The sequence below is a fragment of the Acipenser ruthenus genome, chromosome 1 (assembly GCF_902713425.1).
Source record: "Acipenser ruthenus chromosome 1, fAciRut3.2 maternal haplotype, whole genome shotgun sequence".
Lineage (NCBI taxonomy): Eukaryota > Metazoa > Chordata > Actinopteri > Acipenseriformes > Acipenseridae > Acipenser > Acipenser ruthenus.
Window position 1 is genome coordinate 59,457,474 of NC_081189.1, and position 72,089 is coordinate 59,529,562.

Here is a 72,089-nt window from a genome sequence, read left to right on the forward strand (position 1 = left end):
GACGGGTCTTCATCTGTCACACCGCCATGAAGACATTGTTTGATTTCACAAAGACAAGCCTTCTAGTTTGTGTAGTCTTTAAATGGCAGCTAAAACAAGGACTTAATGTACTGTAAGGGCTAGAGAGTTACAGAGCAACAGTCCACAGTAATAGATAATAGTACTGCCAGGTATTATATGCGCTTTTTGGTCAGTGCTAAGTAGGCTCTCCTTGGCTGTTTCTCTCCAATCTTTTTGTCTGTTCTTCAGCTCTCTTTCAACTCACCACCAGCTCTCTCAGCAGCCCGATACTTATCCCTTGTCCAGGCCATGCCCCCACTGCACGAGCCACCTATCCCAAGCATGCAACCAGGTCCCGCTTGCATGGCAAGCGAAGCTTCTGATTGGTGGCAATTCTCCCGTCTCTGACATCCCTGAACACCTGCCACAGTTGAACTTTTGACTCTGGGTCAAAGAACCTTCCAGAACGCACTTACAAGAGGCCCAGGGTCGTTACAATACTATGAAACTGTATGTAAAACAATGGATGCTTACTACACTATTTACTGCAGGGTTTACTATGGTATTTGTTGCATTAAATTGTATGTAGTAGAATTGACAATTTACAATATTTATGAGCAATCTTTAATCCAGTATTTACTGCATTAAAGTATGTGTAATATAAAGGACACTTTATCACAGTATTTCCTGCAGTATCCCTCAAAACATGCCCCACAAGAATTTAACACCTGTTTTAAGAGACCTCACAGCAATGTATCTCACAGATGCATGAGTTGATCAAAATTAAGTCAGTAGTTATTTTTCAGATTTATTTAATGATTTGGCTGATAAAATGATACTGTATCTGTAATAATTTACAGCAAACATAATAAGCCTATAATCCCACGAGAGGCTCACCAGAAACACTAGATTTCATGAAGGTATTAATGCATTGCTTTGGTACATAATTACTTACACAGGGATAGGCCACCTACAGTATTATTACAGAATGTGTGTATAGGGTTGTTCCATGTGGAGTTTAACCAAAGTGTTTTATCTAAAATAAGCTACAGGAAGTTACTAAATACTGAGGGATGTGATAAGCAGCATTTTCATTTACCCCTAACAATAGCGATGTTTACTTGTCCATGCAAGACCTGTTAAATCTGTGGTACTGCAGTTTTGCTCAGCACATACTATATACAATCCAGTAATTATTCTATAACGATTTAAAATATCTTCATGTTGAAAATTATTAAATCTCCATATTCTCCGTAAAGATCAGTAGCTTCAAGAAGAAGCTTTTTTTTTTTTTTCTTTCCGATCGTTGATATACCTTGGGTAGTGAAGCATAACCTACTGTTGTTTACTTCTCCCTGTGTCATTACATTATTTTTAAAGTTCTTGTCTTTCCCTTTTAAAAGTGTACCACAATAAAGCAAACCAAACAGAATAAAACACCAGGGCTTGGTCATATTAATAGATAGTGACACTGTAATTAGATCTCCGTGTGAACTAATCATTTTCAGAGACGCTTTCCTAACTTTAAATGTACTTTCCTGATGTGGCATTGGGCTTCTTGTAACACTTTATGTTGCACACCCTCCACGCAGGGATGCCAAAGGAAATATAAATGCTAAGATGCTTTATTTCCTGAGAGACCCAGGGATGTACTTTTATCTATCAAACAAACACTAAATATACCCAGAAGTCTTAGATTAAAAAAAAAAAAAATGTGTTAACCTTTCCAAATGTATTTTGCATTGTTACTGTTCTGTAAGTGAATAAAACATTCCATACAATATATACATTACCTGTAATTGTGCCATTGGCCTTTCTATCATAACATTTTAACCATCTGTGATATTGTATTTTAGACTTTACACTATATACAGTGTGAAATAGTATTATTATTATTAATTTAGCAAACACCTTTATCCAAGGCGACTTACAGAGACTAGAGTGTGTGTACTATGCATCAGGAGGCTGTGACCAGGAGGTGCCCGGTTCAAATCCCACCTCAGCCACTGACTCATTGTGTGACCCTGAGTAAGTCACTTAACCTCCTTGTGCTCCGTCTTTCGGGTGAGACGTAGTTGTAAGTGACTCTGCAACTAATGCATAGTTCACACACCCTAGTCTCTGTAAGTCGCCTTGGATAAAGGCTTCTGCTAAATAAACAAATAATAATAATAATAATCAGCTGCAGTCACTCCTGGTTACAAGGCATTTTCTTTAACCATTGGACCACATAGCCTCCTTATAGTATCCCCTATGGGTCAGGGTGAGTGGGTGCTATATCAAATGTTCTTTGTCTGGGGTTAAAAACAGGCACAATATTGGGAGTCAATAATGCAGTTACAAAACAAACTAAAAGAAAAAAGCACTAGCTCTATATTTAGAGCCCAGAACTAACTCAAGGTGATTAACCTTCTCTTGGTAATAAACTTTATGGGGCATGCTAGGCTTGTTTTCCCCCAACAAAACACAGCCATTTTATTACCTTACAGCAGTGGTACGTAAACGTTTTATATGCCACACCCCTTACTTAGCTTACATTTTGTTTGTTAATGTAAATCGCATATTTTTTCCCTAGATTTAACCACAAAAAGTCCAGATTTAGCTAAATACATAAATGTTAACAAACATATTCTTACAAGTTTTGAAAATTGCACTTTCAGATATAATTTATAAATGTTGAAAACACGTATCATAAATTCAACATTTAAAATCAGTCTATAAATCTTTTTTTTACACTTGGCAATTCAACATTTAGGTAACAGATAAATATGAAAAACATTATCGTTCAGCAATTAAATTTGAAAAAATAAATCTGGGTTTTCACTAAATAAGTATTTATTTTGCCAGCTAAATCTGAAGCTAAATGAGCCCATTTAAGCATTAAATCTTATGTATTGTATTTTTTTTCCCCAGATTTTTAAATGTTGTGAAAATAAATATTTTTTTAAATGTGTACATTCAGATATAATTTATAAATCTAGTGTGGCGGAGTGTCCCGCCCCTATATATATATGTGCGCTGCTTTATCATTATTTGTATTGAGCGCAGATGCAAAGCTGCCGCCATTATTTGTTATTGTTTTGTTTTTTTGATTATTAAAACCTCGTGAGGATGTGTGACTGATCATCTACTGATTATTTAACTAGCTAACAGTCACGCATCCTTATTAAACTCGCACAGGCTATGGCCGAGGGGTAATAGGATAATTAATTAATAGCTAGTTAACTCCTCGGCCAGAACATAAAAGCCTGCAGCTGTCTGCGCTCATGAGGAGGGTTCAGAGTTGGAGAACGAGAGCAGAGACGGTAGAGAGATAACGATTGCTAAGTGTGCTGGTTTAAACACCAGCATGAGACTTATTTGTTATTTGTTTATTCGTTTGGCAAACGCGCCTTTTGCTTTGTGTTTGTTTAAATCTTTTGTTTGTTTAATTATTTAATAAAATAACTGAACTCTGTAGAGTTTCAGTTTTGCCCCGCTATTTCCTTGTTTTGGTTTTGTATTCCTGGTCCGTGACGTCACCACACCTGCGCATGGCAACCATCCTGTCACATCTAAGTTACAAGATTTAACATTTAGCTAAATATTTAACTGGCCAGTTAAATCTGAAGTTTGTATGGAAATGAGCTCCGCCTGCTTTGTGTTTTCACGCAATGTGATTGGCTTTTGTAATACTAATCAGGAAATATGCAAATTTCGGCATTACAAGCACCAATCAAATCTCGTGAAAGCACAAAGCGAGCAGATCTCACTTGCATACAAACTCCAGATTTAGCTAGCCAGTTAAATATTTAGCTAAATGTTAAATCTAGTTAAGAGATTTAAGATTTAGTTAAATATTTAGCTAAATGTTAAATCTTGTTAAGAGATTTAATAGTTAGCTAAATGTTAAATCTTGTAATTAGATTTATAAATTATATCTGAATGTACATATTTAAAAAAATACTTATTTATTTTCACATTTATAAATCTGTGTAAAAAATACAAGATTTAAGTTAAATCTGGAAAAAAAGACATATTCAAATATTAACGATTTTTTTATACATGGCACCCCATACCACCAGGATGTGGCTAGATTATTATTATTATTATTATTATTATTATTATTATTATTATTATTATTATTATTATTATTTATTTTTTAGCAGATGCCCTTGTCTAGGGCGACTTACAGTCGTAAACAAAAATACATTTCAAGAATCACAGTGCAAGTAATAATTCAATTAAGAGCAAGATAAATACAATGACTTTGGTTCTAGCAAGTTCAAGTATGACAAAATACGATAGTTACATCAGGATATAATTAAATACAAAATACTACAGATTAAATAACACTTGACAGATTACAGTACTCTAAAGTACAAGATACAGATGACCATGTATCAGGACAAAAGGTCCTGTGCATGTAAAAATGTATTGTGTGTTGTGTATTTATAAATAAAGTTTGATGTGGTTTGGCAGGGATAGGGTATAAAATCTAAATTATTAAATAAATAGCTGCCAATAATTATACTAAGCTTACCACAGGTACTCTCACAACACCAGGGTAGTTGAATGCAGTCAGATAATTAATTGCCAATTTGAGTCCGACCACATGTTTAAAAGCAGAGCCAGCCCCTGAGCAGCACCAAAATAGCAAAGCTTGGTTGTTTAATTTATATATTTTGTTTGTTTCACTGCTTCAGATCACTCAACAGGGCCAGATAGCCATAGTGTTGGTGGTACAGCAGAGAAACAGCAACACACCAGCGATAAGACTCCACCTGCTAACTGAAGACTACAGTTGGCGAACCAAGATGATGGCCGAGGATGACCTTGAGGCCTACCTCCAGCTGTTTGAGGTGAAGGCCGCCATCCTGGAGGTGAGGCGAGTGAGAGACCCGGGCCCGCGGACCCGAACATAAAATAGCACAAAAATAAAATAATATATATATTTTCTAGTAGTTCAGTATAAATGTAAAATCTTAAATATGCTTCCTAAAAAAAAGAGTGTGGCAGGGCGTGTGTGTGTGTGGCAGGGGGAATGTGGCTGGAGCCAGGAATTGAATAAATGATTAAATGATTAATTAAGGCTCCCACCAGAGGTGTTAGAAGAGTTAGACTGATTAGAGCTGATGTTGGTGATAGAGGTAGAGGTATATGCTCCACTGTACCTTCTGAGTCTCCCTTCCTGGTAGATATAACATTGCCAGTGACGCTGTCCTGTCACAGGTGTTGTCAGTACTGGGATAACGCCCCTAGAGACTCAGGACTGCAGTTTTAAAAAATAGGAAAAAATAATGAAAGAAATTGAGCCGAAGGAAAGCATGGAGGAGCAGCAGCACCAGTTAAGGGAAGGAAGCGCTCCATGGTGCCTCGCCTGTGTGGAGTATGGGCACCTCAAGGACATGTACTCCTCGAGGTGAGGTGGAGTTGTGTGAGGAATGGCTCCGCCTGAAGGTATCAAACTGTCGAAGGCAGAACCGGACCACTGTCTTCACCTGCCTCGATGACCAAGGTTGGTGCCTTGCCTGTGCAAAGCCTGGGCACTATACCATGTGCTGCCCCTTTCAGGGTGAAGGGGAGTTGCAAGCTGCCCTTAAGAGGAAGAAGGGGAGGAGCACCCGTGCCCAGAGGCGAGCAAAAGAGCTGGTGCCATCCCAAAGGCCAGAGAAGGCGAAGCTGCCTGCCCGGCAGAAGGAGGTGAGGAGACCTCTGCCACAGTCATGATCACCAACACACCCCCAAGGATCCAAGGGGGAAAGACGAATATGAGGGGAGGGGGGTTGTGTGCTGCAGACATGGGAGGGAGGTATGTGGCAGTGGGGAATATTGGGTTTTATAATGTTGTTTTTGCTTAGGATAAGAGTATGTTAAAATAATTGAGGTACAGTTTCCAGTTGAGCAGCAGAAGAGTGTGAAAGTCCATTGCAAAATGTCTGTTTGAAAACACATTTTATGGATGCAAGGCAAGTGCACATCAAAATGTCATGTGAAATAATATACCGGTAATAAACTCTGATTCTATAATTACAATCATTTCTCCTCAGTTAGTACTTACTATTGAATGTTTCCCAAAGGAACCTGCAACACCAGAAAGTATTGCATGGCGAGGGATTCTAATACAGTACATTCTTTTTTAGTGAGGCTTGAGAAGAGTATGACTTAACTTCTGTGTAACACTATAAAATAAACTAGATTTTATACAGTGCACTGTAAAATAATTGTATCAACAAAATGATTTCTGAATAAACAACAAGCGGGTGTTAATGGGGTGTGGATCCATCACAGGAAGTGAAGTCATGGTACTGTGGCATGGTAAATGGGCTTCAGAAATAAAGAAAACAAAAAGATCAGCTGCAAAACAATAAGGGAAAATGTTATAATGCTAATGAGAAGAAAGAAAGTGATTTTTATTACCCCTTTAAGGTCAGTGTTATAATTCCGCCCTTCCAGTTGTGAGCATTAATAATAAACTACAAAATAAGTTTTGTTTTGTGTAGCCTTGAGACACAGTTGAAGTTCAGCTAGACTAGGAGTTTTACTAAAAAGAAACCATGACCGCTGCCTGATAAGATAGGGGCATTGAAACAATTATCTTTAATTGCAAAGTAAATGGAGCCAATCTATTTAGCGTGTTGCTTTTCCATCTGATCCAATCACATGCATCCCTCAGCCAGTCAAGAGCCAGTGCTCACAGTAAAACTGATCTAATAGTTGCCTGTGGCTGGATCAGGGTGTCTTGAACAGAAGGAATGGTGGTTCAAGGATACTCAAAAGAAATTATTTATCAGTGCCTTAAAAGCATGGTCAGGGCTGCTGGATTGGGGCACTATCTGGGCATTATCATTAGAATAACGTGTTAAATTAACAATGTATAAAAGCACACTAAGGACCATTGTTTAAATATTAACTTTAAAAAGAAAAACATGTGGCAGATGTCAAATCATCTGTCCTCCAAATTCAGTAACTTTATTTGCAAACACACTGTATAAATGCATGTTTAAACAGTTATCCACTATCTTAATAACTTTCTTTCATCTCCGGATTAGACCATTAGACTGACAGGACTTTCAAATAATTTTGAAAAAAAAGTCTTTCTGAAAACATGTATTTGTTGACATTTTTTACCACACTCGTACCATAGTTTAGCTGTGCACAGCCTGGTATGCAGTAGGGAATGTTATTGCTGGTGCCTCATTAAAACTGGTATCAATTCTCAATTCGTGAAACTATTTTTCATATCCTGTACCTGGTAAATGGCTGTAATCCTTTGTTAGATATTGTAGGCTTATTTTGTTTTGAGGGGAAGGCAATGTGCATTTACCTGCTGCCTTTTTGCTTGCTCCTGAAAGTGACATTGTGGCAAAGTGGCTAGTGAAGGGGAACAGGGCAGACAACGGTATACAGTGGAAAAATTGTGTTTTATTTATAATCCAGGTCTGGTGACCGTTAACTAATAAACCCCCGGCTATACACACCAATGTGTAAAGCACGGGGATAACAAAACAGGGCACAGTCCCGAACAAAAAAGAACACACGGTCACCAGTCCTGGGTGAGTGCAGTCGTGCTGGTGCTTAGTGCAAACACAAGTATTCCGTGACGGTTAGTGCAGTGGTGCTCCGGATTGTGCTGACCCTCGGCGACAGCTCCGGAGATGTGCTCTAACTGTCTGGTGAAGTAAAACACAAACAATTACCATACAGACAAACACAACACAAAAAACACGTATCACGTCTCTTTTCTTTTAGTTATTGAGAGCTCCTCTCTCAGTCCTTCTCTCTCTCACGTTTAACCCAAACGAAGGAAAAGAACAGCGTTACCCTGGCCCCTATATGTAATCCCGCATGATATCTAGGTAAACGGTTGCAGCTGCCTTATTACTTGCAGCTGCCCCTTGTTTACCTGTCAAATCAATACGGTCTTACAACAGAGTCTCGCTTCCTTCCAGGCTGACCCACTTCCCGGTCCCGGAAACGAACTGTCAGGCCAGCCCTTCCAGATACTTCTCCTCCCGTTCTTTAGCGCCCTCACAGGTCGGGAGGAAGATTTATCACCAGAACTCATTGTATTTCTGTCACAGACATACAACTCAGACCCAGATTTCATGTATGAACCTTGGAAAGGCCAGGAGGTGCTTGGATAGGTCAGCATCCTAAAAACATTGTACACCACTGTAAAGCTGGGTGCTGTAAAAGCACAGAATAAGGATGTGAAAAGTACCTGAAAGATTTGTTTGAAAATATACTGTAGTAGATTCCTAAACAAGATGCATACGTGAGAGGGGTCTATTCAGTTCATACAAACAGGAGCAGATCTAAATACTGCTACTTATATAAAATGTGTCTACCAAGGTTATGAAAATCCAACATTTAACAGTGCAATGAGTCTCTTTAATGTATTTTTGCCTGTTAAATATAACAAATGCCACAGAGGGTCATATTTAGGATAAAGGATGCCAGTATAATGACCTGCCAAATTTGAGATCAATTGAATTGACTCCAAGCTCTTTTTTTTTTTAGAGAAGAAATTATTGTATAAGGACCCAGAAACTCAGTTTTTGAGAATTAACTATAGTGTGGTCCTTGAAGTACTTCAAGAAAATGAAACGTTAATCTTCTGTAAATGATGAGGGAACTTTTGACACTGCTGATAAGCTAATTAGAGTAAAACAAAAATAAAAAGTAGTGTATTAGTGCCCATTGTTCACAAATAGGAATGCCATTTTGAAAGTGCAATCTATTGAAAAATTCCAGAAGTAACATTAAGTAATTATTATAAGTAATTATCATTAGACTTGCATCGTAATTGAGTAAAATGCCCTGAAGTAATTTCAATAAATACTCTACACACTTTAATGCTAACCTATGGGGTATGCATTAACTACAACCTTACATTGTAACTGTAATGTTACTTTGAACTACTGTACAAAAATGTGGTCTTGCAACAATATGGCTTGGAAGCAAATAAACACAGAAATATAACTTTTTTTTTTATTCCAACCCTGCAGTTGGAATATACTTAACAAAAGGCCTGCATGCACATGCTGTATATTTATAAAGAAACAATAATATTATAATGGCGAGCACAGTCGGCCTGAGTTGTGTTGGGGGAATATTTAGGAAGTGCACTGGACTCTGCAAGCCCCTGAGCTCCTGCTTGCACCATGCAGAACTGTGCTGGGACAGTGCCCACATGTCAGTACACGTGAGTGAACACCTGGACTTGTTGTTGCAGAGACTGGCTCCCCCATAGGAGTATATGAGTGCAACTTTGCACTGGAGCTGACCTCTCCCTAGCACAGGAAAGGGCCAGGGGGGAGGAGGGCTGAAACGGCTGTTGATTGGCGGAGGACACGTGGTGAGTTTCAACAATTTAAGGGACTGTGAGCCTGTGTGCTGTACAGGTGTTGCAGGGGTGCAAATCATTTAGAAAATTGGTGCTAAACTGTTTTGAAAGTTTAGCACCAGAGAGCCTACTTGCCCCCAGAAGTAGCTGACAGCCCCGCCTTGCCCAGCACAGCGCCGCTACTACAGCCACTGCCACTAAGTGTATTCTGAGCTGCAAGAGGAAGGTAAATACATTTGACTTCAATCATTTAGTAAAGTTCATAAACAGCAGTAAATGAGAGAGTATAAACATCATTGAACCAAACATGGCATGTGATCAAATCATCTTGCCAAGGTAGCAACTGCTTTTTATTTTGCTATTCATATAGTGAAAACAGAAGGTTCCAGTGTTTCTAAAGTTGACAAAAATATAAACATTACCAGGTTTTGTTTCTATTGAAGACTATTTATTTGAATAATATGCTTCCAAAGACTATAAGGGCAGCAGTGTGGAGTAGTGGTTAGGGCTCTGGACTCTTGACCAGAGGGTTGTGGGTTTAATCCCAGGTGGGGGACACTGCTGTTGTACCTGTGAGCAAGGTACTTTACCTAGATTGCTCCATTAAAACCCCAACTGTATAAATGGGTAATTGTATGTAAAAATAATGTGTAAAAAAAAAAGTGATATCTTGTAACAATTGTAAGTCGCCCTGGATAAGGGCATCTGCTAATAAATATAATAATAATAATAATAATAATAATAATAATAATACAGTCACCACCAGCCAGGGGATCCCAACAGTAAAGCAGGGGGAATGGGTCTCCACTCCCCCCAGAAGCAGCTGACAGCGGCACATCACCATACACAACACCGCTACTACCACCACTGCCAGCCAAGGGAGCCCAACAGTACAGCCTGGGGAGTGGCTCCACTCCTGCCAGAAGTAGCTGACAGCGCCACAGTTCCAAAAGGGTCCGCCGTTGTCGTGGGGAGAACCTCTGTGGGAGACATCTGCCACATCCCGGTACGAGTGGAGGGAGTTCCATGCATGGTCTTGGTCGACACGGGATTGACGATGACACTGATGCGACCCGAAATGATCCAGGGGCAGGTCCAGCTTGAGCCAACGACGGTGCAGCTCTGCACAGTCACTGGGGAGCTGGCGCCCATGCAAGTAAGAGGCACCATGGCAATCTAGGTGGGCAGCCGGACGGTGAACCATCCCATGTGGGTATCTGCAGGAAACCAGCCACCCCTCCGATGAATGCGACCGAGCCCAGATCCTGCAGGGGACAGGCTTGGGGAACCAACACACCCCCGAGAATGGACCTGCTGGGACCGGGGGGCTGCGACAAACAAGCACCGACACAAAATCACAGAGCCTGAGACAGCACCGCCCAGGCCCCACCCCGGCCAGGGCTGAGTAGACCCCCACCAGTCACCCCAGCCCAGCCACTGCCACCCCTGGGAGAGGTTGCTACTCTAGCTGCAGTGACCACTGTCTGGCGCTGGAGTACCACAACAGCTTCGCCACCAGCTCAGAAGGAGCATGCCGGACTCACCTGGTACAGCATCACATAGACACGAGGAAGCGACACCCATCAAGCTGCGACCACGCCGCATACCCCTGGCCAGACAGGAGCTGAGAAGGTACTGAGTCAGCCAGTTGTGATGGTTCCCAAGAAGGACAGAGAGTGGCGCTTCTGCGTCAAATACAGATGACTGAAGAAGGTGACCAAAAAGGACTCCTACCCCCTCCCCCACATTGATGAGTCCCTGGACCTGGTAGCAGGGTCTACATGGTTCTCATCGCTGGACCTCAAGAGCAGCTACTGTGGCCGGTAGCCCTTGCACCAACGACAAGACCGAAGACTGCCTTTTCGATGGGCAGGGGACTCTAGCAGTTCCGCGTGACACAGCAACCTTCAAATGGCTCACTGACAGTCCCTGGTGCTCTCCCCCTTCTGGACAGAGACACCAGCAATGAGGGGATCAGAGCTGTGCATTCCCAGGAAGGGCCCGATGGTTGGAGGGTGGTGGCCTACTACAGCCAGTCCCTCAAGAAGGCAGAGCAGCGGTACTGCGTGACCCGGAGAGAGCTACTAGTGGTGGTCGCGGCAGTCCAGCACTTCGGTGCTACCTGTGTGGTCTTCCCTTACCATCTGGACAGACCACGCACATGCTGCAGTGGCTCCTGACCTTCAAGGAGCTAGAGGGGCAGTTCACCCGCTGGACTGAGCAGCTCCAGTCCGTCCACTTCAAGATCCAGCACCGGGCTGGGGCTCGCCATGCCAATGCAGACACCCTGTCCGCCGTCCCTGTGACAGAGAGGAGTGCAACCACTCCCCAAAGAGGTAGGCCTGGGAGAGGGAGCTGATGATGGTCGAAATGGGAGAGGGCCATGACCCGGAACCAAGTCGGGAGGCATCGGTGAGTGGGGCCGGGGCAGTCACTTGCTGGGAGATGACCACAGTCAGGGCCGAAGAGTGGAGGCAATGGCAGGGAGAGGTTCCTGACATTCAACCCGTCCTACAGTGGCTTGTGGACCAGCGGTGGCCCCCCTGGGAAGAAGTGGCACTGCAGTCCCCAGCGACGAAGAGTCTGTGGTCGCATTGGGCTGGACTGGACATTTGTGCTGGGGTTCTGCAGCGCCAATGGAAGGAGCCAGCTACTGGAGAGGTGATGTGGCAGGTGGTGGTCACTCAGGTAATATGGGGAGATGTGCTGAAGGCCCACTACAGCAACCCCTGCCTCCGGGCACTTTGGGGTCACTAAAACCCTGCGCCGGGTGTGACAAGGGTTCTATTGAGGATGGAAATTACCCACGGATCGGTAACACACCCACCTCCAGCAGTTTCCTGTCGGCGTACCCATGGAGAGGGTTGGGGTCGGTATCTTGGGCCTGTTCCCCCGCTCAGACAAGGGGAACCGATACGTCCTAGTAGCCCTCGACTACTTTAGCAAGTGGCCTGAAGCTTATGCGCTGCCCGACCAGGAAGTGGAGACAGTGGCTGAAGCACTGCTGGAGGGGTTCTTCAGCCAATTCGGGGTCCCCCAGGAGCTCCACAGCGACCAGGGGTGGAACTTTGAATCAAGGGTGTTTGCGGCATCAGCAAGGTACGGCTTGGTCGAGCGGTTTAAACACAATCTTGCGGTCCAGCTTGCCATCACCACCGACATTTACCAACACGACTGGGATGCCCAACTGCCCCTCATCCTCCTGGCCTGCCTCTCCGCCGTACAGGACTCCACCTCCTGCACCCCCTCACTCTTGTTATTCGTCCAGCTGCAGGACCCCTCCGCTGAACCACCCGGACCGGATGCAGGACTGCTTGAATTTGGTCCACCAGTTACAGGTTGCAGGCTACTGGCAGAAGAGGAACTACGATACCAGGGCACGAGGAATCGCCCGATGGAAGCATGGTTGCTGCCCCAAGCTGGACTGTGACTGGCTAGGACATTAGCAGGTCTTGGAGCGAATCTGGGAAGTGGTCTACTGGATTTAGTTACCACCCAGAGGATGGTGGCTGGTGCTCCACCATGATCAGCTCTCCCCCTACCAGGGACGGACCCTGTACAGCCTGTCCCAGCAACACCTGCCTCCCCTTTACCTGGCAGTCCTGCTCTGCCACCCTTCAGCCCTGGCCCTGCCCTGATGGATAGTCCCCGTACACTGGGACTCGACAGACCTGCAGATACAGGAAGCCCTGGGTCACCTGGGCAACTAAGACCCCCCGACGCCAACGCAGACCCCCACATGGTTTCTGGACTTTTTTGGTCCCCTCGGGGACGAGGGACTGTAAAGGGGGAGCTGTGTAACGACCGTGGGTCTGCTGTAATCTCATTCGGGAAGGCTCTAACCCAGGGTCAACAGCTTAGTGCAGCAGGTTTCAGGGACGTCAGAGACGGGAGACTTGCCACCAATAAGGGGCTCGTCTTGCTGCACCAGTGTCACCAGTTGCAACAGTGTTGGCAGAATCAAGGGGCGAGATGTTGCAACTTCAGGGGATCGAGAGCAGGAAGCTGTGTCTGCTTGGGATTGGTTGCTGGTGCACCAGGGGCGTGCCTTTGACACATAAATAAGTAGCAGACTGCTGCTGCTGAGCTGCGGACAGAGGGACACAAGCTGGAGAGTGAGAGAAAGAGAGCAGAAGTAACCACGGGAAAGAGCAAGAGAAGTGGGACTAGAAAGGACCAGAAACTGCACTTAGTGTCTGCAGCACACGGTTGCAACAGTGTGTTTTGGGACTTGCTTTTATTTTATTTTTATTATTTTGTCACAGTCTTAGTAGCACTACACTGCTTAGTTGTAATTGTACCACTGGCTGGTAAAACCGCACTCTTAACATGCCCAGTGTAGGGTCCTGACTTAATAAACCGTGAATTCGAGAACCTGGAAATCCTCTGTGAGCCTCCTTCATTTCCACGCAACTCTACAAAATGTTTAATTCGAATATAGCAGATTAATATGATTTTTATTTGAAATACAGGAGTTTTTAAAACATCTATAAAGACGAATGAACTAGACATTTTCAATAAATAGTATTTCTGCCTATGGTGGAGCCATTGTAAACACATCCTTCTCAGTGCTTTCAGGGTCTAAAGCGGAAATAGAACGTATGTCTCATGAGTGCAGTTTCCTGGGCTTCGCAACATTGTATATTTTCTCCTGGGTTGCTGCATTTTCTTTCATTGGCATGTGATATTAACATTACAACCACATCTACCATGTAAAGGTACAGCTTGGGAGGGTTTGAATTCATTAAAAAAAAAAAAAAAAAAAAAAAAAAAAGACTCCAGGAAAATCTGTTAAAATCCATATTTTCCATTAAAAAAACCTTTGTTAAATTTTTACCTCCGAGGAAGGAATAAAAAAAAAAATCTGGAGGGAAAACCTCTGATCTGGCAACACAGACCCAGTGAGAAACTATCATCATCTATGGTTGCTAAGGAATCATTTTTTTTTTTTAATTAAACATCACCAGAATGTCATGTTGCTGGCAGTATATGAGGTACCCTGGTGCTAGAATCTAGCGCCATAGTGCCAAATCTGCATCCCATGGGTTGATGTAGCAAGTAGGAGTGCTAAGAAGAGTTGCTGTTGCTGTGTTTATATCTTCTGTCTGCTAATAAAAAGCCTATTGCAGGCTATTGAACCTTTGTATACGCTTCACCACAGTATTGTATTCCTGATTAATTGCCTTGCTTTACCAATATTGTGACGTGTATGGGACCCGGGGCGCTAGGCAGATTATTTTCATAGCGCATAGGATCATGGGTAACACATAACTGAGGTAAAGGGGGGGGGGGGGGGGGGTTGCTCCTCTGTTGTGACCCTCTTATTGCACATACCCTTTGGGCTCTGCAAACTTCCTGAGCATTCATAGAGCGTGTCAGTCTGCTGACAATCACATCAGAGAAACATTGAGTAGACGGCGCTACACTAATCGTGTGGCCTACAGTAGGCAAGTAGTTGGCTCTACTCTCAAGCCTCCTTAACATTGCAAAGTATAAAGACACATTTTACTTACCATTGCTAGATCTTATGCTTTCTTGCCTTCAAACTTGAGAATTCCTTAATAATGTCTGTGAAGTCCAGTTGGCGAAGCAGGTCATGTTCAATCGACATGAGACTTAAATGATTGAGTCATTAAATTCAGTAATTCAGTAATTAAGTTATTCATTAAATTCTCTCTGAGGCGATCTCACCTCCTCAGTTATCGGACCCCAGCATGCCTTATCGGAGCTAGCAATAGCATTATCTGTTTCGTCAGTTTATCCCACCTTAAGCTGGCAGTTCAATGGCTCGCTCTCATTTTTCTTCTCTCTGCTGTTGTGGCTGTGCACTCAGTGCTAACCGATTTGCCGCTCTCTGCTTGCTCCTCTTACTCATGTGGCTCTTCCTCACTTTCATTCTTCTGACACTGACTTTTAAAGAATGTAGTTAGTTTTGGGGTACTATTTATAACCTCCTCGGCTTTAGCTAGTTTGAGTTTATTGATTTTTCTGTATAATTTAATGTATCTGGTGCAACTTACCTATTTTGTGAGTTTACCAGCAATGCTTCACCCTATCTATCAAAAAAAGTAGTACGTTTTTGCTCCAGTGCTGCCTATATATAGATGTAAAAAAAATATTTTAAAATTTCTTGCTTTTAAACCTTTTTCTTTGTTATATTGGAGAAAAAGCTTAGCAATTCTAGTGCTATACATATTAAAAATGTATTTTCAAGTTGTTTTCAGCATCACGTTATTAAAAAACAAATCCATGTCCCTGGAGAGTTTTTTTTTTTTTTTTTTTTACTTTAGTTACTAAAGTACTAAGTATCAGTTAGTAAAGTTAGACTTTCTTTTCTAAACACCATTAACTGCCTCTTAAATGGTGCGGGCAGATGTTTATCTTCCCACACAAATTCAACCCAGCAACTTAGAGAAGGTCCCATAGGACATAATCAGTGTCAAATGTACTCACACTGGAGGCCTGAAACAAAACACACATCTTTCTATTGATTAGTTAGTATTTCTCCCAAACTATTTTTTTTTTATATCTACAAACCTGTCATTGATGTGGATTCAGTATTATTTCCATGTATACCTGCTCCATGAAACAATCGAGAACTTGAGGATTCTGTTCACTCACCCTTCCTGAATCCTGAAAAATATTTGCCTACTATGTTGTCTCCAGGAGCTGTTGAAAAATTGCCCGGTGGCTGAGGATCACGTAGAAAATTGCACACCTCAGTATGTGACAAACAGACAAATGTGGGATTAAAGGGTACTTTTCCATGTTGTGCTTTTTAAAATTCAAATGCACTCTGTTCAGTGTGTAAAAAAAAAAAAAAAAGTACATTTAGCTCCATTGTAAAGAATGTGTTTCTTTTGTGCTGTTCACTTGTGCCAGCTCCATGAATGGACATACTGTACAGAAATTGGTACAGTAAGTGGCAAGGGGTGCTATATCCAAGACTGCTGTGGTTTGCTATGTGCGAAAAAGGAAGTGTTGTAGCTTCTTAGGTTTTGGTATTGGAGCAAGAGGGAAGTTACTGTGCACAGTGTCTCAGCATATTTATATAGTATGTTTCATAAAGGTAAATTAAATGTTAAGCCAAAACAAATACAAATGGTTTGACCAGCGAAGACATTTATTGTATAAAACTAGTTTTATGTATCACATTTTAGATTTTAATATTGTTTTGTTCAAGAAAGCTTAGGCACTCCAGTTTAGCAGTATTTTTACTACATGACACTGTTTCTTTAAAAATAAGTGAAAACATGAAATTCCTACAACAGATGCGAGTTACTAACTTTATCTTTGTTTATTGTTACAGAATTAAAATCATGAGAAGGAGCTTGTTTACTGTTCCCTGTGTTATGAAGCATGTACTTTTAAAATATATTATTTTTCAAAAGTAATGTGAACAGTTTTTATTAGACTAAAAGTCCTCAGATCGCCCAGTTATGGATAAATGTGCCCTTTTGTAGTTTCAGTTTCTTATTTTCCTTCTTTTTTTAAGTAAAAAGAAAACATCTGATCCAAACAACATTAGTGCATTCTAGGCACATGGAAAACTAAATATATATAAAATATTGTGCATATACTTAGTTTTGTCACATAATATATTATTTATAAATATGTGCCAGATTATGCATCGCCCCAAAAAATACATCAAGTCATATACTACAAAGCTGCAGTTCTATTTATAACAATAACAATAACAATAATAATAATAATAATAATAATAATAATAATAATAATAATAATAATAAAAATGTACAGAAAATGCATTGATAAATTCAGTGTTTTCTACTCCTTAATGCTTCTAGATCTCCAGATTCAGTCAGGAGCAAACCTTGGGGGAAGTTGTGTACTTTAGTGTAAGATATTCCTATAATAGACCCGTTCTGAATTTTGGAATACAAACATGTTAAATAATTTCTTACAAATAAAATGTATGAGAAAAAAATAGTGCTCTATTGCTGTGAGGTTTGCACATCTTATTTTGCTGATGGAAATACAAAATAAAAAAAAATAAAAAAGTGCGCACCGTCATTCTTCTTTACAGTTTTTAGCCCTTATTATGAGCCTGGAATCGGAAGACGCACACAGTTTGCATGCAGTTCATAAGACACCAAGTGGCAGCAGTTCATCGTACTTTGCAATGTCTTTCAAGCAGGCAGCAGGGCCCTCTGATTATTCTGTTCCTTCTACACCGGAGGCGCGCTGTAGCGAATGACATGGTTGTACTTCACAGGCTGCACGCAGCCGGATTTAAGAGCTTCCTGCTTGTCTAAGAATTCTGTTTCATCATTAGTGTACATGGCTGTGTCGGTGTCGTCAGAGTGGTATCCTGACTGGTAACCGCTCGTCTGGTTAGAGGTTTCCGATGCCACTGATTCTTTGCTCTTGCAGGGAACAATGGGGCTGTGGAAGGAACAGAATTTTAAGAATGACGTTTGGTCATGGAATTGTCATGGAATCTTTAGTTCTATCCTCCCACTCTTAACACAAATCTATCTACATAAACAAACTGTTACAGTTTATTGGCTAATTATTATAATGTTATATGTAACCTATATGATTCCATTTAACAGTTTTGCAATGTTATTTCCATTTAATCTCTAACAACTACTTTTACAGTAGCCAGTACAGTATAAATACAATTTTGATGTGAAACATTCATCAACAAAGTCAAGCAGTCACTTCATGTAGTGCCTTCATCTGTGTATGAATTATAAGTATGAAGACACTAGCTGAAATGATTGTCTGATTGCATAATAAACAGTAGCTTTTGAATGATTGCGTGGGTACCCTTGACTCACAGGACAAAAATCTGTTTGAGAGTCTGCACTCACCTAAAGGTCAGCTTTTGGTTCTGCCGGTTATCCAGAGTTTTCAGTTCCTCAGATGAAAGAATCATTCCACTGTCTGTCTGATTATCCTGTTGATTTGACAAACTTTTAGCAACAGTCTTGATGTCTGTCTTTCTCTAGTGTATACAAAGCACTTGGTAGAAGCGAATCCCCTGTCCGGTTCCTGGCCTACCATGGACATGGACATGAGCAGCTAACCCTACCCCTCACGCCACCCCCGTTTCCCTCTTTGAATCATTTTTTTTTAATCCAAAAAACTCAGCCCACAGATGGCACCTGAACCCAAGACCTGCAACCTCTTGCAAAACAGAAAGTATAAAAAAACAAAACCAGACTTACAGTTGCTGTTTGTTCTACAGGGACATCCTCAAAGGTTTTCACACTCACAGGCCGGCTTGTCCTTTTACCCCCATGTTCGTACCTGCTACAGAAACAAACAAAAAAAAGGATAGTGTTGTTTTTAAGCCTGAATAAACACTTCTCTGTTGGCATTTTATTTTGTCAAATATTAAATAAAAAACGTCTCTTCATATGCATAAATGTCATTGCTAGATAAAGCCATTTAGAATAACAGGGGACTAAATCATATTGTTCAATATCAAGCAAATAAAATGATTCACTTGATATGAGCTCTCTAGATCAACAATGGACAAAGTAAGCTTTTTTGAAAATGTGTTGCACAGTGAGTGACCACTGCTATTCTAGAAAATATTCGACCTTACTTATTAGTTTCATCAGAAAATACATTTGAACTCATTTAATCAATTTCTTTTCTCAAGCAATTGTTTGCTTTATTAAGCTGAACATGCACTACATTTATTCTGCATCTGAGGGGGACAGTATTTGTTCATTATATTTTTTATGGTAATTTTGATCCTCCAACTTAAACACACACATCTTCCTTTTTCAGCTCCCTTCACACTGTAAGCATGGCTTGATTGTAAGCTGATGTACATACCTAAACCCTGGAGCATTGTCATAGTGGAATTTTGGGTCACAACATTCTTCCTCTGCAATGCAGGAAGCAGGTGATGTGGGGAGCGAAAGACCAGAATCCTCCTCTAAGTTCAGTGAAGTGGTCAGAGGAATATAGTCTTTCCCATCCTATAATATACCCAAAGACATAAGTATGACGTTAATCTCTTTTTCAAACAAACTGTGCTTAAAGGGCAACTTATAAATAAAATAAAAACAATGTGTAAAAAAAGTAGCGAGACATACATTGATCTGTGGTTGTATTTGTGGTATAACTTTGTGGTATAATTTACAAATAATATTTTAAATCCTTTAAAAAACTGTTATTTATTCCGTTATCAAATCAAAACAACTACAGTGCTGCCCCTTTTTAAGAACCCTTTATACCGTGGAACAGGTGATAAGTGGCATGGTTGTGGCTACCATTTGCCACATAATGCCACTCCACTAGCTGTTTCATTCTCATTATAAAGCTGAACACAAATAGCACAGTCTAGTAACTATGTCTCCTGACTATATCATTATAAAGGGGAGCACTATACAGTAATCTCTGGCTAAGAGAACACCCCTCGGGAAGCAAGCAAAGTGTTCTCTTACCGGAAGTGTTCTCTAAAGCTGCATCCACACTGGACGCGAGCGATGTGAGCGAATAATTTAGAAATCACTGCAGTCAAATGGGAGTATCCACACCAGCAGCGAGCGACGTCGCTTTGAGAAAATTTCACGTTGCTAAAATAGAATCTGTTTCTTTTTTTTTTTTGCGTGACTGGAATGAAACTGACCAATCAGAAGCAAGGTTAACACCCTTGAAACATGTCAAACACATGTTTAAATTAAAAATGTGCACTTTTGCTGGCTTTTAAAAATGACACAAAAAAGGTCCCACATTCACACAACTTAAACATGTGACCTAATTTTAAGATATGGTATGGTTTGTTTTCAGGTTCCCATATCTTAATAGTACCACCCTGAAACTTACAATCCAATTCTATTGCAGAATAAAAACTTCTTTCCTCTTTTTTTCAACAAACTCAAAATTAGACATTAATCCAACATCATACAATTGTATATAGCACATTTAATGGATATAGCAAAATTAGCCAAATAATTATGGCATATAAATAAAAGGGGATGTACAATATATTTCTGTTACAATACGCATAATGAAGCTGTTACCTGTTGAGCGTTTGCTTGAAGTAAGTTTCCTATATGTTCCACTAACTCAGTGAATGTGGGTCTGGCCTTAGGGTCCCCAAGCCAGCAGTCCAGCATGGTCTGGTATCTGAAAAAAATAAGACAGCATACTTAGTGTATAACAGGCAGACATTTGTAAGTATATACATTTCTTCATATATACCAGGAGTGGCCAAACTTCCTGACCCTGCGAGCCACATACCAAAATTTCCATATGGTTGAGAGCCGCAAGACACACACTGTAAAACATGAAACATTTGCGAGAGCAAGACATTTTAAATACTAGCATTGTTGTGCAGTACAGTAGTCTCTCGATTGCAGCAAAATACGCAAGAACAAGGGATAGAACATTACCTACACAGTTTCTGTGTAATTTGTATTGTACTGCAGATCTACAGTGTATTAAAATGTAAATGTAACACACTGGTGTTTTTCCATTATTTATGTTTATACTGTATTTCACGGGGCGAGAGCCAGGGCTGGAGTGAAAGGTCGTTACTTGGAGAGGTAGTTTGAGGAGTGGTCTCAGGGGATAGGATAGGAAAGGAAAGAGGTTCCCGACCAGTGGGAGCCTTCTTGGCCAGAGGAGAGGGAGCGGCCTCAAAGGCTGGCTGTTCAGCAACCTCTGGAACCACAAAACATGTAAGATAGATTGGCTCGGCTGAGCCCACGACAGGCTCTGTAGGAGGAATAGGCTCTTGCGCTGAAGAACCTGGAAAAGGAATGACAGAAGAGGGAGCTGGAAATAGAGACCAGTCTCAATTTGAGGAAGATAAAGAGCAGGTGCTGCTAAAGGATAGAGTGTGTGGGCTGTGAGAACCCCCCTTGGCGGAGGCGCGGATGGTGGCAGCCATAGAGGTCGGGGAAGTGAGCCTCACTTGCCCCCAAAGGTTGGACAACCGGCTCCCCGCAGAACCCCACACCCGTGGGACAAACAATAGTTCACGTGCCAATGCATAATATGGGAAAGGAGGAAAAAGACATATGAGACAAACAAGATGGATTCGATTTTTTTTTTTTTTACAGGACGAAAGAATGGGTAGCGTGAAATTATTTGTTTACCTGCCGCACAGTGGAGAGGAACCCCCCACCCCCCGCCCCACCCTGCTGCAGCAATATTGGAAACAGATGTGTATGTACGATTCTACTGCTAAGGAGGACCAGCACCCTAGGCTCTTAATTAGATGCTGATTAATGTTGGCTTTTGCTGCTGAGATGGCTACTCCGATTCTAAAGGAGTGAGGAGTGTAGAACTGAGGAGAAAGGTCTGCTTTGGACATGAGGGAGGCAAGGTGAGTTGAGAACCAATGTCTTGTAACTACTGCATGGGAGGAGCTGGTGAACAGTGGATCTGTCATGAGGAAAGCCTTCTTGCTGTAGATGTATCTGGAACTAAGGAGATGTCGCTGGAATGGATGCTGAGAGAAGGGAAGCTGGAAAGAGATGGGACTGTATATTCAGTGCATCTGAGGAATCCAAAGAAAGCAGTTAAGCACATGACTTCCATGAGGAGATCAAAGGGGTTTTCGCAAGATTGACATGAGTAACAGCAGAATATCCAAAGATATGGGAAGCCGAGATGGGGAAGTAGGAGGGGAGCTCTTAGATATGCCGCGGAGCATCAGGCAGATTGCTGGAATGGCCGGAAGAATCGGCGAGGACACTGACACGAGACGGTAATAGAACTGAATTCCGGAGATGTAAGACTTGATTGTAGAAGCAGAGAGGTGTAGAATGTCTCGTGCATGGACGATAAAGGCTAAGATCCCATCTTGATAAAATGGAACTGGCTGAATTTGTATTTTATTTATTTTTTTGCACAGAAGGAGGAGAAAGAAGACCAGCCTGTAAAGTAGGATGATCTTGTTGATGTTGCTAGGGCAACGGACACGTCATTTCGAAGAGAGGAGAGCTCACAGGAACACTCGATGCTGGTATTGCAGAACTTGGAGAGGTGCTGGAGCTGCTGCGGGAACCAACTGCTGAAATCTGCAGATCTTCTATATTATTGCGGCAAATCTGTGTAAGAAGAGAATGACAGTGGATGGAAGTGGGAGCTTGACAGCAGATCTGCTGAAGCAGTGATCTGTAACAGTGTGTGGTGGACTGTCGTCAGTAGTGTGCAGTGGCCTGCTATAGCGAGCAGAGATCTTCTGAAGTGAGTGAAAAGTAACTCATTGTGAGATATGAGCAAAATTAAGCTGCATGAAGTGCCTTCTTGGGATTGCAGGAGGTTGTTGCACAATTGTCTGCCAACCAGAATTTTGATAGGATGTCGATGTTGGTCTTTAAGTGTTAAGGTGATTTAGATGGTGCCAAAGATGAGGCTGCTTTCGTGAGAGATGTAGAATGCATTGCTCTGAGGCGGCTGCAAAACCTATTGATTTGATCAGGTGCGGTCTATGAGTGTATTGTCCATTGCGAGGTAGGAGGCAGTTCTGACTGAAACGCTGATAAATCGAAGGAAATGGTTTCCGTAGCTGACTGGCAGCTCACATCGAATGAAATACTAACCTTCCACAGTAAAACGGATCCTGATTTGAAAATACATGACTTTTGCAGTGAAAGGACCAGAATGCTTTATCTTTATGGTACTCATAGAGCATAGTACCCTCGTATCTAATCGAGAGCTCCACGATGTAGAATAAAGTATTGATCCAGCTCTTGACGGTGGTGTGGAACTTAATTTCGCGTGACTTAAGTGTAACATTGATATCTTTACCTTCAATTATTTATTTTCTGATGTTAGGAGAGAGAAAGAGAGTGACGCCTGATAAAGGGGCTGTTAATCACAGGCGGCTCGTCAGTACAGGCAAGTGAGGCATGGCCTGCTGAGCATCGTCTATCTGACTATCGATGAAGACATCTTGCATATTCTTTACATATTTATTATAAATTTAAAAATACATTGAATACATATTTTAGGACAGTTAAGCATGTATATTAGTAAGTTATCATAGGTCCACGAGACACGCCTGCAGTTGATTTAAATGTTACGAATTCCACGAGTTGAACTTACTCTCTCCAGTTGTGAAAACGCAGCCGTAGGAAGCTGGAAGATTGCAGGACTGAGGCACAGAGCTCACAGGGCCTCATGAAACTGACTGGCATATGCAAGGAGTCGAGAGAGTAACAGAATTGTGTGATTCTGTTATTGAATGACCAGGTGGGGAGGGACACTACTGCTGCTTAAAATACCTTTACGATAATAGCTTTCAGAATCCTGTTGATGTACCAATCTTTAAAGAAAAGTCTGGGAGGGGCGACTGCTTGTAGTTGTTTGCAGGCGGTGGAAAAGACAATGTTCTGCAAACAAAGCTTTGCAATAGACATTAAGGGCAAGACGATTGCTGCAACGGGAATGTTGATGCCTTTGTCGAACAGAGCTTTAAAAAGTTTGGCGGAGGGCCGATCTTTATAATGGAGACGCAGCAGAGGTTGAATAATGAAGCAGCGCTTTGAACGGCGTGGCTGGAGATTAGGTAGTTGCAAGCTGAACTGGCGATGCTGCAGCAAGAAAGAAAGCTGAAGGATGAGAAAAATCTTCGGAGCAGGTAGGAAAATTGCTCTAAATCATCGGACGAGAGAACGAGAAGATGAAGTTTAGACATTAGTAAAGAGAGAAAGTTTAAGCACATTTGACGGAGTCTGAGCGATTGCTAGAAAGCGAAAACACTAGATGAAAACAAATTGAGCACTAGATGAAAACAAAACGCTAGACAGCAAGCTGTGTGAGATTCAGACTTAAATAGGAAATAGGAGAAGACTGACAGGGAAAGCAGGGTGGAGCCCCAGATCTCACCCCCCAAAATACACCTATAGGCTATCACGTATTATGCACTTTAAATAAAATATATTCAGTTATTATGAAGCAAAATACAATAACTGACCTGATTTCACCAAAAACACACATTTTTGAAAGGACTCTTTTTGAAAAGCTCTTCCCTTGAGGATCTGAATGCTGGGTTTAAAAAAAAGACACTTTTTTTGTATAACTGCTGCGTGTATTAAATACTGTTGAGCTTTGTGGATGACTAATGCACTGTATTTATTTTGAAAGGGATTACAGTACCTGCTCATGACGAGACGTAAGATATGTAAATATAATATTACTTTTAGACCTGCAATATAACATTTAAACATGCATTCTCTAGTCTAGCGCCAACACTCCAATTTTATAAAAAGATTCATTCATCTGAATAAGGACGTTTGCTTCAGTCGTTAAATCAGCTTCTTTACTAAACGCTGAAAGCAGCATCTGCATTAAGCCTGATCCAGGAGGATATTCAGATGAAAATGGGTTTTCATGACGTTTGAGGTACTACTATTATGGTAGTACTATTAACTGCACATCCGGCTTCGAAATACGCATGCGCCAGCAAGCGGTGTCGAAAGTCAACAACTGACGAAATTTCCTTGAGTGAACATGCAGGCTCAAATAAACAGGCGAGAGAACAAGAGAGAAGAAAGAATAATTAACATAAATGAATACAGAGAACATAAATAATAAACATTGTGTTTATTTTTATTTTTTTCATTTTTGTTTATTATTCTTTCTTCAGTTCATTTGAGCCGCAAAGCGTGCATCACCCAGCATTTCACCGGGAGCCGCACTTGAACTGCCTGGGAGCCGCGTGCAGCCGCGGTTTGGCCAACCTCTGATATATACTGTATATATATATATATATATATATATATATATATATATATATATATATATATATATATATATATATATATACAGTAATGTGCAAAAGTTTTAGGCAGGTGTGAAAAAATGCTGTAAAGTAAGAATGCTTTCAAAAATAGACATGTTAATAGATTATATTTATCAATTAACTAAATGCAAAGTGAGTGAACAGAAGAAAAATCTAAATCAAATCCATATTTGGTGTGACCACCCTTTGCCTTCAAAACAGCATCAATTCTTCTAGGTACACTTGCACAAAGTCAGGGATTTTGTAGGCATATAGTCAGGTGTATGATTAAACAATTATACCAAACAGGTGCTAATGATCATCAATTCAATATGTAGGTTGAAACACAATCATTCTGAAACAGAAACAGCTGTGTAGGAGGAATAAAACTGGGTGAGGAACAGCCAAACTCAGCTAACAAGGTGAGGTTGCTGAAGACAGTTTACTGTCAAAAGTCATACACCATGGCAAGACTGAGCACAGCAACAAGACACAAGGTAGTTATACTGCATCAGCAAGGTCTCTCCCAGGCAGAAATTTCAAGGCAGACAGTGGTTTCCAGATGTGCTGTCCAAGCTCTTTTGAAGAAGCACAAAGAAACGGGCAACGTTGAGGACCGTAGACGCAGGGGTCGGCCAAGGAAACTTACTGCAGCAGATGAAAGACACATCATGCTTACTTCCCTTCGCAATCGGAAGATGTCCAGCAGTGTCATCAGCTCAGAATTGGCAGAAAACAATGGGACCCTGGTACACCCATCTACTGTCCGGAGAAGTCTGGTCAGAAGTGGCCTTCATGGAAGACTCGCGGCCAAAAAGCCATACCTCCGACGTGGAAACAAGGCCAAGCGACTCAACTATGCACGAAAACACAGGAACTTGGGTGCAGAAAAATGGCAGCAGGTGCTCTGGACTGATGAGTCAAAATTTGAAATATTTGGCTGTAGCAGAAGGCAGTTTGTTCGCCGAAGGGCTGGAGAGCAGTACACGAATGAGTGTCTGCAGGCAACAGTGAAGCATGGTGGAGGTTCCTTGCAAGTTTGGGGCTGCATTTTTGCAAATGGAGTTGGGGATTTGGTCAGAATTAATGGTCTTCTCAATGCTGAGAAGTACAGGCAGATACTTATCCATCATGCAATACCATCAGGGAGGCATCTGATTGGCCCCAAATTTATTCTGCAGCATGACAACGACCCCAAACATACAGCGAAAGACATTAAGAACTATCTTCAGCGTAAAGAAGAACAAGGAGTCCTGGAAGTGATGGTATGGCCCCCACAGAGCCCTGATCTCAACATCATCGAGTCTGTCTGGGATTACATGAAGAGAGAGAAGCAACTGAGGCTGCCTAAATCCACAGAAGAACTGTGGTTAGTTCTCCAAGATGTTTGGGCCAATCTACCTGCCGAGTTCCTTCAAAAACTGTGTGCAAGTGTACCTAGAAGAATTGATGCTGTTTTGAAGGCAAAGGGTGGTCACACCAAATATTGATTTGATGTAGATTTTTCTTCTGTTCACTCACTTTGCATTTTGTTAATTGATAAATATAAACTATTAACATGTCTATTTTTGAAAGCATTCTTACTTTACAGCATTTTTTCTCACCTGCCTAAAACTTTTGCACAGTACTGTATATATATATACTTTCAAGACAGCTACATGCTTCGTTGTTATATTATTTGTGAAGTACATATTTTATTACTTTATACTTACATTTCAGGGCTGGCATATTCAGGTGCCCTCATTCTTGTGCCTTCTTTTAATCTTCTACAAAATGCCTCATCGATTCCTACCCCAGGATAAGGTGATGCACCTGTTGAAATAACATTGGAGTACAGGTAAGCTACTGATCAACTTAGAATAGGTAAGGAAAAGATTACTGTCTTAGTGAAAATAATTGTTTACCTAAAGAGAAGATTTCCCAAAGTAACACACCAAAAGACCAGACATCGCTTTGTGTTGTATAAACTCTGTCAAAAATAGTTTCTGGAGCCATCCATTTCAAAGGAAGCCGAGCCTGTTAAAATAATGCAAAAAAATTATCTGTTGACATCTTAACTTAGTTTCTTCTAATTGTAATTTTTTTTTTTAAATATAACTGTAACAATCCTTTGAAATGGTTGATCAGATTTGAGCACCTTATTTAGATGGATATTTATAAATTCATACAAATATGTAATAAACAACATGCTAACTATGAGACCAAACCCTTCATCTAATGAATTTGGGGATTTTCTCTTACATCTCCTTTGCGGACATAATCAGGGTCTTTGTAGACATCCCGGGCCAGTCCGAAGTCACAAATCTTCACCACATTGTTTTCTGACAGGAGTATATTGCGAGCCGCCAGGTCCCTGTGGATACACTGCAAACAGAAGAAAACATGTGCATGAGATTCCTGTCTCATATCTAAAGACACACTATCTAGTGCAGATGGAAAAAAGATGAGTCTGTACACTCAGTCAGAGGTGGGGGTCCCTCTCCCAACTAGAGATACAACATCAACAGCACTGTTGGTTGCTAAGTGCCCTGGGAAGCTTTCTGTTTACGCTGAAGCACAAAGCCTCTTCAAATACAAGCATGTTAATCAAGTAAACAATCACAGACTGAAAAAGGGGGGTTCAAAACATTGCTAATAATCACGGAAGTCTATAACTTCATTCAGCTCAATTTGAATATTACAGACAGGCAGACAGACAGATATCAAGTACACATATCCAGACTAGTTTTCTATATAAACAGCATTTCCTTGTTCATCCAAATGTATTGGCAGTTTTCATAGTTCAAACAATTGTTTCTTTTACATATTTATTTAGTTTTTACTAAATTCTGCAAAATTGTGTAGACTCTTTTTTATTTTAATGAAAAGAGTATAAAGTAATTTGAAGTTACCTTGCGTGACGACAGGAACTCCATTCCCCTGGCTACCTGGAAACTGTAGCAAATCAGGTCCTGCATTGTCAGGGGAGTCTTGCAGAGGTTTTCCACTCCTATCAAAGAAAGGGCAGAGGAAGTGGGCATGGAATTGTTCATATTTGATGTGCAAAAACAGGGAGATCTTTCAATGCCCGCTGACAGGTCACTCCTAATATCAGGAAACAGACACTGAACCACTGGGATTTCCCTGACACACTGGGCTCTAAAAATACTTGGGTACTTTTATCGTACATATTTATTTATTTATTTATTACTAAGATTATTAAAATCCACAGAGAATACATCGGTACAAGAATACAAGAATACAAGACGGTTCTATCAACATCAGTTACAGGAATGTTGTTGCGAAAGAAACCTTGAGCAATCATTTAATGAGAAATCATTTAATGGAATTTTCTCATATAAGAGGTAAATGCCAAAGCCACACTTCATTACCAAATGTATTTATGATATTGTATTCTATAAAGATTGTTTATATGATATCCTATTTACAAGCTTATTTCAGTCTAAAACAATGTCATGAATATAAAACCTTATGTTAACCTTTTGTGTTAAGATTTTTCATACTGTGTAGCTGCATATCCTACACTTTCACTTTAGATTTTTACATTTGTGTAGTGGTGCAGAGATAGGTACAGTATGTACTTTCTCTCTCTCTCTCTCTCTCTCTCTCTCTCTCTCTCTCTCTCTCTCTCTCTATCTCTCTTTTAAAACTGGGAACTGTTATTTTGAAAACAAACAGTACCAAGAACAACAAAAAACTATAAGTTACCCATGTGTTATCAAAAGTAAACAATTTGATTATTCATGTTGAAAATTACTTCAGTGTCTTTACCATTTTTTAAGCTATTCTATCTGGCATTTTATATCTTCATGTGTGTACAGCTTTCCACATTTGAGTCAAAGTATAAAAATCCCAAACATAAGAGCCATTCTTTTGTTTGTAGGGACTGTAAAACTGGGAACAATAAGCATTTACAGTAACAAAACTGGCCCTACCCTCTTCTTCTTCCAGGTCACTGAGCGATCTGTCCTCTGCAAATCCTGAGCTGCCAGAGCTCTGGCTGCTTGCAACGCTGTCCAATCGATGTTTCATTTCAACACTCAGCTCGTTCATACTCTTGGTTTTTGCTTGCTTCAATCTGAGTGCTTTGCTCTGTCGTTGAACAATATAAATTCCTGTTTATTTCTGTTTTATCACTGGAGCAAAATATTAGGGGGAAAAAAACTGCATTCATGCAAAAAAGTCCAAACACATTTCAGTTCTAATCTTGACAACGTGCTGTTTACCTTGTATGGAGTATATTCCTCTCTTTTGCTTCTTAAATAGTTTGACAGGTTGCCATTCTTGCAGCATTCTACAATCACCATCAAAGGACCTGGAATAAACAGAACAATAAAAGTATATATAATGTTTTTTTTTTCTTTTTTATCCATTCTACAGTTACAGGTTCACCCTCACAAAACAACATTCAAATATAGTGAGATGGCTTCAATTTTCAAGTGTGCCTAACACTTGATGTCATGAATTGTATTAAACAGTGGTGGTTCTCACCTCCAAGTTTGGTGCACGCTCCAAGGATGTTCACTACATTGAGGTGATGCCCAATGTGGATTAGTATCTTCAGCTCTGACATCAGGGCTCTGTACTCACTTGAAGTGGCTCCCTCTGAAAAGGTGAGTAGTATAATATTATTATAGAGTACAGTACAGCTATGGCCAAAAGTTTTGCATCACCTATAATTTTAGGATTGAGACATAATAAAAAATAAAAAATAAACTTTATGAACATAATTTAGATATTTTATTTAACATCATGTAATCAAAGAAACTACAAAATTATATCACAAAAGTCTACCAGAAACCATAATAGTAGTACAGTATTTCATGTTAGATTTCGAAATGTCACATTTATTAATTTTTGTCAGTATATGGAAAACTATAAAGCAGTATGTAATTCAATATGTTAACGTAACTTTATTCAGCAGGTTTCAGTCGACTTTATGAAGCAAAATGTGTTAACTCTATAGGATGACGCAACACTTTTGGCCATAGCTGGCAACAACAACTCATAACACACTAGTTCATTCTTGGAAGTCTCCCATTTACTTACCTTTCAGCATCTTTACAGCAACTGTTTTGCATGTAGTGGTTTTATCAATGCCAAAGGCTGCAGCCTCTACGACTTGACCAAACGCACCACGGCCAAGGGGCTTCCCTGAGAACAAAACACAGCAAACATTAACCACTCCAACACACCCTCTGCACTTATTAGACCAAGCATGTGCATGTATCCCTTTAGGGCTAGGATGAAGCAGTTCATTATCCTAAACTAGAATATAATTAGTAACCAAACTTTTAACAAAATGTTACTAAGTAATGTCGCTAACCCTAACCCTTACCCTAATCGCACTAAGTTCATTCCTAGATATAACTAGAATATAGTGTTTAGATGCAGGAACAAAAAGAATCAATAGCAACAATTAAATGAATGATCCTCTGAGCTACAACAAGCTGGGGATAGCAATCTATACATATAGCATGGTAGTACTAATAGAAATGTAGTAATGCAGTTAGACACATACTGTATTTGTTAATTAGTTTCTTTTTGTACTATTTACAGTATATGTTTATACTCAATAATCATCCGATGAGAATGTAGAGTATGCTATATGAATGGATTAAAAAATTACATCATGGTACAATTACTATGGCACATACTTCAAATAACCTAAAGGGGGGCGGTTTAAGTAGTCTTACCTAGCTTAAGTCTATCTCGGGGGAATTCCCATTTGCTGGCATCGTATGTCAGTCGCTCGCACTGCTCGTCCATAGGTACTTCATCGGGATCGACAATGATTGATAAATAGTCTGTCTTTAGTTCCCCTCCACTGGACTGGAAGACAATGAAGTCTGGTTACATAAACTGTATGTCTTGGTATGAATGAGAAGTCATGTTAGCTGTTGTTCAACAGGCTGATCATTCAACAGGCTGATCATTCAAAGAGCAAGAATTAACTAAGCAAATCAACCCCTAATTTTACTAGCTGTTCAAAGCATGCATGCCTGAACGCACAATTACTTTAATTTCATTTTAATAAGCCAAAGCTTGTTCAATTACTACTGAATTACGGGATCCTTAGTAAGCCATGCAAGGACTCAGTGGTATGAAAAGAAAAAATGTGCCTGTTGTTTTAGACACAATGAAGAAAAAAAACACAAAGGAGCTCCAGTCAGTTTAAATCTATCATGCGGGATAACTTGCTCATGGGACAGCAATAGAACTGTTTCATTACCCTCTTTATGGTTCGGATGATGAATACTAGAAGAAGCCAGAAGAACATGGCAATCACCCCGCTGCCAATAAGGATAACGAGCACCACGTTTGTCTTCTCCTCTGCACCTGTACAAAACAACATATCCACTTATTAATGACCTAGCTTCTAAATCTGTTTGACTCTAATCTGATAAATGCCTCAATACACTTATTTAGAAGCACATATTTCTATGTTGTCACATGGAGGTTACATTTTTGATCAGTGCTTGTAAAATGGTTTGACATTCTTGAACACAAGCTAATTCATCCTCAGGGTTTTGTTCTGACCGAGTCCCGCTTTTCACCTTTCAAATTAAAATCTTGCTTTGATTTTCCAATCCACTGCTTGTAGTATCTTTTTGAAAGCCAATGTAATTGACATATGTGAAGATTCAACATTTGAAATAAATACACAAGTGAAATATAAAGGCAACTGAAAACATTTAATCAAGCCTTGAGAATTTACAGGATAATGTAAATGGTAAATGATTTACAAAGAAGGTTTAAACGTTTGATCTATTAAAACATACATTTACAGCCTTATTATTTTAGCATTTGTATTCCTCCGTGGTCCTGCTTGAGGTAACTGGATTTTTTTACAGTAAAGAATGTAATATGATTATTTTCTGAACTGACAGAACTGTTAGACCTTACAATACCTTCAACTGTGAGATAGGCCTGTGTCATGTGACAACCCTGGTTATTACAGGCCATACAGATGTATAGGCCCCTGTCTTCCTTCTTGACTCGCTGGATTGTCAGAGTTCTGTTCTGTTGTGTGAGAACAATACCTGGGAAGAAAAATACACAAAATATTCCCCACTTCATCTAAGTATGTACATCTCCATATAAAAACATTCTGCAACTGATATTCATGCACTGGCTTACACAGATGAATATGAATTTCAATTCTTACCAGAGTCCTCTATCAGTGTCTTGTTATTTTTCATCCATGTGATGTTTGGTGTAGGTGTCCCACTCACGTTACAGGTCAGTGCAATTGTTTCACTGATATTCACACTCTGGTCAGTCAAATTTGTCAGAACTGCTGGGGCCTGTAGATCTGAAAAAAGAACAGCATACTGTATTGTAATACATACTGAAACATTAACAAAGTACAAACTCACAGAAGTTGCACTCTGATAATATATTGTTACTGTAAACACAAGTTTTATGACACTTCATAGACATTCTTTAAGATTAAAAGGATACAGACACAGTAAGGCTGTGTACTTTCATTAACTCTCGCATTCATGGAAATCACATAAAGTTCACAAACTCCTTGGACCATGTTGATGTTACAAAATGTTTGAATTTGCATGAAGCTACTATGGATTCATAGAAAAACCCATTGTCATTTCACCTAAAACAACTCCCAGGTCCTTACATATGAATCACTGGCCTTGTGTACATCTCCTCACCTTTCACAGAGAGTCTCTTGATGAGGCAGTGCTTCACTCCAGTGTTTATATTCTCTGCCTGGCAGATGTACACACCCTCTTCCTGCCTGGAGATGTTCTTGAAGCTCAGCTCTAGAGTGACGTTCTCCCCTGTCAGGTGAGAGCTGGTGGCCCCACTCAGACTCTCCTCAGGAAGGCTGAGGTGTTTACATGGTAGCACAGCGAGGCCTAAGTGCTGGAATGGTAAGACACTGGTTTCCATCCTGTACCACTTCAGGTTCCTGTAAGTCAGCCTGTCTGCTTTGCACTGCAGAGCAACGTTGTCCCATTCTATGGGATTAGCAGGCAGCATGTTCATTTCCAGACCCCCTAAAAAGTAATAATAACACATCATTTATTTAATTTTACCAAGGATTCCCAGATGTGGTGCCACACATACCCATTCTATGTATAATGATTCTCTGTTTCAACGATGTTTTATAGTTATATGAACTGTTTCACAAGGTGTACCTACAGAAATGCTAAAAATGTATCAAGTTGCTGTTTCACCAAGACAAATTTTGCACAGGGATTGAAGTGGCAAGATTGGGTCATCATATTAAGTTACAGAGTCATTTCTAGCACATGCTTGAGTCTTGGAAACAGAAAACCTTGCTTTAAGTTAAAGTCTCCTGCAACAGACCCTAATCAAAAAGTTACTTTTGGAGGAAATTAGGTGCTTCCTTTTAGCTAATTTGTGCATTTAAATAATGGTAGAAAAAAAATGTGCTTGCTACAGGTAATTTTGTTCCTTAAAATAAGCTGAAAATGTATTTTCATCTACTTATTGTTGTTCAATTCATTTAAAGCTACCTTAGCAATTGAGAGTAACCCTATATCAACATGTAGTTACCATTTTAGAGTGTAAATAATATAATTGCTTTATTTAAAGATAAAACCACAGCACATAAGAACATAAGAAAATAAAAGAGTAACCCAATGTCAACATGTAGTTAATTCAAAAGCATTTGCATAGAATTTCCATGACAAAATACGGTATTTGAAGTAACATGACTTGTTTTAAGAAGTGTTTCCTTCACCATTTTAGAGTGTAATTAAAGTGTAATTAATAATAATAATAATAATAATAATAATAATAATAATAATAATAATAATAATAATAATAATAATAATAAATAACATACAAAAACACATGTTAACATTAACAAGAGGTCCTTAATGTGCATACTAATTCGCTAGCTAGTATTTTACAGTATGTTGGTACATTATATTTTAACTGATACACCTTATTTAGACCATATATTTAGGTATTTCATCTATATACATGTTCACTCTTAAGTAGCAACTTAAATAAATTATTACCTGCTCACATACAAAGTTCAGTTTCAGTCCTAGAAAAATGTTAGTGATGCCTGCCACTGGCGTTGTTAACAGAGGTTTAACTGTGTGTAATTACACAGGACTAGTGTTTCAAAGTTCAGCACTGCCCTGCACTCCCTTGACACACCATGAGATTACTTTAATGAGACGCTGCAGCCGAGATGATGGGCTTACTTGTTACATGAAAGAAGATCACCCTCTCATCTTGTCCAACTTTGTTAGTGGCCAAACATCTGTACATAGCAGGAGCATTTGCTGTCTGAATCTTCAGTGTGCTCACTGTCTGCAGGCAAGGAACAGAAAACAAAATCCTCAGCAACATGAATCTTCTTGGGAAGAAATTAATCCGCTTAAATATGTGTATGCATTCAAGATCATTGCATCAGAATTGCGTGGAACTACATATTAGCAGATAAATATCACATAAAAGATAAGCAATTTCGTAAAAAACTGAGAAAAACAGACCCTGGTGGCTCATTCAAGGGTTCAGGAATATCATTTCCCTCTTTTTGTTAAAACTATAAAGTAGACATGTTTTGGTAAAAGCTTCTTATTTTACGTCAGAAAACTATTAGTTTTGAGTTTGATATCCCAATTCCAAAACACATTCTTCAATTTGGACTTGATAGTTCAGGGATTAACCTTTAAACACCATACGGAGTAAAAAATAAAATTCTTACACATTTTACAAAACACTTGAAGATGATAGACACGATGTTGCATGCATTCATAAGCTTTCTTTTCATAACATAACATCTCCATAAAACTGTATTACACTATACTACACTATAAACTGCCAAAACAATTTATAAGCACTGTACAATAATCATTTACAAATGCTTTGCCAATACTTGATATTACAAATGAAATGACAGACATTCAACCTAAAAGTCTCTCTTAAGTTGAAACATTTGTCATTGAAGTTTACTTTAGTAGAAATACATATACCACCACCGGGTGTTCTGTTTATGGATGACATCACAGCATATCTCATTCTTAACTATAACAGCATGGGGTATTATCAGTGTGGACTAAAAGAGCAGACCTGCTTTAGTAGTATAACTCACCTTAGCCACTCCATCTATTATATCTGTCCGGGTCACAAGGCTGTCAATCGGATTCTTGCCTGTGTCATTTGTGATGTCCCGCCAGTCTTTACACTCATAGAATTTTAACGGTGTTCGATAAACTCCTTGACTATTAACCAAAAGAATACAAATTACTTTAGTGATGAACTTAAAATATCTGTCAACATACAGTAAAAAGAAAATAGAAAAACGTGTTTCTCTCTGCCTGTTGGATTATTAGAAGGAAGTGGCTGTTTTGGGAAGTAAAATGTTAATTTACGCTGAAAGAGATTTTCAACAGATGTCAATGTACTTTAGAGGAAGACAAAGAGACAGAGAAATCTTAAATACTTTCCTAGGGAAGGTGGGCCCAGACTACAACAATCAGCGAGGCACAGGAAGCAGCTAGTAGTGGAAGCCAGTGGACAAAAACAACAACAGGAAAGCAGAATGCTCGGGACTGTCATGAAGGAAGTTGGGCCCTGTGTTTGGCCAAGATAAGGCCTGCCTCATGGGCTCTCAGCAGAGCATCTGTCTCTCACTCACTACATTAATCAGAGCGCTTCCGCTGGGATGGCTGCAGAGATAACAGCTAGCTTGTAGAGTCAATCAGTGCATAGCACAAAGCATGTTGGCGAACAGACTGACAATATACAGGGTGGGTACTTTGCCACTTTCTGGTAGAAAAAAGTAACCATCAAGTATGGTATAAGTGTTTTAACTGATTCGTATTGTATTGTGCCTAATGAATACAATGATGCTGTCATGTCCCAGAAATCCACTGCATAGAGTGCAGATCTAAACTGGAATGTTTCTGAGGAAGTACACTGAAGTTGTGAAGCATTTTCATACAAATTCATTTCATACTCACGGGTCGTTTAAGGGGCAGTTCTCTTGTGATATCCACTGCCACTTCATCTTTACTGGGGATGGAACCCCGCGAGCTGTGCATCTGAGGGTCAGGCTGCTGCCGTACTGGTAGAAATCAGTGTCATGAGCCACTTCCTTCTCATAGATGTGTGGAGAAACTGGATCGGGCATAACAGAGCATTAAAATGTATGAGAAAATCCACATTTTCAGTCGCTATATGTAAACAAAACTTTGTGAACAGTAAATCCTACCGTTCACCACAAGCTGAAATGTGCGGCTGTGCTCCTCTTTAGTAGCTGGGTTCCTGAGCACGGCGGTGTAATTCCCAGCATCCCTCTCAGTAACATCATGGATAGTCAATGTGTAACCACTGCTTTTAATCCTGTACCGTGGTTCATCTCTGTAAACTGACATCCCATTCTTATACCTGAAGGATAAGAAAAACAAAGATTTGTTGAGCGAACTGTGTATGTGTTTCCCCAGTTACTAATCATACACTGTTGTGTTTTCTTTAATATATATGTTATCTGAATGTCTGATCAAGGTACCTTACCATTTCACTTCTGGCAGAGGGTAGGCAGTAAAATTGACTGGTATTCTTACGAGACGATCTCCCAGCTTTGCCTCAATGATAGAGACAGAATTATAATCAATAGAGATGAAAGGCTTTGCTGGAGAAATAGAAAAATGAAAGTTTGCTGTCACAATACAGACACTCACACAACAGGCAGATCAGGCTAACCAGGTGAACAAGTGCTGATTTGTAATATGGTACTGTCACAAAGACGGCTGCAGTGGGTGACGTCAGACCAGAAACAGGAAGTAACACACAGAGACTTGGGGTTATTACCTCCGTCTCCTATCCCGTTCTCCACTCACCGAACACACAACCCCGAGTGAGTGAAAACATGCTGCTTTTATGCAGTTGTACCGAGACTCGATTGCTAGTCAATCATTCAATTGGAATCTGGGGAAAGTGCACTTTCCCGTGTTCACATACTAATACTTTAAATGCACGTGATGTGATGTGCCATCCTCGTGCCTAAATACAAATATACAATTTAAATCACACGTGAAACACAGACCCGTTTATATCCCGTGTACCAATGCCTATACACCAACATTAACACATGCAACATACAACATAAAACACAAAAACCCACACAGGGGCGGGGCACATTGCCACAGGTACTTGATGAGAAATAAAAAAATAAAAAACTCACCATAAACTTTCAAGGTAGTTTTGTTTGTCTTTTCCATGCGTCCACTTGACGCAGTGCAAATATAATCCCCAGTGTCATTCAACGTTATGTTCAGAACAGTTAGGGTGCTTGACAGTTCTAAAACCTTCAATGATTTTTTCTTATTGGTGTCACTTACTGATCGGTTCTCCTGTATCAGAGAAGAGGTTACATGTGTAAAGTAATGTTATACAGCAGGTAATGTTTAAAGAAATTGCTGAATGTATGAGCTCAAACATGCACAGCTTTTAGTGAAAACAGCCCTGTATACTAAGATATCACTTTCTTTAAATTATGGGGCTAGTGTGAAGCAAATGCATATATTAACAAAATATGAAACACAGGGTCAATGATGAAACAGTAGTTTGGTTATATCATTGGCACAAGACTTAAAAATTGCATATTACAAACTTGTCTTGAATGCCTCAGGCTCTGTTAGCTTTGAAGTTTGGCAAGGCATATATCATTTTATAAATTTACTTTATTAAAGTCTGGATTTGATTTACAAAAATTGAACAATGTGCAGCTTTTTTTTTTTTCTTTAAAAAATGTTTCTAATACTGCTCTGGAATTTTGGTACAAATGTGTACCATAAATTAATCTATTAAATACAATACACAGAATGCAAATAAATATTGAGTACATAAAGTCAGAACAAGAAAATAAAGAAGTCCCCCACCCCCCTCTTTTTATATATAAAAATATATTGTAACAAAAAGGCAACAGTCTGGAGCATGTGCCAGTATTTACCTTTGAAGCTGGATATTTCCATTTAAAGTCGATCCCCACATTAAATTCTGTTTTAGCAGTGCAGTTTAACACCAACTTATCTCCTACTGCTAACTCCACCTGGTGTTGAGGGGTCACAGAGAGCTCGTGAATCTTGTATCCTACAGGAAGGAAATGCATGCGCAGATAAGGAATCAAGTTAAATGGGGTACTAAAAGATGCTCTACCAATAAAACCCATCAGCACATATGATGTTAAATAAATGTTTGCCTGCATACAGTAAACTACTTTATTTAAGTATAACCAATGTTTAATTGATTGTATTGTTCTAGAAAAAAAGAAAAAAAATACATTATATTCCAGATTAATATATATTTTATATGCGTTCCTCCTTTCAGGATTGTAGCATTTAGACTGGCTCCTAGGCACCAAGCACCCTGTCAGAAGCAGATAATGAGATACATATATGCTTCTTACTAAGGAAACACACAACATTACATTCAAAGTGATCCCCTGTAAACCCAAATGGGTTCAATTAGGAACCTAATAAGGACCATGTTTTTTGCATTCCTGTATACCAAACAACAAAATTGAGTAATGCCCCTAATAAATCATGGCAAACAAATTAAGCAAGGCAAACATACCAAATTTCGTAAGTAAAGGCGGCCAATAGTGAAGATGCAGTATTGCATTGTCACCCTAAATCTGAATAACCTGACTTGCTTTTCCTTCAAATGTGTCAGTGAAGAAAAATAATGCACTGCTTACCAACAACTGTAAGCATGTATAATTGGGACTGGTAAATTTCACTTTCTATTGTCGTTTGACAAAACACCATCCCTGCATAGCTGATTAAGTAACTGGGAATAATGAATCCTCTTCGGCTATCCCAGTAAATGGTTTTCCCATCGGGAACAAACACTTTTCCAGGGTATTTCTGAAGAAAAGAAACAGACAGATTAACAATGTTTCCTACCTTCTGATTAGATAATTGAGTAATTTCATTTTCTTTTCCAAAACGAAAGCCCATTATATATCTGTTTATCCTGACTTGATAATAATATGCAACAGTAACGTGAAACCAATGTACGCACTTCTATTAGGTTAAAATATATGAATATGGGATAAGCCACAGCTTAATTTATAGAGCATTTTACAGCAGGGAAATTAGCTGGATAGCATAAACAACAAAATAGGTGGGATTCCCCTTTGTGTAAAATGCTCTAAACAATTTTGCTGTGGGTTATCCCATTAGAGTACAGGTCAAATCGTCCCCTAAGACGTCAAAAATTATGGACTAGATATTCAAAGATTGCATTGCGAATGTTTTGCATGTATTCGCAAGTCTGTGAAATTCAAAAGAGTTGACCGTAAATTGCTAATATCGCAAGGGTGAGGAAATGAATACATTTAAATGAATCTAAACAGCAAATAAATCACAACTCAGACTATACCCAACTGATGCAGGTGGATCTGGTTATGAAGTGAGACAATGGCTCAAAGTGTTCAAAAGCACAGAGAGGGCAACTTTACTGAAGAGGCGATTATAATAGCTGACAATAAAGGAAAAAAACAAAAGATACGATTTGGCACTAAACAATGAAAACATATTTAAAAAAAAAAACTACACCACGTGATCACTCCGTCACTATAGTCTACAAATTAAAAATAATTAGCATTATATGAGTTTTCATATTTTTTTAATACAATAAATGCTTCCAAACCAAGACAAACTAGTCCAGACGGGGCAATAAATCAATGAGAAACATCTCTAATTATACTACATGATTAAAGAACTATGAACTCATATAATAGTAATGATTTTTAGTATATAGAGGCTGAGTAATCGTGTGATACAGTTTTTAAGATGTTTCACACTGTTTTGGTGCCCCGTCTGGGCAGTTTCATCTTCACCCAGCTTTCATCCACTCCCCAGATAATGTAAATGCTGTTTCAACTGTTCCAAAGGATATACATGATATTAAAAAAATATATTGTGATTTGAAATTTGAGTTAAAGAGCCAATCACTTCAACAGAGAAAGGGTTTCCATAGAGGTTGAGAGCACTCTGGGCACAGCTACCATCAGTATAGCATTTTAGCTGGTATGCGAATTAGTTAAGTGAAGTCAAGACACATGCAACACATTTTTCCTCAACATTGTGATTTGTGGAAAACATGTTTTTTGAATTTCATACTTGTAGGTGGACTCGCATAACTATAATTTCTCCTTCTCTCCCACAACCCCGTTTTAAATTTCACTCGCAGCCACAACTTTTTTCTCAAGGCAGAATTGAGGGGGAATAAATCCTGAAACTGCCCTTGCAAAACTTGCATCTCTTTTGAATATCTGGCCCTATAAATTTTACCGTATAATCTATGATTGAGTTTTTTCACATATGGATGAATAACAAATATGAATTTGTTTCCTAAGGTTATAATATATATATATATATATATATATATCTATATATATCTATATATATATATATATATATATATATATATATATATATATATATATATATATATATATATATATATAGATAGATAGATAGATAGATAGATAGATAGATAGATAGATAGACAGATACATAGATACATAGACAGATATTAGTGCTGGGACAAAGATGTTCGGATATTCGCTCATAATTTAAATATTCGTTAGGATATTTGTTTGTTTTCAAAAAGTAATAAAAGCCATTATATTGCTCAGAATGTAGGCAGAGACAGCATAGTGTGTGCCTTTATTTTACAACAAGACAAAAATTCACGTTTTTGGTTCTCGTTTATTACATTCCATAAAACAGAAAGTCGTAACAAAAAATATATAATATATAAAATCCATATAAAATTCATTACACAATATTTCCAGCAAGTTGAGCACTGTTTAAGCGAGACATTTCAGAATGACGTGCTTGTCTTTTTTCTGTCCCATGAAATTCTGACTCGCTCTAAAGCAGCACAACGCGTTTTTGACCCAGGTGGCCTAATGCAGAGATCACTATGTGTGCACTCGCATAATCTGGTTTGTTTACTTTTTTTGAAACTGTCGCTCAACTTCTGGTGAGGCGGTAAAGAAGTGCAAGGTATTTTTGTCATTTCTAGTGATTATGAACATTTGATTTTTGTAGTCGAATACATGTAAAAAAAATATTTGTTTGAATATTCGGATATATGTCCCAGCACTAATATATATATATATATATATATATATATATATATATATATATATATATATATATATATATACAGTACTGTGCAAAAGTTTTAGGCAGGTGTGAAAAAATGCTGTAAAGTAAGAATGCTTTCAAAAATACACATGTTTATAGTTTATATTTATCAATTAACAAAATGCAAAGTGAGTGAACAGAAGAAAAATCTACATCAAATCAATATTTGGTGTGACCACCCTTTGCCTTCAAAACAGCATCAATTCTTCTAGGTACACTTGCACACAGATTTTGAAGGAACTCGGCAGGTAGGTTGGCCCAAACATCTTGGAGAACTAACCACAGTTCTTCTGTGGATTTAGGCAGCCTCAGTTGCTTCTCTCTCTTCATGTAATCCCAGACAGACTCGATGATGTTGAGATCAGGGCTCTGTGGGGGAGATACCATCACTTCCAGGACTCCTTGTTCTTCTTTACGCTGAAGATAGTTCTTAATGACTTTCGCTGTATATTTGGGGTCGTTGTCATGCTGCAGAATAAATTTGGGGCCAATCAGATGCCTCCCTGATGGTGTTGCATGATGGATAAGTATCTGCCTGTACTTCTCAGCATTGAGGAGACCATTAATTCTGACCAAATCCCCAACTCCATTTGCAGAAATGCAGCCCCAAACTTGCAAGGAACCTCCACCATGTTTCACTGTTGCCGGCAGACACTCATTCGTGTTCCGCTCTCCAGCCCTTCGGCGAACAAACTGCCTTCTGCTACAGCCAAATATTTCAAATTTTGACTCATCAGTCCAGAGCACCCCAGTTCCTGTGTTTTCGTGCATAGTTGAGTCGTTTGGCCTTGTTTCCACGTCGGAGTTATGGCTTTTTGGCCGCAAGTCTTCCATGAAGGCCACTTCTGACCAGACTTCTCCGGGCAGTAGATGGGTGTACCAGGGTCCCACTGTTTTCTGCCAATTCTGAGCTGATGGCACTGCTGGACATCTTCCGATTGCGAAGGGAACTAAGCATGATGTGTCTTTCATCTGCTGCAGTAAGTTTCCTTGGCCGACCACTGCGTCTACGGTCCTCAACGTTGCCCGTTTCTTTGTGCTTCTTCAAAAGAGCTTGGACAGCACATCTGGAAACCCCTGTCTGCCTTGAAATTTCTGCCTGGGAGAGACCTTGCTGATGCAGTATAAATACCTTGTGTCTTGTTGCTGTGCTCAGTCTTACCATGGTGTATGACTTTTGACAGTAAACTGTCTTCAGCAACCTCACCTTGTTAGCTGAGTTTGGCTGTTCCTCACCCAGTTTTATTCCTCCTACACAGCTGTTTCTGTTTCAGTTAATGATTGTGTTTCATTTGAGTTTCTAGATGTGGAGGGTTGTATAACCTTATAAAGGAATCTTATTATTTTATATAATACTCTTTACTAGTTTGTATTTCAGTCTGCAGTAAAGCCTGGTAAAGGAAATATACAAAATGTCCTCTTACCGTATGTAATGTCACATTGAGATATTCGACAGATCCTAAACACGGTACAACCACTGGTGTATTTTCTACTATATACACAGCCTCAAAAATGGAAGAACTGACAAACGGTGCTCTGTAATCTGAAAAAAAATAGAAATAAATAACATATACTTTATATTCAAACCTACAGCAATAAAACAAACAAACAAATTAATACGATACAATTTGGTTTACTTTTATATAGTACTCTTCATGCTGAGCATCCTAGGGCGCTTTAAATAAAAAAATGAAAAAATGAAAAAAACTATTGGCCAACCAAGCCAGCTAAAAATTAAGCTAACTCAAACAAATATGTTTTTAAAATAAGATTTAGAAGATTAGACTACCAGCATTCCTAATATGACTTGGGACGACTAAAGGCCCTTGCCCCACCTAATTTTCGATGACTTCTAGGAATTACTAACAGTTCAGCATTCACTGATCTCGAGGTGCAACTAGGAACATAAGGTGCCAACAGTTCCTGTAAATATAAAGGCTCAAAACCACGAAGGACCTTATAAGTAGTAAGAAGAATTTTAAAATCAATCCTGAATTTAACAGGAAGCCAGTGCAGTGATTTAAGAACCAGAGTAATGTGTTGTGAACGATGTGTGCGAGCCAGCACTGTGGCTGCTGCATTTTCAACCAGTTCTTGCACTTCAACCAGTTGAAGCCGACGTAATTTAGAATTGGAAATAACCGATCACAAAGCATAACTGTAATCTAACTGAGAAATAACAAAAGCACGAACTCACTTCTCAGCATCATATAGAATGGATATCAATTTGGCAATGTTCCTTAAATGATACAATTAGGCCTTCATAACTGAGCTAATGTGGGTATCCAAACACAGTTCTGAATCCATATTTTACAGTCCATATTTTACAGTATTGGATGAAGTCAAAAGATTACCATCAAAGAAGATTTCAATACAGGGGGATTTAACTAAACTGTGTCATGAGCCCACTAATAGCATTGTTGTCTTATTAGAATGTGTTTTTAGATAATTTACAGCCATCCATGATTGAATTCCGCTTAGGCACTGAGATAACACAGAGACCACCATATCTGGTTTAGTAAAAAAAAAATAACAATATATGCACAATGCATTTACAATATAACAAAAACTACAGCTAATACATTCCTATAAATAAAAATAGTATTTCAATGTTATATAAAACAAAAACAATGCTGTTCATGTTCAGGTATGTTTAATCCAAGAAGAGTTAGTATACCGATTAAATGAAAATAATGCACTTTGAGATCCTTCTGCAATGGCCAGTAATAACATATTAAAAACAATATTAATATTTCTGAGGCAAGGATACCACATCATGAAATTGACCCAATTATTTTCATTATGAAGCCAGTCCGGCTGGTAAGACAGAAGGAAGTGCTGCAGGCACAGCTTTACTGTGTTCAACTGGAAGCTGAAAAACAGGAATCTAGTAGAGGTTGAGCTCAGCATGAGGTAGCCTTTCATGTGGCTGAACTGCCCTGTCCATGGCTGTAAGATGCTCATTTATACAGGCACTGATAAGGGTCTCCTGAGGGTTACACTGAAGAGGGCTTTCAGCAGGATCAGGCAATCAAACAAGCGGTCATGGAGGAAGTCCAGTTGAGGTCAACAAAAACTTAATCATTTAATTGGCATATGTTAACTGAATATTATCTACATACTGAATGATTGGATTTGTAAAAAAAAAAAAAAGACTCCAAATGAAATTTTGCCTTTTGCTGTTATTCAGCACAGTGATTTTTGTGTCCTACTGACCTATAAACATGTGTTGCTTCTTGTTCTGTAACACACTGGTTTACCAAGGAAACAATTACGAAAAATAGAACATCTAACGTAATAAAAGCAAAGTCTAAGTAACTTTTGAAACACATGTTCATTATAGTTAATATTTATTGTTGTTAATTATAGTTAACTAATAGTGCTGATATCAGTTGAGTTTTTTTGTTTGTTTGTTCAGGACATCAAATCTACAACACTAGCTATACTAGAACAGCCAACTGGAACACTAACTTAAAATCTACCATAACTTCTAAAACTCTCTATTTGGACAATATTTGAGATCACAAATAACCTGCACACCTTTTTATATAATTTTTGTTGGAATTAATGTTGCTAAATATATAATATAAAGATGACATAAAGAAGTCTACCTTGGATAAAGACATAGACGCTAGCAGATGTTTTCCCATCTTCAACAGGTAAATCTCTATAGGAACACCTGTAATCTCCAGTGTCATTGGCAACAGCTTTGGTCAGAACAAGCTTCTTGCAGAAGAGACCTGATCCGCTACAGTCAGTCACTGATATCCTGCGTTCAAAATTGCTTCTATTCTTGGGCCACGTCCAGTCCAAAAATTGATGCCCCCTTATTAAAAAAAATGAATTAAACACTATCTTAACACAACACTTTTGTTATTCAGAAATATCTAACAAGAGGACAACATATGAGGATGGTATCTTCTCAGTTACTGTAAATATTATTTCAGAAGCTCTACAGTGTCCTGTGGGCTTGTGAAGCATGCATGGCACAATCATTACGCTGGGCAACCTACTACTTTATCTCACACATACATGATAAGGTTTTTAAGGTTAAAAGCTTTGTGATTTTTCTTTTACAAAGAAACTTCAACAATCCAATGAATACAATGCCTTTCTCATTAGCTAAATTCAGCTTCAAAAATGTCATAGCCATTCTCACTGCTACCCTGCACAATACCCATAATGAGCTATATGGGATAGAAATAATGCTGAATTTTTTAAACCTTTTCACTCGACAAGTGAAACAGTTCCTGCAACTTGTTTCCAGCCTTATCTCAAACACCTAGCCCATAACAGATTATCTATTTCCCATGCTTACTGTATCCAAGAACACACATGGGTAGTTAATAGATGACAAATGCAGCCAGTTAACCCAACCTAAACATTATGGTTCACTATCAAAGATGTAGTAATCTAATTCACCACATTATTTTACACTAGAACTTATAACAGTGCACCCAAGTCCACAGTAAACTAGTCAACTACTGTAGTTTTAAATCAAATAATAATACTCCAATGCCCCCATACCTGCAGGTAAGTTCTAAAGTGTCGTTGGCATTTACTTTGTGTACCTTGTCTTGGATACTAAGGCTTGGTGGATCAGGGATATATTTCAGATTTATTCCTGAAAAAACAAAAACAAAAACACATCACACATCAATGTCATTACAAATTGTGATTATTTACCTAGTTTTGGGAGTCAACGTATTACATGAAGTCCCTATTCATTTTTGATCTGATGTCAAGTTATTTTATGGTTTAGCAACAAATCTTCCCACTCTGTCATAACAGGAAGAGAAGGCAGATGGCCCCACATTAATTCAATGGCTTTGTATTTTTCTGAAATTGGGGTGGAGTTCCTGTTTTGTGATGTTTCCAAGTGCAAGAACTTCAAAAAGGATATGGAGCATTGAAAAAGTAGACCTTCAACTGATGATGTTTGCCCCTTGGGAAATAGGCAGGTATTTTCTGTTCAACAGTATTGAATAACTGGTCATATATAATAAGTAACAGTAATTACAAAGTAATTTATAAGTAAATTATCTATTATTTCCAATGTTTCTCAAAAATCAAATGTATAAAAGGTTAATTTGAGGATTTAGGTTACATTTGCTAATTAATGCCTGATAACAAAGCATTGACAGAAATGCACACGTATTGAGCATGCAATAAAACTAAAAATAAATATTTGAAAACTCTTATTAATTTGTAAATTCTCAGGATTTGTCTTTGGATGAAGTCAAACTCAAAACAGTATTGTTCACTGCTTACAAAACACGACTTATTGAGAAGAAAAACAGTGCACTTAATGTAGTAGTAAGTTCACAGCCAGTCTAAACAATGATTAGACCCATAATCTCATGCAACTTTAAACTTCAGAAACCACTTCTGGTGCAAGACTGTGAAGAGTTACTTCAGGACCACTGTTCACAGAAAGTTCCAGCTATCACACTTCCCATTAGCCAGTACACCCTAATCACCCATAACTAATACGAAGAGAATAGAAGAACTCCTTCCATGTATTGACTGGTTTCTTACAAATTGTGGCAGACTTAGCATCTGGCTATTTTTGCAGACTGTCACTTACTGGCAATAATTAACAAATCTACCTTTAACCGAAGAATGTTAAAACTTTTTAAATTCTCAATTTAAAAAAAGAAAACAATAAAGAATCTGTAATGACTATCACAGCAAACAGCAAACTGTCTAAGTGATACGTGTATTTATAATATTCCCATAGTGCTAATTAAGTAAAATAAAACACAATGAAATGTAAAGAATTGTAGTTTTTTGAGTACACAGTACATGGCAGCCTGCTATATTTTTGGGGGGTATGGTATATCTCCTATGTTCATCAAACTATTACTTTTCAATAAAAAATAATGGTTTATTTGTTTCCGCTACTGTAGGTAAACAACAGTTTGTGTTGAGACAACATTTTTTTTTTGTATATTTCAGAATTAGTTATTTTATCCTTAATTTATGTTGTTTCCATTCAGAAAAAAGAGAGTTTTTAAAATGTGTTTTTTTTTTTTTTGTCAACACATTTGCTTTTAAAGTGTAAACTATTAGTAAGTCTTTCCTAATTTCCAATGAGATAACATATTACACTCACACTGCACTGCTGTATGTATAGTATATGTTTAATGGTTAACAATAACACGGCCTCCCTTCCTGTAGTCGCTGAGCAGGTAATCCCCGATTTCTCAGTAAAAGTCATCAGTGTTTACTCAGCCATAAAAAAACAGTTTTTTTTTTTTTTTTTGTTCTAAAACAATATCTCATTCTTTACTACAGGATTTGTTATCATTTAACATTCTTATAAAATGACAGTGGTTATTTGGTGTAGCATCCGAATAGTGTCTTCATGATGCTGCGCATTTTATAGAAATATTCTAACCCTAATAACATGTTAATTTATGCAGTCGCATGATGATAAATATATAATAGTTACACTTACACTAAAGTACAATTTTTTTTATTTATTTTTTTTGTATTCTGAAAATTCCACTTTACCAAATAAATACAGCTGCATAAATCCAAATTATGTCCTGTTTCAAAGCAGTTTACTGATAAATCGAAGGCGTGGTTTTATGCATTTTGTCTGATACATACCTGTAATTGCATATTAAGTACTATAGGCTACATTTGTATTTACCCTTTTGTTTAATGTTAATGTCAAGTGGCTCGTTTTAAAACACACACACACACACACACACACACACATATGTTATTTTGCTATGCCAATATGAAATTTGACAATTACTAATTTTATTGTTCTAACAATTTATATATATATATATATATATATATATATATATATATATATATATATATATATATATATACATATATCTTTAGTACAGTTTCTTACCTGTCACCTGATTGACTCCAAGAAGAATGTACACGAAGGAAACGACCACGAATATCTTTGTCATTATGTAATCCAAAATAGAGTGGAATCCCAGCATCAAGATAGCCAGATAGCCCTATACAAGCAGTTATTTAGTTTCCAATGCTCTTATTACAAGGGCATTTCCATTTAAAATGAGGAATTCCTCACAACAGTAGCCCACTCAAACACTGAAGATGCTTTAAAAGGTCAGTAGCGCCTGTCAGAATCCGTACCTCGTTATAAAGACCAGGAACACATGCATCCGTTTGAACCTGCTTACAACTTTCTGGCTTCTGGAGCTTGTGGTACACTGTCTGAACTAGGGCAGAGATTCATCTCCTACTGGAAATGAGCAGAGGAGGAGCCTGAACAGCTGGCGTGCCGACCTTAAGTGGCGTCACAGAACACAACCCGCAGGTCTGGTAGCCGTTACTTTGCAGAATAATGATAACGAATAGTTGAATTTCTTTTGTTATGTCTTACCACATCTTATAATTAATTTCGTTCACATAGGGGACATAAAAAAATTTAATTTTATGAAGAACTCCAACACACTAGACTTCATGATGAACAGGCTGCAGTGGTTCCTCAGTAGCTTTTTGTCACACGTGGTCTGTATTTCACCCTATTCACATAAAAAGTTATAACTGCTTGTAAGATACACCAGAAATACTTAGAGAACAGCACAAAGTAATGGTACCTGAAAATGGCAATTTCTAATATTTTCTGTTTTACCTTTCAGTATTTTTTCACAGTTTTATTTCCTGTTTTCCTGCTTCATTATAGATAACTGGTTTGGCCAGTCAAGTACAATGTAATATATGTAAGGCTGTCATAAGCTGTATCAAATTCAATAACAAATTACCGCTTTTCTTATGACTTCCAGGCTGTCTCTCAGGTCAAATTCCTTCATTGGAATTAATGTTTAACCACTATGCAGGTCGAGTACTTATTGCCCCTGGAAGGAGGCAACCATTACTGGTTGTGGAAGGTGATATGGGAGAGTTCTTAACATGTGAGGGTTTGTCAGTTTTCACCAAAGGGCTAGGTCTTCAAACAACACCTGTCCCCAAGAAATTGCGCTAAAACCATATGATCCCAATTCACATATACATAGATTCAATAATAATAATAATTCATTTTGATGATAAATGCCTAATTTATAATACATTGCCTGCCCTAAAATGTTGGGTGAGGGGTAATTTGCTGGCAACATTGGTAGGGTAAATCTTTTTTTTTTTTTTTTTTTTTAATTTAGTAGTTGCCAATTTTTTTAAATTATTTTTTCCCAATTTAGAATGTCCAATTATTTTTAGGCTCAGCTCACCACTACCACCCCTGCGCTGACTCAGGAGGAGCGAAGATGAACACACGCTGTCCTCCGAAGCGTGTGCCGTCAGCCGCCTGCTTCTTTACACACTGCAGGCTCACCATGCAGCCACCTCAGAGCTACACGTCAGAGGACAACGCAGCTCTGGGCAGCTTACAGGCAAGCCTGCAGGCACCCTGCCAGACCACAGGGGTCGTTGGTGCGCGGTGAGCCGAGGACACCCTGGCCAACTTAGCACTCGGCCAATAGTGCGCCACCCCCTGGGAACTCCTATCCACGGTCGGCAATGGAATAGCCTGGACTCGAACCGGCGACGTCCAGGCTATAGGGTGCATCCTGCGCTCCACGCGGAGTGCCTTTACCAGATGTGCCACTCGGGTAAATCTAATCATCTTAAATAAGAACTGGGATCTGGAGATTTGATAGACCAAGAACTGTAAAGTCCCTGATGTGCACTTAACAACTGTTTCTTTTTTTTTATCATACTGTACTTTCTAAATAATCTGTATTGTCCATAAGATAAAATAAAGGATGGGTTTCAAATGACTATAAGCCATAGGCATTCTTTTTGTTGATGTATCGGAATCCTAATAATGGACTGTTTTTCCTATAAGCTTTGACTAATGCGGTGCAGCCTAATTTGGGACACCCCACCTCCACGTTCCTGTCTTCAAGGACAAATGCAACAGTTACTGGTAGTGGGGAAGGATATGAGTAGCATTAAAAGAGATCCCTCTGCGATCCTCATTCTACCATTGGCATCGTTGAAAGAACTGATTAATCAGTAGGGTTTTGTTTCCTTCTGTACTTCATGTTCATGAAAACTAAGAAGCTCTTATTCCATGGTTTCTGTGCTATTTCCCCTTGCTTGCTTGCATGTTTGCTCTCAAACAATTTCTTAGCACTGGAACTTCAAAGCAAGAAACTAAAGTAACAACTGGTGCCCATAACTATCGATATCCTCTATTAATTTCAATATTCTTTCCATGAGTAGCATGCAATAAATGCTTATTTTGCTTAAATGTTTCAACACTGGGGGGGGGGGGGGGGGGGGGGGTTGGAAATGGGTAATTAAAAGTTAATCAAGTATTTAATTAATTGTGGTAGTATATTCAGACAGCTAAATGATTGAGTATCTGAAACTATAAGATTGTCTATACTTATGGGGACCACTGTATATCATAGGTAGATTCCCTGTATGAAATGAAAAAACAGCAAATTCATAATATGTTGCTGAGAAGGTTAAGAAGAGTTTTTTAAATGACTTCTCAAATGCATACTTTAGCTCCATAGACTTTAAATTATTATTATTTATTTCTTAGCAGACGCCCTTATCCAGGGTGACTTACAATTGATACAAGATATCACATTATTTTTACATACAATTACCCACTTATACAGTTGGGTTTTTACTGGAGCAATCTAGGTAAAGTACCTTGCTCAAGGGTACAGCAGTAGTGTCCCCCACCTGGGATTGAACCCACAACCCTCTGGTCAAGAGTCCAGAGCCCTAACCACTACTCCACACTGCTATAAGTGTAAAAAGTTGTCAGGATGTTAACAACGAAAAGAAAAATTACAGGTACATTATTTAAACAGTTGTAGCAACACACTATATTTTTTGGAATCCCGCTTCTTACTCTAAGAGTAATGCTGCGAATACATAGATCAATTACATCCATTTTAGACAACTATAGAAGTAGTAAGAACACACACAAGAATAACATTTTAATGCACTATTTTCATAAACAAAATCATGTTAATCCCCCACACATCTCCACCTTTTTACGATATATTCCAAACAAAACCAAATATTGTCAATTGCCAATGAAAATCTCCCCTATCCTGAGTCAACTAAATTTGTCAGAATGACAGAGCTCATTTTGTTGCCGCTACAAAGCAAACAACCTAACTTTGCCTTTGTAATTACAAATTGTTTTTTCACACCCTCAGGATGATAAAATGTTCTGTTTTTGTGGTGTCATAATGGATCCATTTTAATGATGTATTATTTGTGGGGTAGTGTATCTGGTATTATGGCAAATTATTTAAATATTTAAATGATATTAGGTACAGGGTCCCTGAGTGGCTCACTTGGTAAAGACACAACTCTGTGATATGCAGAGTTAGGAGAGTGCAGATTCACATTCCTGGCTATGCAAAGTTGTGTCTTCACTGGGGATTCATTGTGGAATGGCAGGTACACTACTGACCAACTCTGGAGAGCTCAAAGTGGACACATGCTGGACTGGCCTTTGTCCTCCAGTGGTCGGTAGCTCAGCTACATCTGCTGTAGCGCTCTTGGGTATAGAGGCATTTGGCTTTGTTATGGGATCGGAGGATCTCACTGACCTTGAGATCTCCTGAGCTGTTGTGGAGATTGCTGTGGAGAGGGAACATCATTGGACATTCCAATTTGGGGAGGAAAACAGGGGCAAAATAATTGATCACACTAAAGCAGGAGATTCAAATAATCAGCTCAAATCCCAGAAACTTAAATGATAATTGCAGTCCTCTAAGATACGGAACTGAAAGTCACTATCTGCTTAAATATTATTATTATTGTTATTTATTTCTTAGCAGACACCCTTATCCAGGGTAACTTACAATTGTTTCAAGATATCACATTATTTTTATATACAATTACCCATTTATACAGTTGGGTTTTTACTGGAGCAATCTAGGTAACGTACCTTGCTCATAGGTACAACAGCAGTGTCCCCCACCTGGGATTGAACCCACAACCCTCTGGTCAAGAGTCCAGAGCCCTAACCACTACTCCACACTGCTGCCCTTATAGTCTTTGGAAGCATATTATTCAAATAAATAGTCTTGAATAGAAACAAAACCTGGTAATGTTTATATTTTTGTCAACTTTAGAAACACTGGAACCTTCTGTTTTCATTATATGAATAGCAAAATAAAAAGCAGTTGCTACCTTGGCAAGATGATTTGATCACATGCCATGTTTGGTTCAATGATGTTTACACTCTCTCATTTACTACTGTTTATGAACTTTACTAAATGATTGAAGTCAAATGTATTTACCTTCCTCTTGCAGCTCAGAATACACTTAGATAATACATTTGGCTCCTTGAAGAACACACATTTCAGCTGACCTGTCCACCATTTGTAGAAAACAGGTTATGTTTCTTTTTTAGGTCAGTCCAAAAATCAAGCAGCCTGCTCTTGTTATGTTTCCTTTTAGCTCCCAAACAGCCACACACGCACGCACGCACACACACACACACACACACACACACACACACGCATACACCTCTTATCTATGTCTGTATTTCAATGGAAATGTAATATGTGTACACCATTAACTTCATGGTCTATAAAATTCTTCACTACAGACTTTTTGATGTATGAATATAAATATGTCCTAATACTATATCATATGTAAATATATTTTTTGTAACAAAGTATTCTGTTCTGCTGCTCATATTGAAGAAATTAAAATGAAGTGAACTGAACAGTCGTGTTCAGTCCATGAGAGTGTGTTGTGATGTCACTCTTCTAATGCAAATCGCTTTTCTAATGTCAATCACTGTATGGGTTTGATAAGGGAATTAGCAGGATAACAACTGGTAAAATGTACTGAAACACAAGTAGCCAGAACATAAATATATCACACAGCACTCTTTAGCTCACTTTGCCTGGTCTCTCCCCTTATTCCTTTAGGATAGTTAACCTGAACACCTAGTTGGGCCATTAGGCTTCATACTGTATTCTCCTGGGCTGGTTTATATTTCACAATCAGAGACAGTGTTACACAATTTAGAATCCATATTATAAATCACATATAAGAAATCAACCAATCACAGTGAAGCACTGGGCAAAATTCCAGTACATCTTATCCTGAGTACAGGTGTCATCCTGTGCATTGAACACCCCACCTAATTCCAATGTTCAAAAATCAAAACAAAATTAAACAAAAAAACACTAACCTGTTGCCTTTGGTAACCCATTACTTTCTTTCTTTAAATTTTCTTTAAATTTTGATGATCTTCAGGATCCTTTAATGCTACTGGTGCAAGCTTCTCTGTTTTTAATAAACAGTCTGACCACGACACTGCACCTGTAGGCCTACACACATTATCCAGGGACTGTGGCAGTTGATTCTGGACTGAACCATTTCAAAAGTTATGTTTTACAAAACTAAAAATATTTTTGTTTTAAAGCTATATCTGAGTACAATCTTCACTTCTGTGATTTATAATTAATATGTCATGTATAAGGTTTCTCTTACTGTATATAAAAAATGACATTTCAAAGTAGTGAAGATTATTACTTTGAAAAGACATCGAGCCAAGCAAATTACATGGATGACATGAAAAAATAAGCCAGGTTTTGTTGCGCCTTGGCCATTTGAGTAAACGTGCTCATAAATCAATGTTGCTGTTTAAATATATGGAACATCAGGTGTCTGATTTATGGTGCTTGTTTTGAGTTACGAATGTGTGAAGAGCTATCCTGGTGACAGAACCTTGGCAAGGGCATGAACGATTGCTCAATAGCTGCCGGTTTTACATTGTATTTGATGCGTTCCTTTTATTAGATTTGCAGTAATAACTAACTTGTATCATTTGCTGCCAACATAAGTCATTAGCGTTAATCACTGCAATGCCACCCAAATTAAAATCTTTTCCTTTTCGATCAAATCGCTGAAACTATTGGTATAGCTCTGTACACTGGTATGGCTTCTCTAGGTCAACAATGATGAACTATTTACATACTGTAGTGAGGAAATAAAGGAGGACAATACAACAAAAATATTAATTTGCTTTTTTTATGTATGTCTAATGCCTCACTATGAAAGTAATAAAATTTGAATGTTAATCTTAAGAAGTCAAATCAGCATACACAGTGCATGTACAGGAGAACTGTTTGAAATGTACCTTCTCTGGTATGAAAATGTGTTTCAGTCCAGACAATCTTTTGAGGGATGCAGGGTTGTTCAATCTCAATGCAATCCTTGGCATCTCTGACAGACAACCAAAAGTTTAATAACTGGGTTTAGAACTGTACCCTTTGCTGTGTCTGTTATGTAATTAAATCACAAAATCTAACAAAAGTTTGACCTGTTCTAGACCTTTGCTCTACAATAGTTCAAAGGAGTGAAAGCGTTGTGTGATACCCTGCATATAAGATGAAGATATGGTGCTCAAAAAACACAAGATCAATTCACTAACTTTTGTTGTCATTTCAGATCCAACCTCTGGGTTAGTTTTAAAGCTTTAAGTGGAGTCGGCCTGCGCTTTAAATTTAAAATACATTTTTACTTCCTGGTTATTTTCGGATTTATTGGTGTGCAAAATCCAGTTTTTCAGCACAAATTCACTGGTACGTACAACGAATATACTGTTTCATATTTATGAAATAAATCCCATTAGGAAGCATTTCTTAATTTCACCAGTACCTTGCAGTGCTTATTTTTATACTGCTTGGTGCTTATCTTTGCGAGAGCCTAGTTCAAATCAGCATGAAGTTTTAACATCTTACTCTCGTGTAATGGAAATCAAGCTTATTTTTAACTTGTTGTACCTTGCTGTATATGTTTATTGATAAGTTAAGTCCATCTTATATACAGCTTTTGGTATACAATTTTAACTGACCTACTATAAAAAGGTCAAAAATAGGAAGAATACAATATTTTCAGCAGCCCCGTAACTTTGTTTCCATCCAAAATAATAAATAGAAGCTTCTACAGAAGCTGACAAAGCAGGATTGTGCATCTGCAACCTCCTGCATAAAAAACAGGAGGATTTGCGCAAACATACACATAATGTAATAAAGATATGCATCGTGTAAGTCCCACAATACAAAACTCAGGGTGTTCGTCCTTGGTTTGACACATGTGACTGTCCGGTTAGGGAAAGCTATCACTTCTTAAGTTTAAAGATGTAATCAAGAAGCTGACACAGTGCTTGTTACTGTGAACAGTTACCGGTATGGAAAACTGTTATAGAACAAAGCTGGTATATTTGCAAGTATGTGTGCTAGTATTACTTTTATACCGTGGCTGTTCAATTGTTAACATATAGGTAAAAGTAAAAGTATAGTACAGCATACGTATGAAAAGGATGACTAATATATTAGCAGTGACCACAGCGTTATATCAGGATTGGGTTTAACAGGGCACTGACTTACAGCAGGAGGAAGAGAGCAGAGAAAGAAAGCAATGTTTTGGAATATTTGAGAAAAGACAGCTACAGCATGTACATCAAGAAGACTACCAAACATTCGATTAACATTAAATTAGTATTTATTCATTTTTTTATGCAAGAGTAAATAATAGTAATGCTTTATTTGAATTGGACACTATGTACAGTAGCATTCATAGCACCTTTATAAATGAAAATGACTACATGTACATGCATTGTCCTTCATAACCACTTTACAAAAAACTGGTTACATCAATCAGTTAAAACATCAATATAAGTATTCATAACATTTTTGTCAGTGTGTTGTCGTAATATGTGTTGCTATAATACTGCAAAAATGATATTATGTGGTAGATTGCAATAAATAAATGGTAAGAAGTCACAGAAATGCACTCTGAATGCTGAATTTTCAAACACAGAAATACACACATTGTTATACAGTGTTATCTAGCCTATCTGATTATGTTATTAGTGCTATATTGCGTCTCATTCAGCGTATATGAAAAATAAAAAGGTAAACTATTGTATAAAAATAAATTGAACTCTTATTTATACCTCCATCCTCCTATCTTCTGGAACTTTGCTAAAGAGAACAGGACATAAGAAATCGTGGGAAGATCCGGGTTAATTGGCACACACATTGATAATCAGATAACTCAAAGACAACCTGCTTGTTAACAGAATGAAAGCTCTCTGTGTCTACAATGGGACAGCTGTCACCAGCAGGGGCCCACGGTGCTGATTTCTTCACCCTGCACATCCACAAAATAGGCAGCTCTGTGTTAGGCGCTTCATACTGCCCATGGTTATCATCACAGTATACAGTCTGATATATCCTCCTAGCTATACCAATATTATTATTATTATTATTATTACTATTATTTGTATTATTATTGTTGCTGTTTTAAACAGATGCACAGTCATTTTATTTTTTTCCACAGAGTGTTCCTCTCTAGATACAGGTAGCGGACAGAAAAATGGAAACACCAATGTAAAACCATTATGGTATCCCGCTCTGTGGAGTTCTTGGCGGACCGTTTTTGATGAAACTGGCTGCTCGCGCCCCAGGTTGAAATTTGCAGTCAATTGATCTGCAGGTGCTCGCCTGTTTTGCCTTGCACTTCGAATTAATGCACGGATATCACGACCCTGAATATGTGCTTCTGCCCACTGTTGCCCTTTGCTGATGATGTCTTTCCCTCGGAGTTCCATGCCGACATCACCTTAGACACCGTTTCTTGTGAAACATCAGCAAGTTGAGCTGTCTTGGTCACTGAAGCTCCTGCCAAACGCGCCCCAACAATCACCCCTCTTTCAAAGTCACTGAGGCCTCCTCTTGCAGCCATGCTAGCCATAATTATAGGCAACCAGGCCTGTCCAGCATTTTTATTCCTGACCCTAAGCATGCTGGGATGTTATTTGCTTAATTAACGCATGAGCTACACCTGTGTGGAAGCCTTGGCTTTCAATATACTTGGTGTCCCTCATTTACCCAGGTGTTTCCATTTTTTTGTCCACTACCTGTATTTTCCCATTCAACAAATAACAGAACCACTACTCTAAATTGGTTTGCTCCTCCTTCTGGAAGGTACCTATGCTTCTCTACACTATTGCAATGTTATACTGCATTTTTTACATGCAGATTGACATTGTTTAGCAAGTGACAGTTAATATGAATGAATAACACATTCCTGGGTAGATTTGTATTGGTGTGTCCAATGTAAAGAATGTATGCAGGAAGATTCCATGCTGTCCTACATGTTGTAACAAAAACGTTGTATTATTTCCACTCTTCAGGATCCAAGCTTTAAGGTGGTACATCAATTTCCAGCTGAAACAACAAGTCTCACTCATCCTGGGCCACATTACAAAAGTAAGCCTTGCCAAAGGTTAATCTCCTGGAGAGCCATCAACAGCTAGTCCAGCTTTGCCTTTATAGTCATGGTTTTGACGATGGATGGTCTAGCAGGATTATCCAGCTGGTATGTCTCACCTCTCTTCCAAAGGGTTTTAATGTATCAATTTTTGCAGCTGTGCCGGGAGTCAAGCAGGATAAGGTGAAGTCCCCTGGTTCACCATACGAGTCGATGCAGCTCTAGTGATTTGAAACCAGGAACACCTTGCTCATAAGGCTTAGCGTTTAACCCTTTCAAACAAAATTGAGATTATACGGTGGAATCTTAAAATTACAAACATATTGGGAATGGAGGATGTTCTGAGAGGAAGTATGAAAGTATGTGACTATTAAAAAATGATCTACACCAGGGCTGTTCAATGAATGTATACTGTAATACTCACTGAGCTCCCTACTATGGCACTTTTGAATTAGAAGTAGAGTATTCCATACAAAGCTGAGTTTGACAAGATTTCATGGGCAAGCTATAGTTTTTACTTTGCTACTATTCAGTAGGCTTTTTAGTAAAAAAAAATGGTGTGTGTGTACATATATATATATATATATATATATATATATATATATATATATATATATACACAGTATATATATACAGTATATATATATATATACACACAGCATACATACATACATATATATATATATATATATATATATATAGATAGATAGATACATAGATAGACAGACAGATAGATAGATAGATAGATAGATAGATAGATAGATAGATAGATAATTAGGGCTGCTCCGAATAACAGATTAATCTGACTAATTAATCAATTAAAGAGTTGATAGCAGATACATTTTTTTTATGATTTCCATTAGATGAGAGTAGGTGTTAAGACTTCATGCGGATATTGGACTCCACTCTCACCAAGATAAGCACCAACTAAAACATAGCTTCTTTTACTGTAAACTAATGTGATCCATCTGTGTTTCCTTCCATCTGACGATGGTGATATCCTTCTGCCTGGTATTGATGGCTGAAGTGTGATGCTGGCTCCAGTCATCAGGTTATTTTGCCTCCCTGGCACATCAGCACACACAATGCTGGCTCCAGGGATCAACCGCTGTGGGGCCTCCCTAGCGCATGACAACCGTCTGGACTGAGCTGAGTAGGTGTGAACAGGCTGGCTGTAGGGGTGACGTCAGGCCAGAAAGGAACACAGACAGACAGTACTGGCTGCGGCGCTCAGTGCAATTAATTGAATGAAACAAATAAAAGATTTAAACAAAAACAGCACACTTGAGGCCAAAATAAATAGACAAACGAAACAGACAGTGGACGAACACTAAACAAACAAGTACCGTGCTGGTCCTACAGCACAACGTAGCAATTGCTTTTTATTTTTTACTTTTAATTTCTCCTTCTCTCCACACCCCTTCTCCACTCATCCAACACACAACCCTGAGTGAGTGAAACGTGCATCTATATATACTGTTGTGCCGGGATTCAATTACCAATTAATTATTCACTTGAATCCCAGCAAGTGAACTAATTTGTGCAATCCTGTGCTCACATACTTTATCTGAACGTGAAGTGATTATGCAATCCCCATGCCTAAATACAACTATATATTTTAAATCACTCATGCTACACAGACCCATTTATATCCCGTGCACCAATACCTATGCACCAACATTAACACACAAAACGCAACACATAACACATAATACACACATGGGCAGGGCACACTGCCACAGTAGGGTACTTCTTTGGGGTCTTCAAATGGGCACCTTCCATCCTTGGTGTTTCGTCGACTAGCCCACGTCTCCTTCAGAGGGCTTGACAGTGATTCTGGCATCCCAGCATCACCCCCCTCCGTCCCCCACTCAGCTAAGCCCAGCTTACTTACCTTCCTTTACATCGACGTTGCTTTCTTTCTACGATGCTTGAGGTCCCCAACCAGAATCTTTTCGTCTCAACCAGAGCTAGTTGCTTCTACAGCATCCTCCCATGGCACTGTTAACTCTACCAGGTAAACAAGGCGTGATGATCCAGACCACAAGACAATCTCAGGTGGGAAAAGAAGCCGTTGTCAAACATCTGCCAGCATTTTCCAGTCTCTAGGAGCTTCCAGTTGTCCTAGACGAGTTTGGTTTTAATACCTTTTCTTGGTGGTTGCTCCCCTGGATGGAGGTATGTTATTCTTCGTGTGTCATATATTGCTGGAATTGGTGGCAACCTGTTGGTCATGCTATGCTTGTCTTCCAGTGCTAAGGCCAAACATCGCAGCACCTGGTCATGACGCCAAGTAAACCATCCTTGGCTAAGAATCACCTTACATCCTGTCAAAATGTGTCTTAATGTAGCTGGCGATGAACACAAAGAATACCATGGATCCTCCCCTACCCATAGATTAAGGTTCTGTGGTGATGGGAGAACATCATATGTTGACCTGATGAGGAAACTGATCCTGCTCTGTTCCATTGTCCATAGATCTCGCCAGCCAATCTTGTGTTGTTCCACACTCTCCCATCTCGTCCATCCTCTTTGCTGGGCCTGGGAAACTGCCTTTACACCCTCATGCTCTCCTCCTGCTTTTGCACCTCGTTGACTACCAGCTTCCTCCATTGAGCTGGGGCTGCTTTTTGCCATGTAGGAGGAGCTGAACTGAGACTAAGGCCTCCTCTTCCATGCTGTACTTGCCCCATGATATCACTGATACGAAGGGCAGCCTTTGCATCTTCCACAGCTTCCTTTGCCGCCCACTTTCTTCCAGTTTTCAACACAGTTGCTGCCTCCCTCACACATTCATCATGTGACTCTACTAATGTCATTTCCAATCTTAACTACTCGGTTAGAGCTGAGACTGGCAGCTGAAATATCCCTGATGCAGCGTGGAACTCCTAACCATTTCCTGATGTATGAACTGATTAATGCTTCCAGCTTCTCTACTGTTGTCAAGGAAACCTCACACACAATGAGTGGCCACAGAAGTCTTGGCAGTAGACCAAACTGAAAGCACCAGAGTTTAAGTTTGCCAGGTAAAGCGCTGCTGTCTATGCTCTTCAACCCTTACACTGCTTGTTGTCTCACTTCTCCCACACCAACCGTGTCCTTTAGGTCCCCATCATACCATCTCCCAAGACTTTTCACAGGCTTCTCAGAGGTATTGCCTCACCATTAATGTAGAACCTCTTATCCACTACTTTACCTTTAATTATAGAGATGCTCCTTGACTTAGAGGGCTTGAATTGCATTCGTGCCCATGCAATATTATTGATTAGTTTGCCCAATAACCGATTAGAGCAGGCTACTGTTGTAGTCATGATTATCATGTCATCCATGTATGCTCTAATTGGTGGCAGTTGCATTCCAGAAGCCAAGTGTTCTCCTCCCACTACCCATTTTGACACCCTAATAATTACTCCCATTGCCATGGTAAAAGCCAGTGGAGAAATGGTGCATCCTGCCATTATTCCAATTTCTAAACATTGCCATGTAGTGGTGAATTCTGAAGTTGAAAAACAAAATTATACATCTCCGAAGTAGGCTTTCACTAAGTTTGTTATCGTCCTCGGTACACTGAAAAAATAAAATGCAGCCCAAAGAAGCTCATGTGGTACTGAACCGTATGCATTAGCTAAATCCAGGAATGTCACATGGAGCTCCTTCCTCTCCTTTTTAGTGGTTTTGAATTTGCTGCCAGATCACAGTGATGTGCTCTAAGCATCCTGGGAAACCTGGAATACCGGCTTTCTGTACTTATGTGTCAATGAAGCAGTTCTTCAATAGGTAAGCTGACAATCTCTAAGCAACAATGCTGAAGAAAATCTTGCCTTCTACATTTAACAGGGAAATAGGGCGAAACTTACCGATACTCGTAGAATCTTTTTCTTTGGGTATAAAGACCCCACCTGCTCGGCGCCATGCTCTTGGTACAACCTGTTTTTCCAATGCTACTTTCATCAATTTCCACAGGATTCGTAGAACACCAGGGGCACTCTTGTACACTCTGTACGGAACTCCATTAGGCCCTGAAGCCCTTCCTTTTTTCACAGCTTGCTCTACTTCTTTCCACTTAGGTGCACAGTCTTCCATTTGGTATTCTGGTAGATTGATTGGCGGGATGTCTGAAGGAATCGACATAGACTCCTGCCTTTTTGAATCTGTGTGCTCTTCAGCTCAAACTTAGTTGCTTATAGTGTGTCTTTTTTCTCCCTGGTGAATAAGTTCTTTGCAAATTTGAATGGGTCTTTATAAAAGTTAGTTCTCGCATGCTCCTTCTTTTTGCAGGGTTTACGTAGGCACTCAGCTCTGTGCAATGTTGCAAGCTTATCTTTTATGACCCTTTGTAACAGATTGAGTGCCTCCTTCTGACTTTGTTCTGCTCTCCTCCATTGCTTCCTCAGCTGCCTTCTTTCTCTAACTAAGCACTCAGTCTCCTGCTGCTGTCTAGACTTTACAGGAATAGTTTGTACTTTCTCCTTTTTTCAACTCCAAACCTCTCACTTCCATATACAGACGTGCTCAAATTTGTTGGTACCCTTACAGCTCATTGAAATAATGCTTCATTCCTCCTGAAAAGTGATGAAATTATAAGCTATTTTATCATGTATACTTGCATGCCTTTGGAATGTCATAGAATAAAGCAAAGAAGCTGTGAAAAGAGATGAATTATTGCTTATTCTACAAAGATATTCTAAAATGGCCTGGACACATTTGTTGGTACCCCTTACAAAAGATAATAAATAATTGGATTATAGTGATATTTCAAACTAATTAGTTTCTTTAATTAGTATCACACATGTCTCCAATCTTGTAATCAGTCATTCAGCCTATTTAAATGGAGAAAAGTAGTCACTGTGCTGTTTGGTATCATTGTGTGCACCACACTGAACATGGACCAGAGAAAGGAAAGGAGAGAGTTGTCTGAGGAGATCAGAAAGAAAATAATAGACAAGCATGGTAAAGGTAAAGGCTACAAGACCATCTCCAAGCAGCTTGATGTTCCTGTGACAACAGTTGCAAATATTATTAAGAAGTTTAAGGTCCATGGAACTGTAGCCAACCTCCCTGGGTTCGGCCGCAAGAGGAAAATCGACCCCAGATTGAACAGAAGGATAGTGCGAATGGTAGAAAAAGAACCTAGGATAACTGCCAAAGAGATACAAGCTGAACTCCAAGGTGAAGGTACGTCAGTTTCTGATCATACCATCCGTCGCTTTTTGAGCGAAAGTGGGCTCCATGGAAGAAGACCCAGGAGGACTCCACTTTTGACAGAAAAACATAAAAAAGCCAGACTGGAAATTGCTAAAATGCATATTGACAAGCCACAATCCTTCTGGGAGAATGTCATTTGGACAGATGAGTCAAAACTGGAGCTTTTTGGCAAGTCACATCAGCTCTATGTTCACAGACGAAAAAATGAAGCTTTCAAAGAAAAGAACACCATACCTACAGTGAAACATGGAGGAGGCTCGGTTATGTTTTGGGGCTGCTTTGCTGTGCCTGGCACAGGGTGCCTTGAATCTGTGCAGGGCACAATGAAATCTCAAGACTATCAAGGCATTCTGGAGCGAAACGTACTGCCCAGTGTCAGAAAGCTCTGTCTCAGTCGCAGGTCATGGGTCCTCCAACAGGATAATGACCCAAAACACACAGCTAAAAGCACCCAAGAATGGATAAGAACAAAACATTGGACTATTCTGAAGTGGCTTTCTATGAGTCCTGATCTGAATCCTATCGAACATCTATGGAAAGAGCTGAAACTTGCAGTCTGGAGAAGGCACCCATCAAACCTGAGACAGCTGGAGCAGTTTGCTCAGGAAGAGTGGGCCAAACTACCTGTTAACAGGTGCAGAAGTCTCATTGAGAGCTACAGAAAACGTTTGATTGCAGTGATTGCCTCTAAAGGTTGTGCAACAAAATATTAGGTTATCATTTTTGTCCATGCCATTTTCATTTGTTTTCTTATTTACAATATTATGTTGAATAAAAAATCAAAAGCAAAGTCTGATTTCTATTAAATATGGAATAAACAATGGTGGATGCCAATTACATTTGTCAGTTTCAAGTTATTTCAGAGAAAATTGGGCATTCTTCATTTTTTGTGGAGGGGTACCAACAAATTTGAGCACGTCTGTATGTAGATGTTATCCCCAAATTTATACAGCTTCTTTTCGACTGTTCCACCTAACCTTTCCAAGCAGAGATCTGTGTTTCACGCTATTTTCTCAGAAGCTCTTGGCCATTTAACTCCAGGCTTGTGCCCGTTGAGGTTCTTTTCCCTCTTACACTGGTTCATCTGACCGGGTTCACAAGGATCATTAGGTTCATCACTAGTTGTGTTTATGCAAGTCCTCCTCTTATCTATGACAGGGGTGCTGATATCCTGTGAACTGTGGTTTGCTTCCTGTCACTGGATTTCATTTGACTGACTTGACTGACTTTGTAAAAAGTACTGATCAATGGCCATTGTCCCTTCTCCCTCAAGCATTTAATTTACCCTTGATGAATCTTCAAATCTTACAATTTAATCGTGCAAAATAAAAAAAGGTATATAAAATAAAATCAACCAACAGAAGATCTGCATTTTCTCTGCGGCAGTCCAATCTTTAGTGGGCGGAGGCGGGACATAAACAGATGAAGGTATTCTCTGCCTGGGCTGACGGTCTTCAGTAAGTTTAACCAATGGGAGAGTCACAGAGCTGCCCTTTGTAATATAGGTGTCCAATCATGAGTGAGCAGAGGCAGGACATAAACCTGAGGGTATTTTCTGTCCAGTTGAAGGTCTTGGGAGTTTAACCAATGGGAATCTCAAAGATCTGCCCTGGTTTTGCAGCTGTCCAATCATTAGTAAGCAGAGGCGAGACATAAATATGTTATTATTATTATTATTATTATTATTATTTATTTCTTAGCAGACGCCCTTATCCAGGGCGACTTACAATCGTAAGCAAATACATTTCAAGTGTTACAATACAAGTAATACAATAAGAGCAAGAAATACAATAACTTTTGTTCAAGCAAAGCACAAGTGTGACAAACCACAATTCAATAATACAGCAGATAATAGTGATAGTTACATCAGGATATGATTAAATAGTGATAGTTACATCAGGATATGATTAAATACAAAGTACTACAGGTTAAACACTTGGCAGATTACAGTATTCTGAAGTACAGGATTAAATGCAGTAAAATAGGGGGCAGATAAGAGCAAAATAAAGCACATTTACATGAAGGGTGATAGTGTCCCAGGATACAAACAGAGGAGTTCTACAGGTGCTGTTTGAAGAGGTGAGTCTTAAGGAGGTGCCGGAATGTGGTCAGGGACTGGGCAGTCCTGACATCTGTAGGAAGGTCAATCCACCACTGCGGAGCAAGGGTGGAGAAGGAGCGGGCTCTGGAGGCAGGGGAGCGTAGCGGAGGTAGAGCTAGTCTTCTAGTGCAGGCGGAGCGGAGAGGTCGAGTGGGGGTGTAGGGAGAGATGAGGGTCTGGAGGTAGCTGGGTGCAGTCTGGTCAAGGCATCTGTAGGCTAGTATAAGAGTCTTGAACTGGATGCGAGCGGTGATCGGGAGCCAGTGGAGCGAGCGGAGTAGTGGAGTAGCGTGGGCGAAGCGAGGCAGAGAGAACACCAGGCGGGCAGCAGAGTTCTGGATGAGCTGGAGCGGACGGGTGGCGGACGCAGGGAGGCCAGCCAGGAGGGAGTTGCAGTAGTCTAGGCGGGAGAGTACCAGGGCCTGGACCAGGAGCTGGGTAGCATAGTTGGTGAGGAAGGGTCGGATTCTTCGGATGTTGCTCAGGAAGAATCGGCAAGTGCGTGCCAGAGTGGAGATGTGCTGGGAATAAGAGAGGCAGGGGTCCAGGGTGACTCCAAGGTTCTTAGCGGAGGAAGAGGGAGAGAGTGTGGTAGATTCCAGAGGAACAGAGATAGAGAGATCAGAGGAGGGGGAGGAGGAGGGAAAGAAAAGGAGGTCAGATTTAGAGAGGTTGAGTTTGAGGTGATGCGAGTGCATCCAGGAGGAAATAGCAGACAGACAGGTAGAGATACGGGAGGAGATGGTGGAGTCAGAGGTGGGGAAGGAGAGGAAAATCTGAGCATCATCAGCATAGAAATGGTATGAGAAACCATAGGATGCGATGAGGGGGCCCAGGGAGCGGGTGTAGAGAGAGAACAGGAGAGGACCCAAGACTGACCCTTGGGGGACTCCAGTTAAGAGAGGGTGAGGTGTGGAGGTTGCTCCACGCCAGGTTACCTGGTAAGTGTGGTTGGAGAGGTAGGAGGAGAACCAGGCCAGAGCAGTGCCAGAGATCCCCAGGTCAGCAAGAGATGATAGTAGAATAGAGTGATCAACAGTGTCAAAGGCAGCAGAGAGGTCGAGGAGAATTAGGACAGAGGAGAGAGAGGCAGCTTGGGCACACTTAAGTGAGTTGGTGACAGACAGGAGGGCGGTTTCAGTGGAGTGGGCAGAGCGGAAGCCAGATTGGAGAGGGTCAAGCAGAGAGTGGTTGGACAGGAAAGCAGAGAGCTGGCGGTGTACAGTCCGCTCGAGGGTTTTGGAGAGGAAGGGTAGGAGGGAGACAGGACGGTAGCTCTGGAGGGAGGTGGGGTCGAGGGTAGGTTTTTTGAGGAGGGGAGTGATAGAGGCTTTTTTGAAGGCAGAGGGAAAGATACCAGAAAGTAGAGAGGTGTTGAGGAGGGAGGAGATGAAGGGGAGTAGAGCAGGAGCAGCAGCTTGAAAGAGGTGAGTGGGGAGGGGGTCCAAGGCACACGTGGTGGGTTTGTGACCCTGGAGCAGGGAGGAGAGGTCAGAGTCTGAGAGGGGCAAGAAGGTGGAGAAGGAGGGCGAGTTAGTAGGGGATGTAGTGGGTGTAGGGGTTGGAGCAGGAGGGGGTGCGGGGGACGGAGAGGTGTTAAAGAGTTTGCGGATATCTGAGATTTTAGAAGAGAAGAAGGAGGCAAGGTCATCAGGGTAGATAGAGGAGGGAGGAGGAGGGGGGGAGGGTTTAGGAGGGAGGAGAAGGTAGAAAATAGTTTACGTGGGTTGTAAGAACAGCTTAATTTCGCACGATATTGCTTATTTCAAATTACTTTTTACAAATAATAATTTTAAAAAATCAGATAACGGAGGCATTGTAGTTGATTTAGTTACGAATCAATTTTCAAGAATTATTTTCTCAGAAAAAATTGGAGATTGTTAAAAAAAGGGAGGTATATACCACAAATACCTGAACAGATGCAGGAAGGGATATACTCACCACTTCCAAAATTTTAATTATTAAAGGTATCCGTGGCTTACCTGTAGCTGGCAATTAAAAAATAATACTGCTGGAACTGTCTTTTGTTACAAAAGTACAGATATGGTGATATGGAACAGCACCGGCTACAGCAATCTAGGCTATCTAACCAAGTCAGCACAAAAACATGAGTGTTCCCAAAGTCACTTGCAAACCACTGTAACACTCAAAACTTTTGGACAACGCCGTATTGATGTTCTACTGGATAAGCAGAAGCATAGGGATACAATACATCACAACGAGCAAGTAAGAACTGGCTTTCAGAGGGCACGATGAAGGCACCAATTCCTCAAAGAGGTAATGTCACAAAGACGGCCAGAGTGGGTTGCGTCAGACCAGAAAGGAATTCAAACAGACAGTTGTTGTGATGAGCTGAGTGCAATGGCTGCACTCAGCGTTTATTAACAAATAAAAGGGTTGAAAACAGCACAAAAACAGGACACGGCACTTGACGCCAAAATAAACAGACAGACAAAACGACTAGACACTAACACACAGGTGAAACGGAGACGAACAAACACGGTGAGAATACACTTATTATATTTATAATTACGCTGGTTTTTAACTCTCCTCTCTCTCTCCCGTTCTCCACTCTCTGAACACCTAACCACGAGTGACTAAACGTGCATCTATATATACTGTTGTGCTGAGATTCAATTACTAATTAATTATTCACTTGAATCCCAGCACGTGAATTCATTACGTGCAACCCCGTGCCACACATTACATTTAACCAGCACGTGAAGTGATTTGTGCCCTCCTCGTGCCTAAATACAAATCTACCTTTTTAAATCACACGTGAAACACAGACCCGTTTATATCCCGTGTACCAATGACTATACACCAACATTAACACACGCACGCAACATACAACACATAACACACAATTGCACACAGGGGCGGGGCACATTGCCACATATACCCCCCCCTGTGCAAAGCACACATGGCCTCAACGGCCACCTCCCCCCTTAAAAACCCAGCAGTCCAGGACAAAGTCTCGGGCTGGGAAGGGAGGCTTCAGTGGGCCCATGGCTGGCAATGCTGTCAGCACCCCTGCCGGTAGTGGCACGGCTGACAGCCTGCTGGTCCATGCTTGCAGCGAAATTGCTGCGGGGGATGCTGGTCTCCTGACCTCTCCCCCTTCCTTCGTAGCTGGTAGCTCCCCTTGGTGGGGCTCCGACCACAGTACTGCCGGCAGCGAAGAAGCTGCAGTGGGAGCAGGTCTCCGGACCTCCCCCACGATCTCCGGCAGCGAAACTGCTGCAGTGGGAGCAGGTCTCCGGACCTCCCCCACGATTTCCGGCAGCGAAACTGCTGCTGGGGTTGGTGGTCTCCAGACCTCCTCCCCCTTCTTCGTGGCCGACAGCTCCCCATTCTGGGGCTCCGGCCACCGTACTTCCTGTGGTGGAGGTACGGCCAGCAGAGACAGCTCCTGCTGTTCTGCTTCTGGCAGTGGCGGAGGCAGAGGCAGCTCCTGCTCCTCTGCTCCTGGCGGTGGTGGAGGCAGAGGCAGCTCCTGCTCCTCTGCTCCTGGCGGTGGTGGAGGCAGAGGCAGCTCCTGCTCCTCTGCTCCTGGCGGTGGTGGAGGCAGAGGCAGCTCCTGCTCCTCTGCTCCTAGTGGAGGAAGCAGTGGAGGTGGTGGAGGCAGAGGAAGCTCCTGCTCCTCTGCTCCTTCCGGTGGAGGTGGCGGAGGCAGAGGCAGCTCCTCTGCTCCTGGCGGCGCTGGCTCCCTCCGCTGTGGCGGCTGGGCTGGTGCGCCCCGTGCTGCCTTCAGCAGCATGAATAGAGGCTGCTGGGGGACACCAGCCTCCTGCCCCTCTCCCCCCCAAAAATTTTCAGGGGGTTGAGCCTGTAACTCCTCCCCTTCCGGCTCTTGGGGCTGAACCAGCAGGCATTTTCCCTCTGCTGGTGGCTTGGGTCCCAGGGCTGTGGAAGCCCCGACTTGCCTCCCTTTGGGCTGTGGACGCACCGACTCCTCCCTTTTGGGCTGTGGACGCACCGACTCCTCCCTTTTGGGCGTAGGACGCACCGACTCCTCCCTTTTGGGCGTAGGACGCACCGACTCCTCCCTCTTGGGCGTAGGACGTTCGGGCTCCCCCCACTCGGGCGTAGGACGTTCGGGCTCCCCCCACTCGGGCGTAGGACGTTCGGGCTCCCCCCACTCGGGCGTAGGACGTTCGGGCTCCTCCCACTCAGGCGTAGGACGTTCGGGCTCCTCCCACTCAGGCGTAGGACGTTCGGGCTCCTCCCACTCAGGCGTAGGACGTTCGGGCTCCTCCCACTCAGGCTGTGGAGGCAAAACCAGCAGGCATTCACCCTCTGCTGGTGGAGATGGGGACAGCAGGTACTCACCCTCTGCTGGTGGAGATGGGGACAGCAGGCATTCACCCTCTGCTGGTGGGCCTGCTACCTGGGCTGCTGTTCCTTTTATCGTTGCCTCCAGGTAGCTGAGGAGAAACTCCACACCTTCCTCCAAGGTGTTTGGGGTGTGTTCCTCCTGATATGCCTCCCATCTCTCACTGTCCATCATCCACAGGGCCCGGACGACTATGGGTAGAGCCTGGGCCTCCAGCCCAGCATTCTCCAGGAACCAGCCCCGCAGTTTGATGGCGTCTTCTGCCATAATATTTTTTTTTTTTTTTTTTTTTTTAAACAAAACCCCTCCTGGTCTGACGCTTGGAGGCGCGGCTATCTCACGAAGACACCACGTGTCACAAAGACGGCCAGAGTGGGTTGCGTCAGACCAGAAAGGAATTCAAACACAGACAGTTGTTGTGATGAGCTGAGTGCAATGGCTGCACTCAGCGTTTATTAACAAATAAAAGGGTTGAAAACAGCACAAAAACAGGACACGGCACTTGACGCCAAAATAAACAGACAGACAAAACGACTAGACACTAACACACAGGTGAAACGGAGACGAACAAACACGGTGAGAATACACTTATTATATTTATAATTACGCTGGTTTTTAACTCTCCTCTCTCTCTCTCTCTCTCTCTCTCCCGTTCTCCACTCTCTGAACACCTAACCACGAGTGACTAAACGTGCATCTATATATACTGTTGTGCTGGGATTCAATTACTAATTAATTATTCACTTGAATCCCAGCACGTGAATTCATTACGTGCAACCCCGTGCCACACATTACATTTAACCAGCACGTGAAGTGATTTGTGCCCTCCTCGTGCCTAAATACAAATCTACCTTTTTAAATCACACGTGAAACACAGACCCGTTTATATCCCGTGTACCAATGACTATACACCAGCATTAACACACGCACGCAACATACAACACATAACACACAATTGCACACAGGGGCGGGGCACATTGCCACAGGTAATTATGTGGAATTACTTTCTCTAATACTTTCTATGACAGCATGTTAAGCACACACTTGTCAATAGCCACAGAACGACTTAGGGGTAGATGTACTAAGATGGGCCAATCGCAGCGCAAACATACCGCAATTTGCATTTTTGTTGCAACAGATATTCACAAAGTATACATTTTGTCGTATCTTTTAAGAGAAAATATGCTAATGAAAAGAGCCGCAATATACTAATTTAAATATTTGTTGCGTCTTCTTAGCGAGAGTCGTGCGACATTTTTCAAATAAATAGCTGGAGTTCAGTTGTGCTTTGCTGCAGCAGAGGGTGCCCGAAGGATAACGTCTCTGCATGCAAGGGTACAAGAATCCAATTAACATAGTTTTTGTTAAATGTAAACGTCATCTATACAATGCATTCCGTTCCACATTATTTTTACCTATTTTAATACTGTTATAGATATAAAAAATGAAAGACAGTTTAATCCGATAAGATTCTATGGTGGGGCCCCAACCTTCACCCCCAAAAAGCTTTTCATAATCATACTGTAGCCCCTCGCTAAACCAGACTTGTTTGTCCGACATAAGGAGGTTAGTTCTCGATGTATTTTAAATATAAATCTTTGCGCTGAAATAAAACAAATGTGTTTTGGGTTGGCTACACATTACATTATGTAAAAAATATAAATCTGTACAGTAGGCCTATATGGTATTCAGTACAGTAGTAAAATCAAATGAATACCTAGTGTTTTCTTTTTACTTTAGCCTACTGGTAACACAAAATAAATCATGGTGCTGCATTTTACACATTGGTGTACAATGCAAATAAAAGATTATTTTAAATTGAAACTAGATGATATATATTTTTTTATTTTAATTATTATTATTTTTTAAACTTGGCCTATTTTGTAGACTAGACAATTAACACACAATAGATGGGTTAGTGGCACATGTGTGCAGTCTATTGCTCCCAACATGCTGGGAAAACCAAAAATGTCATAGAAATTTGTTTTCAAGGCTTGTAAGTACACCCTGACTTTAGTGAAAATTAGGTACATTGAGCACAACTGGCAACACACGAGAAAAAGCGGACTGGGAAATGACAGCAACAATTGCAACTGTTTAAAACATGCTTTCAAAAGTTCTTAACCAATTGATGCAATTGTAAGTGTCGCAGTTGTCGTCTGCTTTAGTGCATCTCATTATAATATTTGAGAACCCTCATTTGCACTACCTCCGCCCCCTTTTTGCAAATTTATGCAGGAATGCCCATAATTACATATTCATCTAAGGTTGAACCACAAAGAAAAACTGGTGCCGCAAAGCATTCCCTAAAAAGTCGCTAACATCATTGCGCATGTTTAGTGCATTTCACCTGAGACTTCCGACTCATTTGCAACAGGTTTGCGACTATTGTGACAGGCACAACACTTAGTACATCTACCCCTTAATCTCTTCGGTGTCTCAGGTTTTGCTAGATGCAATAAAAAGGAGTACAGGAAGCCAAGTAGGTAGCTGTAATGATAAACGCAACTCAGCTGTCTTGTGTTTTCAGGACTGATAGTGGCCTGAATGAACGGTTGTTCTGTGAAAAATTGTTACATTTACTAATATATATATATATATATATATATATATATATATATATATATATATATATATATATATTGTGGCAGGAGCTCTGCATGTAAATAAATAAATAAAGTCTGGGTGGTGTTTGTGTTTTGGTGTTGTTTGGCAGGAACAGGGTTAATTCCTGTCCCTGCCAAAAACATATGAGAATGTGGCTGTTCCCAAACGAGATAATTGGTGACAATTGGGAACAGCTACATACTATAAAAGAGAGATTCCAGCTCCATTAGATCAGTGATAACCAGGGAGCTGGTTTGTGAACAGAAGTGCTATGTGCAAGAAACAGAAAGGTATTGTGTATAGTTACACTTGTGTGTGAAAAGTGTTGGTAAAAGTTTGTGACTGGTAAACGG

The 72,089-nt window shown here is 40.0% G+C and overlaps 1 protein-coding gene across 1 annotated transcript; it reads right to left on the reverse strand.

The window, feature by feature from the left end:
• Window positions 1-16,357: 16,357 nt before the first annotated feature.
• On the reverse strand, window positions 16,358-48,437 carry LOC117420387 (vascular endothelial growth factor receptor 2-like). Its single transcript, XM_034033799.3, has 30 exons — window positions 48,093-48,437; window positions 45,746-45,842; window positions 44,830-45,044; window positions 42,643-42,761; window positions 38,755-38,923; window positions 38,008-38,147; window positions 37,240-37,408; window positions 36,570-36,687; window positions 36,268-36,443; window positions 36,017-36,173; window positions 35,146-35,275; window positions 34,253-34,361; window positions 32,720-33,067; window positions 32,215-32,361; window positions 31,958-32,089; window positions 31,279-31,385; window positions 30,743-30,878; window positions 30,096-30,200; window positions 29,538-29,651; window positions 29,273-29,361; window positions 28,982-29,138; window positions 27,938-28,035; window positions 27,288-27,410; window positions 26,951-27,062; window positions 26,759-26,858; window positions 20,332-20,437; window positions 19,139-19,284; window positions 18,520-18,604; window positions 18,163-18,248; window positions 16,358-17,731 (listed from the first exon to the last, which is right to left on the reverse strand). Exons 1-30 carry the CDS (start codon window positions 48,187-48,189, stop codon window positions 17,515-17,517), a joined length of 4,104 nt encoding a protein of 1,367 aa, XP_033889690.3. The 5' UTR covers window positions 48,190-48,437; the 3' UTR covers window positions 16,358-17,514.
• Window positions 48,438-72,089: the final 23,652 nt, after the last annotated feature.

Coding starts and splice junctions, on each gene's coding strand:
- LOC117420387 (XM_034033799.3), bottom strand. CDS start 48,189: ATGCTGGGATTCCACTCTATTTTGGATTACATAATGACAAAGATATTC. Junction 30,201..30,742: donor CCGAGATAGACTTAAGCTAG/GTAAGACTACTT, acceptor TTTTGTTCTCAG/GGAAGCCCCTTGGCCGTGGT. Junction 26,859..26,950: donor TTGGGAAATCTTCTCTTTAG/GTAAACAATTAT, acceptor TTATTTCAACAG/GTGCATCACCTTATCCTGGG.